General features: G+C 40.6%; 1 protein-coding gene across 5 annotated transcripts; it reads left to right on the plus strand.

Annotated features, from left to right (window-relative positions):
- Positions 1-19,759: 19,759 nt before the first annotated feature.
- Positions 19,760-57,196, plus strand: nsmfb (NMDA receptor synaptonuclear signaling and neuronal migration factor b). 5 transcript variants are annotated; one of them, XM_029440404.1, is made up of 16 exons: positions 19,760-20,065; positions 31,177-31,238; positions 32,237-32,983; positions 33,205-33,277; positions 35,679-35,684; positions 37,357-37,425; positions 41,257-41,309; positions 42,443-42,532; positions 43,084-43,211; positions 43,309-43,392; positions 46,867-46,900; positions 47,190-47,260; positions 48,179-48,258; positions 48,686-48,788; positions 53,113-53,188; positions 56,506-57,196. In XM_029440404.1, exons 1-16 carry the CDS (start codon positions 19,995-19,997, stop codon positions 56,601-56,603), a joined length of 1,845 nt encoding a protein of 614 aa, XP_029296264.1. In that variant the 5' UTR covers positions 19,760-19,994; the 3' UTR covers positions 56,604-57,196. The 5 variants fall into 5 exon arrangements, with proteins under 5 accessions (XP_029296264.1, XP_029296267.1, XP_029296265.1 ...); XM_029440407.1 differs by lacking the exon at positions 42,443-42,532; XM_029440405.1 differs by lacking the exon at positions 37,357-37,425.
- Positions 57,197-62,513: the final 5,317 nt, after the last annotated feature.

Raw genomic sequence — 62,513 nt, forward strand, 5'->3', positions numbered from 1 at the left:
TGTTCATGACTTCCTTACCGTCTGTTTCTGTAACTTGTTCATATTTACAAGTAAAAAAGACAATTTATTATCTCATCGGGGGGGTGGGGGGGATCGTCTTGTGGTTTTTGGATTTCTGCCTTCTTCTTGCGTGGCATAGTTAGCAAAAGGTTAAATCTAAGATGGATAAAATGTCTTAGTTCAAGGCAATATATGGATCTTCTTTTTCTCTTAGGAAGGTTCCTAACTGAGTGAAATTCAGTATTAAGTGTCAGCCATAATACGAGCTGGTAGAGTTGTGTAAATGCTAAGGTACTTCAATGCTTCCTTTCCTATTTCCTTTAGCATAGGGAACACTGGACTATCCTTCACCAAAGGAAAGGAGATAATGCTGGCCCACAATTCCTTGCGGGAGCAACATTTAAAGGGACGGCAGACCCACCTCAATAACATCCGCTGTGGCATAAGTAAGTAGCCTGGTGTAGGAGCAGTGGGATACCTTATGAATTCTCCTTCACATTGAATCAAGGAAAAGTGGTTAGGAACCGACAGACAGAGGACCGCAGGACTGGTCTTGTTTGCATGTCACCGACAACTGACTTGTGTTAACATTTAGGAGTGAGGACCTTTTGTAAAAGTATCCTGTATTAAACAGACTTTCTTCTCGTCACAGAACAACTTGACTCTGAGTTCTTTGGAGGTTGTTTAAAGTCACTCTGATAAATGAAGTAAATTTAGGAGCCAGCTCAAGGATACAACATAAATTTCATCATTCCTGGCATGCATCCAGCATTACAGATACACTTTAGTACAAGAGGATCCAAGGTTTGGAATTTCCCTTTTAAATCAATGAAGGTCAAAGTGATTTCATTAGCTTAATCATGACAGATAACATTAAAGACTAATTGCCAAGCAATACTAAATAAGCACTCTGGTATGTCTCCAACAAAATTATTCTCTCATCTGTACTTAAATCAGGCTGTTTGGAGGAACACTAAGAAGTACAAGACTTTCCCTGTGTCATTCACCTTCTATTGTGTATTAATCTGTTCATCAGAAAACCATAATCCAACGTTTATAGCATTTGGACACCTGAAAATAAATCAGAACAATATGAACAATCACATACAGTATGTTACCTGCATTTTCAAAAGCTTCCTAGAGATTTGATGTAGAATTGAGTTTATTTTTCTATTTTGATAATCACTTGGCCCCAAAGCGTTCAAAGTTACAGAAAACATCAAATAAAAGCATTATGGTACAATGTGTCAAATATGCCAGAATAAAAATGTAAAACACTCAAAAAATGAAGTTATTATCAACATTAACATTATCAACACAGTGTGAAGAGATAACACTGTTGACGTTATGTCAAAGACGTCAATGTGTTGTGTTGCAGCGATATCTACTGAAGTTAGCATGCTAACAGCTAGCCCCCGAAGTCCAGCCGTACAGCCTCCAGTACCACAGCAAACACACAGATATCTATACCGCACGTGAAGATTATAAGAGAGCGCAGAGATATTTAGACAGACACACAGACAGGCAGACAGACAGACAGGCAGACAGACAGACAGACAGACAGACACACAGGCAGACAGACAGACAGACAGACAGACAGGCAGACAGACACACAGACAGACAGACAGGCAGACACACACACAGACAGACAGACAGACAGACAGACACACACACAGAAAGACAGACAGACACACAGACAGACAGACAGACAGACAGAAAGACAGACAGACAGACAGACAGACAGACAGACAGACAGACAGACATACAGACAGACAGACAGAAAGACACACACACAGACAGACAGACAGACAGACAGACACACACACAGAAAGACATACAGACAGACACACAGACAGACACACAGACACACAGACAGACACACAGACAGACACATTAAATATCAATAATATCAACACTAGAAGAGATATATAATTTACGTATATATATATATACAGTATGTATAGCTGTAGAATACAATACACAATATAAAGAATACATTAGATACTCTAAAACTTAGAATACAATAAAAATGACAAACTACTCCAACTAAAATATGAACAGGTTAATATACTCTAGTTGTTTTTTAATAACTGATGGTTTTGATGATTGATGAAGTTAGATTGTATGGAGCCAGTTTAGAGGTGAAATACTGTTTACTATTTCTTTAGAGCAGGTGGCTCAGAACTACACTTTGCACTTTTAAATGTGCTCTGTTGAGTTTCCTTGTGAATAAAGATCACTTTCAACATGTTTGTTTGTTTACTAGCTAGCAGTCTCTGCTACCTTTCTTCACACATTACTATTTTGATGAAATGTCTTTTCTTCCGAATTAAGGTCCAGGTTTTAAAGAAGTGATTAATATTATAAATTAAAAGAGAATATAAAAAGCAACAACCAAAATTACATTTAAAAAAGTCAACGTCAACGTTTTGTTCCACAAGGAAAACGATAAACGGTAAACCTCCGCGGACAGATTAGAAAAGTATTTGTGATACATGACTGTATGTGTATGTGAATGCAGTTCAGTTGTATGCGAACATACGTTTTAGGAGACCGGACTGCACATTAATGCTGCTAGCTGTAGTTTAGTGAAAGAGCTTGAAATATTCTTCACATTCTTCATCCTCTGGGGCCATGCATGTTACATTACAGTGCATGTTTGTACAAATGTCATGGCAATCCAGACAAAGTCATTCAGTCTGGAACCAAAGTGGTGGAGGTCCCGGTCCACTGACTGACAGACATGGACATCCCTATAGCGATGCCACTATCAACATCATAACTCTTCTGTTGCTGAGCTCCATAATAACATAACAAGAGAGCCACTGGCAAGCGAAAAATCAGCTTTATGTACACGTTTCCTCGTCGTGAACTTCAGAAGTAAACAAGTCACCTTATTAGACTAATGACTTCAATCTGACATGAAAGGAGACATCCAGGTGGGAGCGTGCTCCCTGCACCTTTTTCTCTGTGTGATAATTGGTACAACGCAGCGTCTGAACCAGGACACAAAAATAATAGAATTTTATCTTTATCTTTATTTTTTTACAGCATTCCCAACAGTTTCATCCCATTTGTAAGAATGTGATTTATTGACGGTTCAGAAACAGCAGTGAAATGCATGGTCAAACTATGGGAGCGAATGAAGAGAAATAAATGGTAAATGGACTGCATTTATATAGTGCTTTTCCAATCTTTGCGATCACTCAAAGCGCTTGACAACACATGTCAGCATTCACACACATTCATACAGAGTCAGAGGCTCCATACAAGGTGCACATCAGCTCGTCAGTAGTGATAACCACTCACACACTCACACACTCACACACCATTGGCCATAGGGAGCAGTATCTTGTCCAAGGCCACTTTGAGATGCTGACTGCAGGGGCTGGGGATCGAACCACCGACCCTCCGACCCACTGGACTCTACCTCCTGAGCCACAGCCGCCCCACCCCAAAACAGTGGAAGAGATGAGTGTTCTGGGACGTACTGGAGGATTGAAGCTTTTATCAGCTGCATACATGTGAGCACAGAGTCTGACTGACACAGCACGGGGCTTCAATTTAATGTCTGGGTTTCTTCCACTCCAGGATTTGATACATTCTCTGTGTCTTGAGACTATCTCTTTACATATTCCGTATGTACCGGGACTGACCCCTGTGGTGGCAATGCACTGATTAGCAACACATGTTTATATAAGCACCACGCGTGTGTGGCCTCTCCGGTAATGTTTTTATCTAACTCACCCATTTCAATCATATTAAGGCTTAAAGTTACGCATTATTAGGGGCGTGGCCAGCTGCAAATGGATGTCTGAGTTTTGAAAGAAAAGACATCACTCAAGGTCCTTTCTCTTAAGAGCCTTGGTCCCAGAGCCCAGCACAGTAGATGGGGTGATGGCTACCACATTCATGCAGTAGAACCTGATAAAGGTGGACGGAGTAGACCAAGAGGCTGCCATACAAATCTCAGATAGATGAGCACCTCCCCTTAAGGCCCATGCGGTAGCTAAGCCCCGGGTGGAATGTGAACGCATCCCTGCTGGGGCCGGCCTGCCTCCTTATACGTCTGTTGGATTGCATCCACAACCCGCTGACAGAGCCTAGTCATGGAGAGTGGTTGCCCAAGGGAGATTTGTAAAAGACAAAGAGCTAGGGGTCTCATTTATAAAAAAGTGTGTCGGATCCACACTAAATGTGTACGTACAGATGTGGAAATGTATGCATGCCAAAAAATATTCAGATTTATAAAATCATATGTACGCCTGCCAGTGTGCAATTTCCTTTAATAAATCCCAAAGATTGAATTGTCCGCAAGTCATATCAGCCTCAGATCTCGCCCTCTACGTGCCAACATTCAACATAGAGGGTCAATGCAAAGCACCTCATGAATGTTTATGCATGGTAATGAGCCTGCTGATTCTTCACGGTGAATCACACCAACTACAGAGAGAAAGAACAAGAAAAGGAATTGATCCGACAGAGAAATGGAGGTGTTTGTGGGTGAGGAGGTCTCTGAACACTCGTTCCCTCCTAATTCTTGCACTCACGTAGTCCTAACAGTGGCAGTGCATCCATCATGCAGCATTACTCATCACACCGCAGTATTTACATGTTAACAGCAGTCACACTGATTGATGCAAAGATGATGTCGGCAATCAGTGATATCCTACGCAGTACGCTGTACACATTGTAAAGCCCCTGAAGCACATTTGTAATTTGTGATATTGGGCTGAATAAAAATTTGATTTGTTCCCCCATCCTGGCATTTCATTAGAAAATGGAAGTTTAATAGGTGAACACAGATAATTTATATATTTAGGTTTTGTTAGGGTGAACTAGGATTCCTAATGATTAGGACTCATAATGAGGTGATGGAGTGCAAGGATTCTGCGAGTGCTGTATATATATAGATACTGTACATATATATCTCCGCAGTTTAATACGCATCAGATAGCTGTTTTCAGTTTGTTTATGTAAACAGTATCTGTTCCTATTAAATAAACCATGAATAAATATATAAAATGAAGATGTGTTAGCTGCAGTGATTTTACAGTTTTTTACGATTGCTAAAACACATTTCTTGAAACCTTCACCCATTTTCTCAAAACTTTAAACATAAAGCTACATTCACAGAACCACAGACTCCTCTGCCACAAATCAAACAATGCTTTCACATCATGCACTTTTCCAGTCAAAATAGAAACACCTACAGATCATTCATTAGACACTACATAACAACAATTAAAACATTGCATCCAGTGCATGGAGTATAATTTAGTTTGATTTTAAATGAACACATTTTTGCAAAACTAAACAAAAGTACAATTATATAAATAACAAAGAAAACGTCATACGTAAATGTAAAGCACATTACAGGTAAATGTAAAGCACATTACAGGTAAATGAAAAGCACATTACAGGTAAATGTAAAGCACATTACAGGTAAATGTAAAGCACATTACAGGTAAATGTAAAGCACATTACAGGTAAATGTAAAGCACATTACAGGTAAATGAAAAGCACATTACAGGTAAATGAAAAGCACATTACAGGTAAATGTAAAGCACATTACAGGTAAATGAAAAGCACATTAAAGGTAAATATAAAGCACATTAAAGGTAAATGTAAAGCACATTACAGGTAAATGTAAAGCACATTACAGATAAATGTAAAGCACATTACAGGTAAATGAAAAGCACATTACAGGTAAATGAAAAGCACATTAAAGGTAAATATAAAGCACATTACAGGTAAATGTAAAGCACATTAAAGGTAAATGTAAAGCACATTACAGATAAATGTAAAGCACATTACAGGTAAATGAAAAGCACATTACAGGTAAATGTAAAGCACATTACAGATAAATGTAAAGCACATTACAGGTAAATGAAAAGCACATTAAAGGTAAATATAAAGCACATTACAGGTAAATGTAAAGCACATTACAGGTAAATGTAAAGCACATTACAGATAAATGTAAAGCACATTACAGGTAAATATAAAGCACATTACAGGTAAATGTAAAGCACATTACAGGTAAATGTAAAGCACATTACAGGTAAATGTAAAGCACATTACAGGTAAATGTAAAGCACATTACAGGTAAATGTAAGGCACATTACAGGTAAATATAAAGCACATTACAGGTAAATGTAAAGCACATTACAGGTAAATGAAAAGCACATTAAAGGTAAATATAAAGCACATTACAGGTAAATGTAAAGCATATTACAGGTAAATGTAAAGCACATTACAGGTAAATGTAAAGCACATTACAGGTAAATGTAAAGCACATTACAGGTAAATGTAAAGCACATTACAGGTAAATGTAAAGCACATTACAGGTAAATGTAAAGCACATTACAGATAAATGTAAAGCACATTACAGGTAAATATAAAGCACATTACAGGTAAATGTAAAGCACATTACAGGTAAATGAAAAGCACATTAAAGGTAAATATAAAGCACATTACAGGTAAATGTAAAGCACATTACAGGTAAATGTAAAGCACATTACAGGTAAATGTAAAGCACATTGCAGGTAAATGTAAAGTACATTACAAGTAAATGTAAAGCACATTACAGGTAAATGAAAAGCACATTACAGGTAAATGTAAAGCACATTACAGGTAAATGTAAAGCACATTACAGGTAAATGTAAAGCACATTACAGGTAAATGTAAAGTCCATTACAGGTAAATGTAAAGCACATTACAGGTAAATGTAAAGCACATTATAGGTAAATGTAAAGCACATTACAGGTAAATGTAAAGTACATTATAGCTAAATGTAAAGCACATTACAGGTAAATGTAAAGCACATTACAGGTAAATGTAAAGCACATTACAGGTAAATGAAAAGCACATTAAAGGTAAATATAAAGCACATTACAGGTAAATGAAAAGCACATTAAAGGTAAATGTAAAGCACATTACAGGTAAATGTAAAGCACATTAAAGGTAAATGTAAAGCACATTACAGATAAATGTAAAGCACATTACAGGTAAATGAAAAGCACATTACAGGTAAATGTAAAGCACATTACAGATAAATGTAAAGCACATTACAGGTAAATGCAAAGCACATTACAGGTAAATGTAAAGCACATTACAGGTAAATGTAAAGCACATTACAGGTAAATGTAAAGCACATTACAGGTAAATGAAAAGCACATTACAGGTACATGTAAAGCACATTACAGGTAAATGTAAAGCACATTACAGGTACATGTAAAGCACATTACAGGTAAATGTAAAGCACATTACAGGTACATGTAAAGCACATTACAGGTAAATGTAAAGCACATTACAGGTAAATGTAAAGCACATTACAGGTAAATGTAAAGCACATTACAGGTAAATGAAAAGCACATTACAAAACCAAGTGCAAAAAACATCAACGTACGATGCATTCTGCCTCAGCAGCATCTCGCCTGTGTGCTGGTCCGGCCAGAGGAACATCACACGCAGTGTTTTCTCTTGCTAAGCAACAGTGGAAAATGTCATTACCTGTAGGAGGTTGAGCCTGGTGTAGGGGTTCCGGTCACAGACCCTCCAGCGCCACGCAGAAAAAAACTCCTCTATTGGGTTGAGGAACGGGCTGTATGATGGAAGGCAAACATTTATGAAGTGCTGGTTGATGTTGAACCATTCACGTATGCGGACTGCACGGTGAAAGCTGACATTGTCCCAAACTACAACATAAACAGGATGCTCAGCCTGATGAGGAACCTGCTGCTCACGATCAATCAGAAAATCCCGAAGACCACCACATATGTGAGAAGATTACTATTACTACCAATTACTTATGGCCGCAAAAAGGGTGACATTGCCACCACACTGGCCAGGGACTTCCACAATGGCCCGTTGGCCAATTATGTTCCTGCTCTCCTACTCCTCTTCGTCAGGTTGAACCCTGCTTCATCTACAAAAATGTATTCATGGGCCCTTTCCATAGAATCAAATTCAAACAATCTCTAACTGTACCTGAAAATACTGGCGAGCTAGCCAGATGCATGGAGGATCGGGATGACTGGAAGCACCGATGGAGGGCCCGTCTGAGGATGACCTAGTAGTAGTAGTGTTTAAACGATATCAACTGTGTTGTACTTGTGTTCAACCTTCGCTGCCTGTGTTTGGCATTTTGCAACACATGTGCATCACAGTGGGAATTGTGTTTTATAGTAAAGGAGAATGTGTTTAGAGTTTTGCAAATAGTTTCTAACTACTTGAACTTGTTTAGGGTTTTGCTAAAAGAGTGGTTGATTCGATAAATGGGTTTTGGCAATTGATAATTTGGTTCAGAGAATGGGGTTTAGTGTTTTAGCAATTGTAAAAAAAACTGTAACAAGATAAGGAAAAAATTATGTGAAAATAAGCCTATGAGATACAACTAAAATATAAAAAAAGTGACACAAGCTGCTCCAACAGGCTGAAACTTGAGCAGCACCAAATGTTACCAAGCTGTTGATGTGCTGAAACTGATCTGACCTTGTAAACTCAAACACAGTCTGGGCCATGATCGGAGGAGTGAGGAGCTGTGTATGTGAGAAAATATGTCTGTGTGTGATAGTGTGTGTAGGCATGAAAAACAGAGTGAAAGGGAGAGAGGAGACAATGGGAGGAAGAGACAGTAAGAGGAAATGTGTGGGTGAGAGAGAAAGAAAGGACAGAACTAATGGTTAGGAGAGAGATAGAGGGAGTGAATTTGATTAGTGCTTTGACATTGATGGCTCATTGACTTCCAGGCCTGCCAGGTGGCTTACCAAATCATCCAGACTAAACTGAACGTGATCAGTATGGTCGGGTAGCATCCTGCACAACAGTTCAGTCAATCAGTCTGTGCACGTGTTGTTCTTCCACGCTCTTGATTCTTCTCCCACCTTCCCCCAGCCGTCCTTCTCATTCCCCTCCCCCATCTCGCCATCTAATCCCATTGCTCGCTGTGACTGTTAAATTGTAAAAAAACTATGAGGGTTGGGAGCGTCGGGGAAGCCAAAGGGGCCCAATCCATCACCAGGAGGTGTTGGCTCTCCCGGGAGAAGTGGTGGCAGTGGAGAAGTAGGGGCTTGGGGGAAGTTGTATTTAAATGGTGCTCATAATGTTTAGGTGTTTTATGGAGATTGGATTGGACAGTGTGTCCTTGCGCGAGGTCAGAATTGTAATGAGCCGAGAATAAAAGTACCTTTAATGTGCACATCAGAAGACAGCAGGACAGAGGTAACATGGATCCTCCATCATAATGTGGAGACTCTTTCTTCTTCTTTTTCTCAAGATAATTGATGTGACCTGAGAAAATACTGGCAGTGGGATCTAATAGGTAGCAATCATTTGTGACTGTAAGGCAGTGACGTGCGGTGAGGTTCATGGCTGGGGAGACACTGACTCTTTCAGAGTCAGATTTACAAATATATGAACCCAACTAGAGTAGCTTATTCACCATTTTCTTGGCAGCATGAACATTGACTACTGGTTATTTTTCATATCTCATATCAGCATTATTTTTACACACAGGAAGGGACATATTTGTCCAAAAGCGAACGTTACATTTATAGCGTAACATTTAAATCTTACATTTTTGTCCGTTAGTTGGAGAAACAAACTAAACTAAATGGTGCTACAGTGCACCTGACTATGATGTTAGCTAGCAGACAGTAGCTTGTTGGCGCTTACCATCTCTAGTAGAAGAACAGCAGCTACACGAACCTGTGGGCTCACGTGCGCCCTCTTCAGTGCAGCAGAGTACTGTCTGCCTCACCTGGTGTTTTTTCACTGTGGTTTTATGTCACATCAGCAAGATTAAATATGTTACACATATACATTACATACATTAACTGGACTATGGAAAGTCAGGATGCATAATAAAAGTGTCTGTAAACATTATATTGCCGACATACAGAGAGATAGCAACAGGCACGCGCCAAATGCATGTGCTCAACCCAGGGATTGCAAGGGATTGCGCAATCCGAGGGGAGGTTCAGCTCGTCGCTGCCGCAGCTCTCCTGTATCTGGACAGAGAATACGCAAATTCAGAGATTTTGACTATGAAAATGATCAAAATTATTGGAATCATACAGAAAATGCATTTATAGCACAGACCAGTGGACAAATATGCATTTATATTTTATTTTATTGTTATTTGGTTTTTCACTTTTCATGATGACGGGGGCCTCCACGTCCCTGCTGTAAGGTCTCTACTTTGAATCTAACCCCTGTATCGAAGAGTGTAGCACTGTACTCATACTTATCACAATATCATCTCCATAAGAGCAGAATGTCGCAGTGTCTCCAGTCAAGATGTGAAAACAAACCACTGCCTTTGTTTTTCAGTTTTTTTCTTCAGTTAGTCTGTTTTGGTTTTACAACCAAATCTGGAAAAAATAAAAACGGTTAAGTTTTAAAAAAAAATCGATTTGGTTGTGTAGCATAAATGGACAAGGCTACAACTGCAGCTTGTTGTGCAAACCTGTGTGGCAGAATGACATTAGGTTATCCTTGAATCCTTTAGAGGGTCTCGAGGGGGATGGCTGCAGCTAATCCCGGAATATATTAGGAGAGAGGCTGGTTACACCTGGGGCCATTCTATAACAACTCACCTCCCAGTTCAAATCATGTGAAAACTGTTAGATTTATCAGACCTTACAAAATCCTTTAGCATTACTCCATAGGTCTTCAACAGAGGGTTGCAAAATTGTTTGTAGATAAAGCAATTTCTTTTATTTTGCTTTGCGCATTCACATTCCCTCCTGCACAATGTTTCGAGAAGGGCAGGACTTTGCTCCCGACACACACACCTACAGTCAGAGACAGAGTGGAGGAAAGGAAACTAAACTAAAAGAAAATGTTTTACAGTACTCAAATTAACAATTTTTTCTTTTTTTTATCGAAATGAGGAATCTTTCATTTTCAGAAAATAATATTTCCATTAGTTTTTTTTTAATCCTTTTCCCAGAAAGGAAAGAAACCCGCCTCCTCCCACCCCACCCTGCACATGTATAGGAAGAAAAAACAACAAAATGTTTTGAAAAGATTACGATAGTAACGATAAAGGTAGGCTGTGTGGCCTCGGTGGTCCTATAAGAAGTTAAATGAGCCGGCAATAGGTTACAGGTTAGCCGTGTAATGTTACACTATGCTAATGCTATGTCCAGTTAACCTTCAGTCCATGAATGGAGAGAGGTTACTTTACGTTCTGGTGATTCTGTCAGCTGTGGAAGAGCCAGGCCAGGAAGATGTTGAGTTTATTTGCTGTGCTCTATGACCCTATTTACAGTTCATGCATCTTGGGCTATTTAACAGCTACCATATATCAAAAGTATCTAAGTGTTAATGCAACCAAGCATTGCAGGTATTTACTCCTAAATAGGGTTAATTTGAAATTACACTGAAATCATCCTTTGTTCTCACTGCCTCATTATAGTGACTGATAAAAAGAGACTCAATTCCACACAACTGCTTGCCGTTTAGCCGAAGAAATAGAGACCAGTCAGCTGTGTGATCAAGCCATACAAAACGCGTATATGTGACAAAGTGTAAATAAGAGTGTTTTAAATCATTACTTGATTTAATACAGATAGAAGAAACGGTTAAAATGACAAGTGTAAAGCCTTCTCCTTCAGTCAGGTAAATCCCTGCAGGACTGATGTTTGCCTTGGTTTCATCTACACCTGGCTGCTAACCCCACACACACTTCACAATCATCTGAGGAGGCACATGCTAGATAACTGAGGCAAAAGTGACGTTTCATGTTTTATTTTGGAAATACATCATATTCAATCACTAACAATAAGATGTGACCATTTACGAGCTTAAGTAGACTTACTACTGAACGTGCGTCAGATTGATGTGGTTATAAAAGAGTTTCATAAATCTGTTATTGTTCCTGCTTCTGGCTCGAGGTTTGTGGAGCCCAAGACACTTCATGCTTTTGCCTTTAAATTTAAGGCACAAGCTTTTTGATTTGGTAGAAACGCTGATGAGTAAATTGACAAAGAATACAGTATATTGAGGCCGCTGATACCACTATGAGTTGTGCATCATTTGCAAACGCTATCTGCCCTGCGATCCAGTTTTCACACATTAATTGTGGGTTTTTTGGGTTAGTTTGTCCTTGTCGGCTGGAATAGGACAGATAGTGTATGCTGTGCAGATTGTAAAGCTCCCTGAGGCAAATTTGTAATTTGTGATATTGGGCTATATGAATAAATTGTGATTGATTTATTATCCAAGTCTGTCATTGCTGTTGGTGTGTTCAAATGCACACGTTCAATCTGTGAAAGAAGATGGCATGATTTCAAGTGGAGGACAAAAGTGAAACTATCATTCACTGCTGCACCGATCACTCGAAGGCTGGCCTTAAATTGTGAGCCAATTATATATATTGTTTACAATACAAAAAAAGTTCTAATATGTAACAATTCCGCATTAAAATATCTCAAAAACACTAAACCTATGTTATATATTTTGTTGAGTTGTGTACTTACATTACTGAAACCCAGAGAAATCTCTTTTTCTTTTCTTTATTTTTAAATCAAGACAACGGTCTTGATTGAGATCCATAGTGGCAGAAAATGACATATTGTATGTTTAATAATAATTGTATATTTAAGTCTCAGTGGGGCTTGTGTGGTTCTATGTCATTTGTTATATATACACAGTATATAATAACAGCATGGAACCGAATGTCAAATGACCAAGCATACTTATTCTTTCCTGAATAAATAAAGCTTATGGAGATGTGTGAGGTGGATAGCCCTCTTGTTTACTGCACAAATGGTAACATTAAAAGATTTTACAGGGATGTTGAGATTGTGAAGAATTTAACAGTAACTAATGTCTTAACAGAAAGCAGTAAAAGGAAGTTCACGTCATACACTTAAAAGGGTTTCATGTTGCACAGGTTGATCTACATATGCATACATATAGAAACAGGTCCACTGCAGGATGGAACGCATCTCCATTCTTATTCCATTCTGATTTCCCATGTACACAGCCTATACATGCAGGGGCGCTCATTACTCTCCTCTACCCCATGACCATTGCATTTTACAGCCCTATATACCTGCCACAGCAGCAGGGCATATCACAGCTATATGTTTTATCATGGGAGAGAGTTGTTTATGGTCACAGAGCACACGTCTCTCATTGCTTACTCCTCTGCGCCACACAGACACACACAGACACACACACACACAGACACACACACACACAGACACACACACACACACACACACACACACACACACACACACACACACACACACACACACACACACACACACACACATTTCCATGTGTATTATTACTTTGCCTGTTTTAATCGCTTCTCTGGGATTTCAGATGAAGTTGTTTCCAAGGATGATGCTATGATGTTAATACAATGTGGGCAGGATGGAAAGAACAGGAAAAGCTCCTGTTATTCACACACATTTTAGAGGCGGCGGGTTGCAAACAAATTCATGTCTATGAAAAGACACATTTGTCCAGGGTGCATGGCGCAAGTTGAATATGTTGGTTGTGAATTCTGAAATCAGAGCTAAACACAGACACAGACAGACACGGGCCAGCCAGCTTACAGCTAGTGTACAGTTGGAACACCAGAGGTCAACTTCACACAAATGATCCAAGGCGAGGTTCTTTCTGTCTGAACACACTTTACAAGACTGCTTGTCACATCCTTTACATTATCTAATTTTGCAGTGGTTTTTCCTACATAACTGTGATTTTCTTATGGTTAGTAAAGTATATAGTGTGTGACCCTGGGATTGATTATCAACCTGTGGCCCAGTGCATGCAGGGATTGACTTTGTCCTGTATGAATAAATTACACTTACATTTAAACTAGGGCTCTCAAGCGATTAAGAGTTAATCTAATGACATGCTTTGTGAATAACTGATCTAAATGAATCATATATATCAAAATGTACTTAGAAAAGCCCCCAAATGAAGATATTTCAACTCAAAACATTAAGTTATTGTGGCACATGGCACAAGCAGTGAAATAATATATCAAAAGGGGGCATGAGAAATCAGTACATGTTTTATTTTCAATCTGTCACGGATTGTGTTTGAACCCAGATGCAGCACACAGGATACCAGGAACAGTTGGTTATGACGTTTGATGCCAAAGCTCAGGCAGAGAATCGTGAATCGGACGAGACGGGGCAGGTCAGAGGCAGGAAACAGGAAATCACTCCGGAACAAAGTCTTGCATGAGTCGGAGAACAATCTGGCCCGGAGTGAGCAGAAGAGGCTTGAATACTGGCTTGATTGGAGACGAGATGCAGCTGGAGCCCAGGTGAGCAGATGAGGGGGGAGTAGCTTTTACCTGTTCAACAGGTTTTTTAAATGCACAACCGACAGGTTGGAATTGTGCGACTCATGGTACCAGAGGGGTGCGTTGGTAAATTCACTCTGCTGGTGTCCGAACCATGACAGTATATAAACTATATATATATATATATATACAGTATCTAAACTCCATATATATATATATATATATATATACATATATATATACAGTATATAAACTATATATATATATATATATATACAGTATATAAAGTATATACTGTATATATATATATATATATAGTTTATATACTGTATATATATATATATATATATATATATATACATATATATACAGTATATAAACTATATATATATATATACAGTATATAAAGTATATACTGTATGTATATATTTATACATACAGTATATAAATCCACTTATTGTAAGTCGCTTTGGACAAAAGCGTCATCTTAAATGAACTGTAATGTAATAAAGTATATATATACTTTATTACATTACATATTACATTATACGTCCATAGACGAGCCCCTGAATACTTACCACACATGCTCTCCATGTATGCTCCCCCTAGATCCCTCAGGTCCTCTTTTATTATTCCCAGGGTGAGGACAAAGACATACAGGGAGGCACAGCATTCTCTTAATCCTAATCTTCTTGAATATATTTTAATATTTCATCTATCCTCTTTTACTGGAATGTGTGCATTGTATTGTTGTCCTTTGTGTTGTATTGTATTGCAGGAAAGGCGCTATATAAAAATAATAATAATTAAGTTTATGCCTGACCTCAGTATAATTTAACGTTTTGTTGTTGGCATTCAAGAGGAGCATTTTAACGTATATTATTCTGAAGTTTCTCTTGACACGTTCCATTCAAATACAAAGAAAAGCAAGTGCAGGCTCCTCTTATGTGACACTTCTTCCCAGAATACATGTGGGTTAACTTCTGATTGAGCATTGTGAAGTACAAACTCAGTCAAACTTTGAAACGCTATCTCTTAAATGTAACAGATCCTAAGAAGTTTTCCAGAGAGAAGAGAACATGAGAGTATTCAGAGAGTAACATCGCAGGTCTGGTTCAACTGGAGGTGCACTTAACAAGTACAGGAGAGATGGAGAAGTAGTCAAAACGGGAGAAATAATGATGTTGTGGAGAGATAAAGGTGTGATTCTTTATTGAAGGATTTAATAAATACCAGATATCTACAACTCTTTTAAAAGTGATGGTATACATGAGGAAGTAGCTCTTCATGAAGCGAAGGTTGGTGGTTAAAGCTCCTCCAAGAATCAAGATGGCATCTGATAAGCGCAGCAAAGTAGAATTATTGTGTCAAAGAAATCTATATTAAGACTATTGGTGGCATATACTGAAGCCAGGCAGGTTGTGGATCTATTTAACACAGCAATCACGAAGCAGGATCTGTCTTTGCTATCTGAGCCAGAGGTTCAACTTCTGACCAGAATCAACACCCTCTGATCATTTTTTTATTCTGGTATCTAATGATATCAACAGATGTTAGGTGGGTTTCCTGCCCAAAATCAATATTTTATGTTTCAAATATTCCAGACATTTCAGTCTTTTTACTGGAGAGTCTAAGCCTTGGACATTCAAAGTGAAAATAATAAAACTGACCATCATTTTCTATAAGAAAGAAAGCTTCCCAGTGCGACTTGATTGCACAAACACAACTAAAAAGACACTAAAACTAAACATAGAACACAGAATGAAATCCCTGCGATAGCAGCATAGGTTACAGTACGCCAACATGCTGTATGTGCAAATAAGCAATCTACCAAATAGGAACAATTAAAAAAGAGCCAGTGTGCTAGGGGACAATCACATGAGGCCCCTGTGAGGTAGCTAAGATCATATATGTCAAAAATAACAGCCTCAGTTTAATCACACCGCTGCCATTACTACACTGAACTGATATCCTCTCTCAACACTTCCTTTACCTTCAATAGGTTTTCCAAGCCCTCCATTGACGCCTACACTAACCTGCTGCCTACCTCTACTCTCCTCTCTCCCTTTGTCATCTCTTCCACCTATAAACAGCGACTTTGCAACTTCATGTATTACATAGTCAGTATCATAAATTCAAGATTTCTGACTCAATAACAATCAAGAGTGTGTGAGTTTGAGTGAAAGTCCACGTGTGTGAGTGTGTGTGTGTGTGTGTGTGTGTGTGTGTGTGTGTGTGTGTGTGTGTGTGTGTGTGTGTGTGTATACATATATTGAAGTAGACCTGGAGATGAAAGGTGAGTGAAGGAGAAGATCAGAGAAACCTCTCCGTAGATTCCCGCTTCATCAGGAGAATCAGGAGAGTCTCATTACCTTGGCAGGATACAGCAGGATGTTCTGGACTCTCTTTCTCCGCAGCTCTTTCATGATGCATCTTAAGGTGTGCGGGGAAGAATGAGAAAACAGCAGCAGTTTATGGCTCCCATAGGTAAGAGTTGAGCCAGCAGCTCCATATGCGTCCAGTATCCTGTCGGTGTAACGAAGCAGCCTGAATATAACCGGTCTAGGTTTATTATCACCAGAAGACTTGGAGTAATTCTATGGGCGCGCTCCATCTCCATAAGCCTTCTTGCAGACAGCGCAGGGAGCTGCATGGGGAGTTGGCGCTTGAGAAAACCTAATTTTCTTCAGGAAGGAAGATTAATCTCAGGTTAGATCTGCGTGTGCACTCCTGTTCAGTAACTGGGGCCTCTAAGTTTTGATCTTCTCTTTGTTTAGTTCAGTGACCTGTGCTGTGCACGCAAATGTTATCGGCTCTTTTTTAGAGCGATGTCAGAACTCGCTCTTCATTCTGGAGACAGCTACCTTTAAACTTCATGTCAGCTTGTATTGCAGTGACAGCAATTTTCACGTATTGGCATGGTGTAATTCCAACAGAGAGAACTTTGATTCCTTGAGGGCGATGTAAGCTCCATCAAGTCACAGGAAGGTTTGGTGGAGTCGTCCATAAATCCCAGTGCAAGTTTGAAGATTTTGGGTTATAATGGCAAAGCGAGAGCTGCAATTTACACAGCCATATACATATACATCACATTACAGTTCATTTAGCTGACACTTTTGTCCAAAGCGACTTACAATAAGTGCAAACAATCATGAGGATACAACTCCGAACAGCAAGAATCTTGCAAGTACATTATCTTCAGAAAGGTACAATCCTTTAAGTGCAGAACAATAGCTTCAAATAAGCCAAACAAAAGTGCAACATACAGAAACAATAGAATAATTCAACTATTTGCTACAAATAAGCCAAACCAATATAAGTGCAACATACATAGAACCTTTTTTTTTTGTTCTTCATTCGCCGAGGTGCAGTCGAAATGATCCGCACTTTGTTTACTCATTTGCATTTGTTCATCTACAATCTCTTGTTCCTTTATTCCAATGAACCACACAGTTGGCTGAATCTTAAGCAATGACCAAAGTCCATGCTGATGCTGAGTGGATTCAAAAACACCGTTAAATCAGACAAGATGTGTGCCTGACGACCACACAGTTAGTGTAATCCCTGTGGAACATCAGCAAACATACTCTTTAGCTGGACTTCTCTTCAGTGAACTTTATTCCCTCACTGTGTATTTACACTTCCTGACAGGATGTAGGGTTTACATTTGTGTGATTCTGTAACCATAGAAAATAAAGGACATACATTAATATTGATTACATGTGAAGTATTACTTACAACACTGCAGCTTTACTACATAACATAAGAGCATTATCATTTCCACATTTAACTAACATTACTAATATACTGTATACAGCTTATACTATATTCCTTAACACTCTTACAAAGTGCTGGCAAATAGCATAGTGTGCAAATCTGTTTTATTCCTACTCTGAGAAACTCTGAACAAAGTCTTCTTCTGTGACCTTGTCTCACTCCCTGGCTCACCTCATCTCTGTGAACCACAGATAACTCTTCTCTTTTCTCCCATGCCCCCTTCCTCATCTGTGCTTACATCATTTATACCCGCTTGAGCTTCATGTAACCAGTTTGCTATATTTACTCTGTGTGTAAACTTTGGAACATTTTGACTGAACCTGCTCCGAGTGCTCGTCACTGCTTGCAGAACTCAGCTCACAAGGGTCAAGCCAGTTTATAGAAGAATACAACCACAGACGATCTTGACTGGCTGTTTTTCACAGCACATGGTAAACAACATTATGACTAATAAGAATAACATTCAATATATCTTATCTATATGAATGTACAGAACTTTTGTGTCTACTGGGCAGCACCATCTTGGCTCCTTCTACACCTGCAGATGTACTACGCCTGCAATGAACAGAGCAGTTATTTGTTACTAGTAGCCATCACCCTTTCACTCCATCATACCAAGTACAGCATTGCTCCACATTTCAGGAAATAAAGTTGTTGCTTCTAACACGTTTTTTTGTCAATAACAACAAAATGTAACTAATTTTATATTAAAATAACGCAATAACTGTGAGAGAGGACGTTCACGTGTGATCTCTGTGGTTCTGTATCATCACAGTAACCTGATAGTGATGCAGAATTATGTGGCTGCTGTTTATTTTCTACCTGTCTGTCAACACTGTTACATCAGTATATGTGTGTGTGTGTGTGTGTGTGTGTGTGTGTGTGTGTGTGTGTGTGTGTGTGTGTGTGTGTGTGTGTGTGTGAGGTGGGTTATGTTGGAAGCAGGGACAGTGCATTAGATTTGTATATCTATTCTATCAAATCAATGTGTTAATGATTAAATTGTGCACAAAGTTCCTCTTTAGATCTAGCCTCTTCATTCTTCCTCTAAGTGCACCAGATTGATGCATTTAACTTTAAAATGTATAACATTTTCTTCTGGGGTCCACCCACCATAGTCTCTCAAAATTCTTTGTGAACACTTCTTATCACATTTCTATGCATCGAGACACTTTCCCTCATTCTCCTGATCAACACATTTTTTTTGCGTGTAAGAAGAAGCAGCGCGTCCATAGCAGAGAGTGATTGTGACTGGTTCATGTCTGGAGGAGAGGACAGAGGGTGGAGAAGTTTGTACACCGCTCAGTTTACAGCTGTAAACTGAAACAAATAGATGAGTGGACAGAGTGGGTGGATATGATTCTGATATCACGGATAAGTCACGATGACATACGTAGGCCTTACACACCGCACTGGTAGTTTTTAACCATGCCATTTAAGTCATGAGAATCTCAAAGGATAATACCTTGTTTATTTGTCGCACAGCGCCCACGGGAATAACATGACAAGTGATGACTGCGATATTACTTGTGGACTCAAGTGTCCACACCACACCGCCTCACATCATATCCACTATGTAATGAGCTTGTGTGAGCCGTGCAGGAGGCAGGCGGGCCGGCTTTCCTTTTATGGTCTCAGACACTTCGCTTCCTGGAGGCTCCGGTGTGCTGGTGGGGGCAGAGACATCAGAGACAGCAGAGGGAGCACACGAACACTCTGCCTCCAGCCTCCAGCCTCCAGCTGGGCTCCACCTCTGCAACATCCACTTTTCTTTTATCCGAAGAGATGATAATGATGAATATGAAGTTATTATAGTCGCCGCTCGTTGGATCCGGATGTTTTTTTATTTCCCCGCGTGGTGTTTCTTTCTCTCTCCTGTTTGCTGATCAGTCTGTGGAATGGTCTGCGTTTTTCTCTCCGGGGACGTTTCCACTTCAGCATGGGAACTGCGGTGTCCAAAAGGAAGAATCTGAGGAATGATGCGATATCTTCCGTGGCCGCAAAAGTTAGGTGAGTGTGTCCGGGGAGGGGGATGTGGTGGCGGGGGTCGCAGCGCTCTGAAGCCGCACGGAGGACCCTGACTGCTGATGTACCACCAGCCCATACTTCAACAGGGTTTCAGAAGGATGTGAAAGTACCAGAGAAGAGTAGCTTCCACTTTACAATAATAATAATAATAATAATAATAATAATAATAATAATAATAATAATAATAATACATTCTGATATTGTTCCAACATGGAGTAAAACAAAAAACTTATTTTTAAATTGTAATTTCGCTTCTAGCTTTTATTCTAAAGGCTTGTTTTTCTGTAATTCATTAATCTTCCCTGAATATACAAAACATCTTCCTGATGTTGAAAAAGATTTTGCCCACATTTTATTTGTCTCAAAGTAAAGCGTTTATAAAAAAATTCCCAGACATGTGTCGGCATTATGACCTGAACATAATGATTATACATTTGAATAACATTTATAATAGTATAAATAAAAATAAAAGAATCAGGAAATGCTTCATTTGTCGCTGAAACCATTTGTTGCTTGATATATGTGTAAACTGAACATTTGATCAGTGAACTGTTACAAAACCCAGCCTTTGAAGATGTCACCATGGACCTAATTATTAATAATGTGCAAATAAAAGATGCAATGTGTAGTTCTGAGCCACCTGACCACCTTAATCCAGCACTGCAGCCAGAGCGTGTATTTCCTTTGCTTTAGTGACGTGGCCATCTACAAACTTCCGGCTGAACTCACTGGACTTTGACTAATTCTAATGACATTTACCTCTGAATGTATGAGTCATGAGAGGTCTTGGTGTCAGGGATGTCAGATCAGTGTGTTCTCAGTCTGAAGGCTGCGTGATGACTAATGTTCTGTGGTCTGTGTCGCCCACTTGCTGACCTCAGAAGCCAGAAGGCAGACAAATGAAAGCTTCTGCTCTCAGTCATGTGTGCACACACCTACGTTCTGATCCTGTGCACAGCCACTCACACAAAAACACACACGCGTTAAAGGGTAGGGTATGTAATGTCCTCGCAATATGGATAGAGGTATTTGTTCAAAGATATTATGATATTTGACTTTCCATATCGCCCTGTCCTACTCTGAGCAGCATACTTGTGAATAACTTAGAGTATAAAAGATTAAAGTTGGAAACCGAATCCAAAATTCCAGGTGGTACCCAAAAGAAAAGAGAATTTTGCGTTTTTTTTTTGTTTTTGTTGCAGTGACAGGATCTGGCTGATTGTAATTGAATTGTAAAAAGGTTTTTATAAATATGTTTTTTTTCCTGTGAAATATTATGTGAACATCATATTTTGACCCCCTCAATTAATCAAAATCAATAACCGATAAGAACCGAAATCGTTATGCAGAACCGGAATAGTTAAAATCCAAACGATACCCAACCCTATAAAAGATGTGTGTGTATCTGTCACTGCTGCACGTGCATGTGCTGTCTGTCAGTGTCCTGAATTTGTTTTTTGCTGCGTGATAAAATAAAGGATTTATTGTAGCTAAATTGATCGGCGGGCTGGAGTATGCCCCCCCCCCCCCCCCCCCCCCTTTAATGGGGGTGGGGGGCATACTCCACATTATGCACACCTTCTCCAACTCTATCAGTCTCTGTCTTCCTTTTGATGTCTATCTGTTTACCCCCTCCCTCTCCGCCTCACTCGCTTTTGTCACACCTCACACTTAACTCTATATAAATTGCAGCAGTCACAGCCAGCATCCCCGACACTCATGTGAACCGCTGCCAAGGCGACTATGCTCGTACATACTTCCTGCTCCATGAGCGATCGAGAGTTTAACGTCTCTCAGCGAACAACAGCTCTTCCCCTCAATTGTTTCACTTCTGTGGTGGAAATTCTGATAACAAAGATGATCAAAGGATATTAAGTTTGTCTTTGAGTATTTCATTAAGCGAAAGGCTTTCTGCACAAATTAAATGTACTTATACAGCTCAATATATATTTACAGACCGCACAGTATACAACACCCTCCATCCTCAGACAGAAAGGATCAGAGCATACGGCAAAAAAACAAGAAATGCTACTGTGTGTAGAGTGTGGTCTCATCTTTCTACACCTCAGGTGACCCACAGGCGGTCAGGAAAAGGGTAAGAGACAAGTACTGCTGCAACTAGTCGAAACCAAAACTGGCTTTAATTAGTTTTGGCCAGACGCAGCCCCACTTCCTCCTATTCTTCACACAATATAACTTAGGTTATCTTGAGGTCATACCTCCACACAGTACTATTTCACTAATGAGTACCAAGCCATAGCAATAAGAAACAGGGCAGTAAGGCAACGCAGTGTTTTTCCATTACACTCCTGCTGGAGGATCTGAGATGATCTGGTGTGCAGTGATGAGCAGAGTTGTACCTCTCTAACACATCCAATCCCCCGTCTGTGTCTGGGTGTGTGGGAATAAAAATGCAGTGTAGGGATTATACTGGATCCTCTTCTAGCTAACGCAGCTCTCCTACTGCAACGATTGGTCAGCTTTGATTGACACTCAGATGAGTACTTTGATTAAAGCTTACTTGAAGTGAATTTGTGGATGTAAAAATGATTTAAAAACTGTATTTTCAAAGAATACGCATCTATATACAGTGACATCAGAAAAATGGATCGCTGCTTTTGACACTGATGAGGTAGAAAATAGATATTCATAAAACTCGACAAATCCCAGCCTTTTAATTAAGAGCCTTCTCGACCTTTAAGTGACGGAGAACAGCTGTGAGAAATGAATCTGGGGTAAGAGGAGAACCAGTGGCCAACTGGTCCCGTGTCGTGGCCAGCGTTAGCTAAAGATACCGAAAACATTCTTCCTTATCTCAAGCCAAGGTGTTGTATGCTGTACACAATGTAAGGCCCCTGAGGTTTGTGATATTGGGCTTTATACATAAAATAGACTTCAACTAAGGGTTAGATAAATGACTGATTAATATAGCAGTAGACAACTATTTGCTATGTAAAGATATAGTGTAGTAATGTGTACCTGAGCAGAGCATGACGTCTCTCTCCCTCTGTGTGTGTTGTGATCCCAGCTTCTCTGTGCGTTGTTCATGTAGCCTGGCCAGCTGCATATGAGTGCATGTGAGTGCATGTGAGTCCCTTACTTTAAAACGGTAAAGAGACTAAGAGAGTGCCTTGTGAAGCCAGATCGCAGAGTGAAGGTCGAAGCATTCAGCTGAACCCGACCTTTCAGATTTTCCTCCACCGAAGAATATACGTTTGATTTAGCTAGCGTTAGCAGGATAGCTAGCAAGCTAAAAATTACATTATGATGATGATGATGATTGAGGTCACTCGGCAGATGGAAGAAATAGCTCCTTACCAAACTGAATACGTTATTAATGTTACTTAAGTAACTCTATACTGTAAAAATCAATATTCCAACCAAGAAAATAATAAAATCTTCTTGCCTGCATAGTGTCCTTACTTCGTCTATGACATTGTTCACTAAAGGGTAACTTCCGTTGTTTGTCTCCCTTTGTGTGTTTCTCAGAGAGGTCTGAGATGCTAGTGCTTCTGAATGTTATGCATAAAAAACTTTAACACTGTGTTGCTTCACGTCATATTGTTGTGAAAGGTATCACATATGTTGTACCAAACTAGAATCTATCATGTAATACTTCCAACACAAACTAGCGTGTGAGGATGAGCTTTCTTCAGTCACGCGTCGCAGAGCCAGAACCAACTACAGGGTGATGGAGAGAGATAGAGAGACAGTGATGATGCAAAACGGTAAAATGCAAACTAAACTACCATAATTTTCGGACTATAAGACGCACCTGACTATAAGCCAGAGGGGATTCATTAATCATCATCTTCGTCTTCTTCCTGCGTACTAAAACCACCAAAGTCCTCATCTTCAGTGTCGGAAACGAACAGGCTCAGGGTGGCTTCGTCAGCCACTCTCCTCTCTCTTTCGATGTCGCTCTCAAAACCAACGAACTCCTCTTCGTCACTGTCGGAATCGAACAGCCTCTGAAATGCCTCAGCTGTGGCGGCGTCCTCCTCTTCATCACGCAGCATTCCAGCCTTTCGGAACCCGTTGGTGATCGTGGATGTTTTAACACTCCTCCACGCTGTCAGGATCCACTCGCAAACTTGAGCGAAAGTTGCTTTTCGCATGCGACCAGTTTTGGTGAATGATTTATCGCCACTAGTCATCCACGCCTCCCACTGTGCGCGTAGTGGCACTTTGAACGCATGATTGACACTGATGTCGAGTGGCTGCAGATGCTTCGTTGTGCCCCCAGGAATCACAACTGGAATGGAGTTTGTGCGCTTGATGGCTGCTTTAACTGAATCCGTTATATGGGTCCTCATGCTGTCCAAAACGAGCAAAGCTTTTTCTTGGCGAAAGTATCCTCCAGGGCGCTTGACGTAGCACTCATTCAGGCCACTCCTTCATTACGCTTTCCAGCATCCACCCTTTCTTGTTAACTTTAAAGGATATGCCGTTTGGGATCTTTTCTTTTGGCATTGTAATCCGCTTAAAAATCACCATTGGCGGAATCATTAATCCAGATGCTGTGCAGCCAAGAACACAAGTGATATTCGTTCTCTCGTGGCCAGTGGTTCTCAACGTGATGGACGACTCACCTTTCTTGTTAACAGTCCTAGTGAGAGGCAGGTCAAACGTCAAAGGCACTTCATCCATATTTATGATCTGGTCCGGTCCGATGGAATATTCCTTTATCTTTCTTTGTGTGAATTCGCCGAAGTTTGTTATTTTTTCCTGGTAGTCGGGAGGGAGTTGCTGACACACAGTCGTCCGCGCCCTGATGGACAGTCCCTTTCGCCTCATAAATCTGAAACACCAGGATGGTCCACCTCTAAAATTTCCAATTTTCATTTCGGTGGCGACTGTTTTGGCTTTCAGTCGGATCTGCACGGTGGAAACACCTCGGCCGTCTGTTCTCTGTGTGTTCACCCAATCTTCAAGAAAGTCTTCAAGTTCGGGCCATCTGCTTTTGTTACCTCTGAAAGCTTTTTTTGACTTTTTGCATTGAGATAGTTCTTCCCGCTGGCGTCTCCAACGTCTCACCATTGCCTCATTGATGCCAAGGGTACGTGCAGCAGCTCTATTTCCTTCGTTTACTGCCAGATTTACTGCCTTTAACTTAAAAGCTTAAAAGCATTTCTACGTTTTTTTTCCATAATGAGGGTGTCTCACAAACTGTCTCGCTCTCGTAATGTCCGTCTGTCTCTCGTACCACTCGCGGTTCCACTTTTACTTTTGCGCGCTCTTTCCCGGCATCCGGTGGACTGTAGCCTGTAAAATCCATAGATTTAGGAATTCCCCTAGTGGCCATTAGCTGTAAAAATCCATAGATTAGCCGCACCGTTATATAAGACGCAGGGTCGAAAAATGGGGAAAAAGTCGCGGCTTATAGTCCGGAAATTACAGTACATAAAATACGGAAAGATTATACGGAAAATGTCCAGACCCATGTCCAACGCTCCCTTATGTGACGTCATTGGACACAGAGTGAAAAACAAGAAGCTTTTGTCCTGGAGTTGCTCAAAACGTGTTCTTTTCTTTTCTTTTTGTCATTATCTTTTCTAAAACACATGAAATCATATATTTACTTTTCAAATGATAGTTTCCATGAAACCTTAAATATAAACTGAGAACTAAATCAACCTACATGCTACTCTTTAATCTTGTTTGTCCAGAGGAAAACTTGGTGGAAGTGTGGTCACAAGTAAACAGCACCAATCCTGAACAGCAGGGAGAGAGCTGTGTGAGCCGTCTTCCTTTGTTCTCTCATCCTTATGCTTCTCTTTGGTGGCTTGAGTCACACACCAGCCAGGATGGCAAACATGAGTGTGCTGAGTAGAGTTTACTCACAACACTTTGCAGGATTTACAGATGTTCATTAAGATATTCATGTTTTTTTGTTTTTTTTAAAGAAATACCTCTTTTCAAATAATGCTGTTGAAAACATGTGATGTTGTGAGAGCATCCAGCTACTTTTCATTATGCATGTGTTGATCAGGAGAATGAGGGAAAGTGTCTCGATGCATAGAAATGTGATAAGAAGTGTTCACAAAGAATTTTGAGAGACTATGGTGGGTGGACCCCAGAAGAAAATGTTATACATTTTAAAGATAAATGCATCAATCTGGTGCACTTAGAGGAAGAATGAAGAGGCTAGATCTAAAGAGGAACTTTGTGCACAATTTAATCATTAACACATTGAGTTGATAGAATAGATATACAAATATAATGCACTGTCCCTGCACCAACATAACCCACCTCACACACACACACACACACCACACATACACACACACACACACACACACACACACACACACACACACACACACACACACACACACACACACACACACACACTTTAGCACAGATCTCTCTTTTCTGTATATTGTATGTATATATAGTCTGTCTTATTAATGTATTTTCTTCTACCTCTTGTTTCCTTGGCGTTGAGAGTGGAAGGCAAATTAAGAGTTCCATTGTACAGGGAAACTTGTTTTTAACTGTGCACATGACAAAAAACACTTTGACTTGACCGGCTGGGCCTTTAAAGCCGACCTAGTGCCGGTCGTTTAGAGCTACCATCACCTTAATATTTAATATTTCAAGAATGTTTGAGTCACTTTTGAAAGTGCACAGCACAACAGTTTTAGGCATTAATAGATTCAACTTCAGTAGAAATGTGATTTCATGGCCTCTTTCATACAAGACTATGCGACCAGCAGCGCCCCCGGCCTCATCACTGCACAGATTAGCTCCAGCCACGGCCCACGCTGGCTATTAGTTATAAAACATATGGGTTCCCTCTCTAAAACATAAACCGGTTACACTCACTGGTGGTCTTTGAAGACCAAATACGAAGACTTTTAAACAAACAGTGCTATTATATATTATATATTTATTTTCCTTAATTATGTTATGGCATGTAGGCTTTATTACAGCACATCTTTATTATTTGATGCAGTGAAGACAAACCTAAACGATGAGAGAGAGCGATGCCTTAAGGTCTCATACTGAACACATGGGTGCAGCGAGAAAGGTATAATAGTAAGCAGGTGGCCTTATCAGCTCAGTATGCCGAGGAAATACTTTCACTATTTACAGTTCAATGTCAGAAGTCTCCACACACGTGTAAGGGACACGGTTTCCTTGCATGGACTTGTGTTTACAAGGCAGTCCACATATTTTTATGTAGGGTTGAGATCGGGACTTAAATACCATAAGCTTGATATGAGCTTGATTTAGCATCCTAAAACCACTTTGTGTTTTTATTTAATTGTCCTGGTAGAACAGCAACATGCGTGCAGCATTTAACTGTCCAGCTGATGGTTTCATGTTGTCCTTTCTGAATCCTGAGGTTATCTTCAGTCTTCATCACTCCGTCCACTTTCTGCATAACAGCCTCAGACCAGGTTTGTAGGTTTTTCCAACTTTCACGCAACACCGTGTTGGAATAAATACATTTGCTGGTCAAATATCTGACATTGAATAATATAAAAGCTGTGCATTTTCAGGGAAAAGATATCAGATGCTTTTTAAAGGGTCATTAAGTCAACCGCTGACCTTCAGTGATGACCAGAAGGAATTATCATGAATCTCGCGCTACACTGCCCCCCGAGCTCATGGATCTTAACTAACCTCAGGTTGACATTGTAATAACAGTCACACAGTCATAAGAAAGGACACATCTAGTTAAATAGAGCAGAGGTCAAAGTAAATGTTCAGTGACAAGATGATACAGGTTTCTTCAATACTCATCGTGTGTGTGTTCTGTTTGGGGATTTCGGGAGCGTCTTGAAACTCCTCTTGATGATAAGTTTGCAGAATGGGATGGAAAGAGAGTTTTGAAATCTACAAACTCATAACCTACCACCCTCCAGAGAAATATATGATGGTCCTTTACTGCTAAAGGGCAAAAAAAAACATTTTAGATGAATGAAAGCAATATCAGCCTAACAGACGGGTCTAACCGTCTAACCAGGAATGGCTCCTGCATCCACCAGTATTCTGCCTCGTCTCTCTTCAGATGAGATATTGCTGTTTCTTTCCCTGCAGCGCCTATTGATGAACCCACATACAGCTTCGTTGGAGATATGGAGAATTGCCTGACTCCTGACCTTTACTGTCAGTGGAGCGTTGCTGTGCCTCTTAATGAAGTCCTCAGCCTTTGATGAGCCAACATTCCCAGTGTGTGCTGTGCAAAGAGATAGGCAGTGATAGTGGTGACACAGAGACTTAACAATGGACACAGGCTAAGTAGTCTTCCTGATTGAACTTAAGCTGAGCTTCATTTGAATTGTCAGTCAAAGATTGAGAGATTACATTAAAACAGATGAATTGTCAGTTGAAGATATACAGCGGTATCAGTGGTCAATTTTTAATCATCAGTATTTGAGTAATATTTGTTAAGCCATTTGATGGAAATGGACACTCTTAAGTGATTGTAGTATCAGACTATAATGACAAACGTATCGGTGTATATGTGTGTGTGTGTGTGTGTGTGTGTGTGTGTGTGTGTGTGTGTGTGTGTGTGTGTGTGTGTGCGTCTGAGTTTCACTTAAATGCATCAACATACAACACACAACAGCGCGGCCACGTATGCCAACGGCCACTATGGGATGTCCCTGTATGTTTTCTTTTACGAAATAGCATGCCTGTCCGTGGAAACTTACCTCCGTCAGATGGAGATCATCACAGTGACACATGCAGTCACACACTACATGATAACACAGCCTCCCTTTTAGGAAAAATAGCTGCTGTATCAGTTACAATATATTGCTGACATGATACATTTGGGCTGCTCACAGTGTCCTCCACTTCTGCTAAGGCGATGTTTATGCCTAAAACAGTCTAGAAGACCCATAATTTGGTTTTCATGACACATTTTAGTTACATTTTCACCTACTGAATACTTTTTAAGTCATTGTTTAATTAAAGGCAGCTATGTCCTAGCTAGGTTAAGTTGCACTGCACAATTTAATGCAAATGTAGCTTGTAGTGCTATCAACATCGTAACAAAAACATGAACAGCATTAACATTACGCCCCTCCAAACACCACTACACACTTTAAGCAGCATGGTATGCTGTGTATGCCAACCCGATCAACAGAACATTGATCTGCTCACCCACTACATTTATGTACATTGTCTGCTTATTGATATTAAAGCTGCACAAATCCAATTGTTCAGAGGACCACATGTAATGAGCTGAGAATGGTATTTCCCCAGGTGTACAGAATATGTCATTTTTAATGTTCATTGTCTTACGTCCGTCAACTTTACTATTTTGGTTCATTCTAACCGCTCCCATCAGCACCATTTCTAGCAGCAGGCAGCTGTTTCCATGGAAAAGCTCTGATAAACCCACTGTCAACACTGCTTGCTCTTGTTCAGCAGCACAAATTTGTGGGTCAAAGCTCACCAGAGTTACATTTTTTAAAAGTTGGCAGAGATTCACCAGGCCAGCCCGTAGCAACAAAGTGCGGCTTGCGGCAAGTGCCATGCAATGCCTATAGAAAGCTGCAGCCGCTTCTCTGACCTCAGCGAGCTGCAGCCTTTTTTATTCTGCGGCAAAGTGAGGCCAAAGTTGGTAATAGTACTTTTTTTGTGGACAATTGCCATAGAGTACCAACAGCCAATCTGTAGACAACGTCCTGTGACTCCTGTGAGATGTTGACCTATGTAACAAAGAGTTTCTTCCCGCTAGAAACACATGAACACGCTTCCCGGACGCAGATTTCTTTTATTATTGTAGTGAGCTGCACTTGGCACTCCCCGATGTGAATTTGGTGTTAAACCTTAAAGAAGTCACAAGAGAGTCTGCATTTAGTTACACATACACATTACATTACAATCTGAAGCACTTTAACTCTAAAGGTCCTTACAGTGTAGATGTTGCTCAACCACTTATTTACTCATGTTCCAACCAAAATACACGTATACACTTGAGGCAACCATGTATTCACAAAATACTCGGCATGTATTGAATGTACACAAACATACACACAGAAAGCACACAGGACACATGGACAAGCAAAAGCACTTAGTCGAACTGAGAGGCTGCTTTTATTCTTGTATCTGTGGGACTGAGGCTCCTCTGTGTGCTGCTCCAACACTGCCATTAGACATGAATGTGTCTCCAGGCATCTACACAACAGCACTTTGGTCAACGTAGTTTGTTTTTAAATGTGCTTTATAAATAAATGTGACCTGACTTGACTCTATCTACACCCTACACCAGCCCTATTTCTACACCCTGCACCACCCTATATCTACACTCATTTGCATAGATAGGGGCCAATTGTACAGTGTACAATAGGTCCTTCAGACAGATAGCATGCTGCATACTGTATAAAGGTTGATTGGCCCCATTATGTGCCACAAGGCCTGGTGGCTCTTGGAGGGTGTACAATCATTTTTCTCCGGGCTGGCTTTAGCGCTACAGGATACAGGCGTACTCCTGTAGCAATGCATTGTACAGGACATGGCATAAAGTTTCCACTAATGCTTAAAATGAATGCTAATGGTTGTGTAAGTTGCTTTGGACACAATTTTAAATCTCCTGTGTTTTATTCCAAAAGAGAATTTAAATGTTTCAGAAACCTGCTGAATTCTAACTAAAGCCTGACAGCAGCAGTGCTGACAGAATTATCAGAGGAGTCCTCTCTTGTTCTCTTGTTCTCTTGTTCTCGTCTCTATGTTTTATTTACTAGAGACAGCCTGCCACATAGATAGTCTGCACAACACGCCAGTTCCTCACTGTTCCTGCCAATAGGTGTGCTTTCATAACATATATATGTGCTTTCATTTATTTCCTGGCTTTATGGCTGACACATGCGATGTCACAGTCCCCTATGGAGCCTTTCAGCTGTGCAGGAGAGGCAAGCTGTAGTGCCAAGCTGTTTCCCAGAGTCCCAGTCACTGTATAAGAACACACTGTTACTGAGCATGGAATCAGGACACTCTTACACACTGCTGTGGTGGTGTCATCTGACTGGTGACTGGGAGCATGTAAAAAGCTGGAGAATCTTGACTCTTTTTGGGTCACATTTGTGCAGTAGAGCTCAGGTTTAACTACTGCACTTGTTTTGTCTCTACAGAGCAGCCAGAGCATTTGGAGAATACCTGTCCAATACCCACCCAGAAAACCGCAACGGAGCAGGTAGGTGAAACATTAAATTCATCAAATTGAACTTGAACAAGGAAGACCAAAACCCATACTCATAGTCCCACTCCTACAGCAGAGAGTACAGCCGTCTTGACCCGGTAGTATACTGTATGTTATCCAAAGAATCAGGCTTTCACCACAGGTTCCAATTACAGCAAGTTTAAAACTGGACCCAGGTAGGATGACTGCCATATGGCAAGTCATTAGAACACTTCACATCTATTATTTTAAATCTGTGGCTGAAAGTACTGGCCTCAGAACCAGTTCTTTAGAGGGTGAATGATCAGGACTTTGTCCGCATTGGCACACCAGCATTTAAAACAGCAACGTGTCACTGTGAAATCAGTTCATTTCAGTAGATTAACTCACAGGGGTGAGTGTAATTTGTGTAAATCTCTTGTGTGAAGTTTATCTTTGGTGAACTTTGACATGTGTTTTGAGCAAACACCCTGATTTTCTAACTGAAAGTTGGATAGCTGTTCCACTTTCTGGTGTGACACATGCTCCATACCTTAAAAACAAAACTCTACCCAAATAAAAAACCTGCAATCAAACTTCATACAATGTCACTGGAACATATCTAAAAATAGAAAGTGTTGGAAATAAAATAATAAATAATTAGCCTTGTTATGTCAAGTAAACTCTGCAACATGCATGTCAAATATTTGTTTATCCACAGCACAGATGACATAGACAAACACAGCAACCTGCAGCATGAGAAGGAGCATCTCATCCATTTCCAAATCTTTCATCATTCCTCTCTCGCTCGTCTCTTTCACTCGTCCACCTCTCTGCTTTCCCTTCTCATCCTCCCGAAAGCTTTTCTGGCTCACAAATGTTTACCACTCTGTTACCAAAGCAATGAATCAAAGTGCAAGAAACAATCTCTCTGTTCATTTACATTTGAGGTTTTATCTGTATACTGTAGATTACAAACAACGTGATTTATCTTTCACTTTGTTTGCTTTCTTGTTACATCTCTCTATCTGCAGATCATCTATTGACATCTGACACCTTCCCCAGCCAGGACTGCGAGTCTCCAGCCATCAGCCGCCTGCATAACACCAATCTGACACCACAGAGCCACTGCTCACCCATAGCTAAACCCAACCAGTCCAGCCAATCCAATCCTAGTGCTCACCCTCAGTCCCAGCCTCAGGCTAATACCCTCCAGGCTCAAGCACCTCCGTGCCCCTCCAAACATCAGCTCTCTGTTGAACGCAGTCTCTCCACAGAGGAGCCACCAGGTGGCAGAGGCCCAGAGAGGAGCGTGGTAGTGAAGCCGGCCAGGGTGTACACAATCACCAGGGAAGGAGGGATGACCCTGGGGGGCTGCGGCAGCGAGGAGAGCCTGGAGCTGGAGGTGCTGAAGGCCCCTGCCTCTGCCAAGCACAATCCGTCCTGCACCAGCCAGCCACCCGCCACTGCCATCCGTGGTAGCCATCACAGCAGTAGCCATCACCGTAGCAACCATCACCATGCCCACCAACATCACGGAGGCCCACCGTCAACCTCACAGCCACTGCAGAGCTCAGGGAGCACCAACAACATCCGGGACTGGGGGATGAGGAGAGGGGGGTCGCGGGACGACAACACCCCAGACTGCGTGGCCTGCATTCGGGCTCCGTGTCAAAGCCAGCGCTCCCTGGACCTGGACACCTCACTGCAGGATGGAGGGAAGCACCGCAAGAAACTGGAGAGGATGTACAGCGAGGACAGATCGTCTACGGAAGACAGGGGTAAAGAAAGCTTAACTTGATATGAAGAGGGAACATAACTGTACATATATACATCTTGGTGCATGTATTTAATACCTAACCCGAAATGTTAAGTGAATAAAACAGTGGAACAAGGTGCACTTCACCCATTCACCCCTCTCGTCATCCTGCTTTCACCTGCCTCCTCTGCTTAGAACACTCTACTCGCTGACACGCCTGTCTTTTGTTTTCTGTGTTTGCAGAGGACAATCCTAATAGCTGGTTCCCCAAAGAGAATATGTTCAGCTTCCAGACAGCCTCCACCACCATGCAGGCGTGAGTATGGCATGGAAATGCGCCTTCCCTCCCACTCTGTACATGACAGTGTCTTACTGTGTAGGCAGGATATGGTTCAGCCTTTTCCTTCCAGCAGTCACAGCTCAAATGTAGTCTACTACTACACACTCTTAATGAGCATTCACACATTCTCCATGAAGCCAGTACAACTTGTTATGAGTCCTCTTCTGTTATTTACATTTGATGTGCTCATACTGAAATTACTTTTTTAACCAAATTGTAATTACATTTTAAATTTGATTAAGTATAATGTATTAAAAAATACATATTTACTGAACATTGAAATGAAAACTCCACTGACAAATCATTTTCTGTGTGTTCCTTAGCATTAAACTGCCATACTAATCAAACAATTAGGTTAAATCAACTTTTCATTTTAATTTCAAACAGAAAACTTGCAACCTAAACTTTAAATAAAGATCACAAACTGAACCTTTGCATTTGAATGTGACTGATGTCCTGCTGTTAGCACATCTCCCTCATATTTACTTAATATCAATTAATATGCTATAGAAATAAAAATGATTATAAAATATTATTTTTTATTTTGTCCTATGTCATGTGCACACAAATGGGAATTAACATTTCAAATTAATTAGATTTTAGAGGTTTAAGGTTAATATATGATCATTGTACAGCACAGGGTTGTGCAACCAAATGTGAGCAGTAGTCCCCTTATGCTACACAAGAAACATTTGTATATGGTGGAGAAATGATGATGGTTTATATTATTATTATTATTATTATTATTATTATTATTATTATTGGCAGCCACAGACTTCCATACTGATTACCTTGGTCAGCTTGAACATATTTAGTAAAAGTATGATGTCAGTGCATTTTACAGATTCAACATTAGATTACACTGTTTGATTGGTCAATGCTTGTTCTTCATCATATCCTGTCTTATTAGAACAGGATAAGGAAACAAATAGCCCTCATTATTCATATACAGCATTATTATCCACACGAGACAGAGCAAAGACATGATTTGCTAAATCACTTAAAATTAATAAGTATTCTAAGGATTATGGATACTGTCTAATTAGTGGATTTGGAAACTGAATGCTATTTCTAACCCAAAGGCCTGGTCACATCAGAGTGGCACAGTGAAATGCATCTGTGCTTCCTACCGTAATATTAGTTTTTTGTAGCTCAGTGATGCAGTAGCTGTGGCTGGCGGGTTCACCCCTAACACCATTTTGTCCGTTCTGGGCCGTTTTGTTCTCGCCATTGTACATCATTTCATTCACTACAGAATTTTATTAAGGGGGACAGAACAGTTATATTATATATATTATATTATATACACAGCGTATATTGTACCTTCGCCTCCTTTTCACAACAAACCTTTGCTGTTTTGAGTTTTTTATACTCCAACAGAGGAGGTTAAATAAAGTGCGTGGTTATGATACATTATACAGTTTACACTCTGCAGCTCTTCGTCCCCGGCAGGTCAAAGTTTAACTTGATGCAAAACATTTGCGTGAATTTACATATTCACTACGAACAAATCCACTAAACCTGCCGATGATTGAGCTGAATGCTGGTGTGACCTGGTCTGTACTTTTGACATTCATATGCTTCCAACTAAAGATCCAAACGTAACATCAACTACTGTCAAGAGTCTTAGAGACCAGCGTTAGAAAGTAAAGAATTTGTGTTAGTCATGCACACACACACACACACACACACACACACACACACACACACACACGCACACACACAAACACACATACATACACCTCCACTTCCCGTGACTAGTTAATTATTACCTTTCACCAAGATCTTATAATTATCAGCCTCAAACTGACAAAGCTCCCCCACCATGATCTTCCGTTTCATCTCGCCCACGCTCCCTCTTCTCTCTCCATATGTCCTCATCTCTGCTCCCTTTGTCCATCTATTTCCATCTGTCCGTATCCCTATTAGGGTCAGACTGATATATGAGCCTGACACTGACCTTTGATGAAAGGTACTAGACCATCAGTGTCCTCTCTTGTCTCTTTTCTTGGGTTTGTTGCAGTTTAATTAAGTCCTTGACTGTTGTGATGAGACATTTTGTTGGGGATCAGGTGGACATTTACTTTATCATCATCTGTCTTGTACTGTTCCTCACTTTTTTTTCACCATTCATATCCAACGTGTCCTAATTAGACGGACGAGGATTCTGTCCTTACTCACTGACATTTTGAGTTAAAGGTCAGGACTTTTTCACTCGAGGTGAGTATCCTGGGTGAAAGTGAGAAGTGCAACATGAAGTGCTGTGTGATATGTGTGTGAGTGGAATATTTGACCGGCTGTTTATGCTGATGTCTCTTTCATTTTGTCCTCTCTTCCTCTGCTCTCTACGTGGCGGCTCTCCAAACCACGACTGTAGAATATCGTGAGTAACTCTTTTGAACGCCCCCACTGTTCTTCCTCATTGCTCTTCCTTTTCTCACTCACTTTCTCAGTTAGGTAACATGTAATTCTGCTGTGTCCTTAACCCCCTGAACCTCGGCGTCTAAGAGACTGGCAGTTTGAAGTTATACACTTAAGCGATACTCAACCCAAGTGCAGGGAAGGTGAAGTACCAGAGGGATGCAATGAGACAAGTTGAAGTATTGTAGTATTGTAGTATTGCTATACCTGGTCTGAAGTGTTCTTTCATATATTACATAGCAACACACTTAATATCTGCCTAAAGCTGTCAGTTTATGCAATCATCATGAAAAGCATATTAGTGAAAGCAAAGCATTGCTTCCAGCTAAACCATTTTCATTGTGCTTATATCTAAAGATATATACAGAGAGAGCTGATGAATAGGACATGTAACAATATGTATTTATACTATATCTAACATTAGTGTCAGTATTATAAAAGAGGATATCAGATTAGCACTAAATAGTCAAAAGTACAACTTTCAAATTGTATGAACTATGATGTAAAATGAAATATTCTTGTCCACAACAAGCTATAATAAGAGTTTTAACTGGCGGCTGTGAGTTAGCTGTCAGCGGCAAATGGACTGCGCTGTAGCTAATGCTAAAGCTCCTGGCTGTTATCTGGCACTAAGCTAGTACATCAGCAGGTAGGTTAGTAAACTGCTGTTGTAATTGATTTGGTAATTTTGTAATGTCTTTCTTTTCCTCACGACTTTGTTGAATTTGGCGGGAAATCTGCTGGATTGCTTAATGGTACAGAAAAGGAAGATGGAGTTTCTGGTTATGGCAGATAGTGTTCATGTTTTTCAATGTAACAATAGTGCAGAGGCAGATCTATGAAGGCTTTTGGATAATAAGCAGACTCCATTGACTTCAGCCCATCAGTCTGTCCGTCAGCCATAACCAGGCTGCAGGACATACGCTGTCCCAGATGATGTCATGATGTCTGACATCCTGTCAGAGCCATTACTGTCCCCACACTCACCAACTCACACTGGCAGAATGACAATTAATGGTTTACAAATCTTTCTGAAATTAAATGACGTTGAAGACTCAAAGATGACAGTCAGTCAGTAGCAGGAGCTGATTGGCTCATACTGGTGGTGACTTGATAATGTAGTTAACTGGCTTTCCTGTTTACTCCTCAGTGTCTCTTCTTGTAGATCCCTATCTTGCATTGTGGTCCTAGTGTGTGTGTGTGTGTGTGTGTGTGTGTGTGTGTGTGTGTGTGTGTGTGTGTGTGTGTGTGTGTGTGTGTGTGTGTGTGTGTGTGTGTGTGTGTGTGTGTGTGTGTACCACAGTACTTGTCTTCTGCCTCTGGAGGATAAAACGTCCTTGTGCTGCTAACTCTAACCAAACCTGTATGGACTTAAACCTCCTCGCCTTGAACCCTTTATTGTTGCTCCAGCCACCCTAACTAGAATTATATACGCCCGACCCAACTAGACCCAAATCGCTTAAATCTGGTCAATTTCTCTCAATTTAGGCCTAGTTAAAGAGCACTGCAGCTCAAAACCAAAAGTGTTAGGACTTCAGTGGAGATTATTTCTGAGCTGAATCAGATACGTTGTGTAAAGGTTACTTACCCTTTGGGTTAGTTTGGGTTCTGACAACGCTTTGACGTCCTGGCAGGGCTTTCCGAGGCATTGCTGAGACAAAGAGGCGGAAAAGAGAGCAGGAGGCAGCCGCCGTGATGGAGAGGTACTGTGTCCTGGCTGTCCTGTCCTGTCCTGTGTGCTGCTACACCGTCTCCCTGACATAGATCTGAGCTTTAAAACTCTTTTTTCTTAATGGATCACTTGGCTGATGTTTAACCACATCTCTACGTATACTGTATTTTTTCAAACAGTGACTGGGGCTTTTATTTACCTCCAATGCAGAAAACCAGGCCTTCTACTGTCCATGAAGGTCAACACTTCCTGCACAGCTGTTTCACACTAAAAGCCTTCCAGTGTCTTATAGTCCCTCCTGGTAATGGAAGGCTTTTAATTTGAAACATCTGCAGCAAATATTGAGATTCATTGACAGTAGTTTAACTTTGCATCACATCTGACGCTGCTGTTGTACTGATTATTGAATGAAGCCTGTAGAAAAGCACATTATGGTGAACTGAGCCAGTTTGTCAAAGTACAGAAAATGATTTTCTACTTTACACCATTGTACTGTACCATGCCCATGGAAACACTCAGTTCTCACTGGTGAACTTGAGATGATGGACAGCAACATGCAGGTGAGTCAAATACCCAGAGATAAGGTTGTGAATGTTGGTGAATACAAGGGAAACATTTCCCAGGCCCATTTATAAGGTTCTGGATAATTGGACTGACTTCAAATTTCTAGTGAGTAATCCTACGAGCAAAAGATAACACTAATAATAGTACTACTACTAATAATAATAATCACCATTATAATCATTGTAATCCATCAGCAGTCTGTAGCTAATGAATTTAAAGAACATCCATGCTATTTATGATAAAATAATCTCAATCACATTTCAAAATCATGACGACAACTGAGCCACACCCGTCCGCTGATGAAGACTGTGAGATTTTGAGTTAGTGTTGCACAATCCTACGAATAATAAAATGTATATATATGTATATAATATATATATAATATCTGTTTGACGGTCAAACCGGCCAAAGTATGAGAATATGATGGAAAATCAGTCGGGATGATATGAAATACTTTTAATTATTAATATATCCATTTTTAATCATTAGTTCCCAGCAGTATATAACACCAATTATAAATGATATAATCGATTTAATTGATGCAAGCTGGACCAGGTTAGACATACCATGGATGGATTTTCTTTTTTTAAGAATTAATTTACATTTTTGATAAAATCATCACTAGCTGTAATCCTGAAGCCAGCGGTAGAGCAGGTGCCTCCTGCAGCATCCACTGTTACAAAACCACTGCTTATAGCAGGCAAGACACAGACTTATAAATATAAACTTAATTTAAAGTTTATTAAAATGAAGTGAAACAATGTCATGCTAAAGGCACATTTCTATCATCAAGTCTTCTGTCATCTCGCAGTTATGCTGTTACGCAGGAAAGAACACATTCTCTGCACTCGTCCTCAACTGATGATATAGAGCTATCACAACCCTCCTAACAGTATCCTGTCATGTGTGTGTGTGTGTGTGTGTGTGTGTGTGTGTGTGTGTGTGTGTGTGTGTGTGTGTGTGTGTGTGTGTGTGTGTGTGTGTGTGCTGGCAGGTGTTCCTCACATAACACTGAAGTGTAAAAGCGGGGTTAATAAAGGGTCGTAGCTCACGGCTCTGTGACCTCACATCCACCAAGCTGAGGCACGCCGTGTGTGTGTGTGTGTGTGTGGGTGTGTGTGTGTGTGTGTGTGTGTGTGTGTGTGTGTGTGTGTATGTGTGTGTGTGTACAGGGCTGTGTCACGTACTTTCAGATTTCAAAGTTTTTAATAGAAAGAAACATTCCGTTGGTTTCACAAATCGAATTATGCATGTTTGAATAAGCAAGACTTTTTTTTTTTGCCAACCATTTGGAAAGGTCACAGCCGGATTGAGATGGTTGGGTGACGTAGTTGCAGACACATGCACACACACCAACGGGAATTTCAGTGTGATTTTAAAAGCTGTCACAAAAACCAACGCTGGCTGACTGATGGATCCCCTCTGAGTCATCCCTCTATTTTAGGCTCTGCCTTCACAACTACTGCAATCAACACTGACATGTCAACATCGCTTTTTGGAATGTCTCCAAAATGCACTCTGGATAGAAAATGTCTTGTGTACAAACATGTACATGGGCGGGTGTGTGCTTTGATTGTACTGGCACTTTGATGAACCTCGCTGCTGGTTAGGGTCACACTGATATATCACGTTGATATCGTCTTTTTATTAATGACACCAGAGCCTTTAGTTTGACAGCCATGTCGTTCACAACAGTGGTGCAGGAAAAGCTATCCATAACTAATCTCTGGTGGGTCTTATTAAAAATAACGAGCTGTGGGGTTTATCAGTTACCAGGCGCCTCATCACAGTTTGTCTTTTAGTTCACCACAGAGCTTCGTTAGCCTGCAAACTCAAAACCACCTGTTTAATTGGGTCCAATATATTCTTCATTACAGGGAAACAAGTCTCCTTCAACATCTGAGTAGCATTAGAAACCTTTTGTATTTTGACAAAGTCTTAAACGGCTTCTGGATGAGCAGAATGGCGTGTAGGATAATATCTTAGTCTTGTTCTGTCCAGACCTGTTAATGCCCTGTTAATGCGTGCAAACCATTGAAAGGCTAAATGCCAACAAATATGTATTGAAGCAGAATATTTGGTGAGATAACTTAATGTTTGGATCACATAAGTCTGAAACAATCCTGCGCAGCCACCACCACCTGATTCTACTAGTAGTAATAATAGTGCAGCCTCATCTTTATCAAATTCAAATGTCAACGTTATGAATGAAGCTTCCAACTATTTAGTACAGTTCCAAAGTCCGTTTCACAGCTGAAGGAATAAGACTCAAATATTGTTATACACACCATAAAAAAACATCTAAACAACACATTAATCTATCACTTATTTATTTTTGTGTAATATTATTTTATTTTCCACTTGCACTGAATCATTACAGTCAACCTTGATGAATAATAAAAAGCATGCGCCGCTCTTTTTCTCCACTGGTACAAAAGAACCATGAGTTCCTCTCACAGATGCATTGAAATGATCTGGACCGAAGGAGCTGTCTGTGAGAATGCAAATGTCCGATTCTTTGGGACCGGACATCAGACAGACTGTGTCTCAGGAGCGAGTGGGCGTGCTTAAGACGTCTCTATCGCGGCTGGCACAAAACCGAAAAAAAAAGAGAGACTGGAGAGACGACAAGATTGAGGAGGAATAAATTATTGTTATTAGTTATCAAGGTTTTCAATTTTTTTTATTGTAGCCCATCTGGATGAAAAGTCTATTCCACCTGCTGCAAATGATTTTTTTTTACCCTTTTCCCCATCAGGTAGCTGGAAATCACAGGTGCTTGTTTACGACATAAGTAAAATATGAACGTGGTATTTTATATATATTATTTTCTGTATGAAATATTAGAAATTGAATCCATTTAGAAAAATATATCTGATAATAAAACTTTTGGTTCAGGTCATTCACATTAAGCAAGGATCCATTTCCAGCTAACATCATTGTTTGGATTAAGATAAAGTTATAACTTAAGAAAAGGTTAAATATCTTATATTGCAGATAATTAGGGTATTGAAGAGTATTTATTTTTCAGAATAAAAAGTGATGCTTTATAATACATAACAGGCACAAATTGTCACTTTGAGGTACTCTTTATTTTTAGCGTATGCTAACACATTAGCATGCGCTCGAGACGAAACTACCTGCTGGAGCCTCAGAGCTGGTTTTGGTACGGATCGTTTTGTCACAGCTCCGGTTGGACTTCTGACTGTTTTCTATATATGCGTCATTCTTTCATTCTCTGACTCCATTCCTTATTCTTGATGTCTCTGTCTCCTTCTTCTCTTCCTTAAAATTGAAGAAACTTCCGAAAACAGCTTAGGATGGTGGGCAGCCGCAGGATGAAGGTCCAGAGTAAGTCTTTCCCTGTAGCTGTATGCATGTATGTATGCTGATGTCGGTACGTTTTCATGCATTCATTGTCTACAGTGTGTACCATAACACCAGGATGTATTTGTGCTTTACGAGCAGAAGTACCATGCTGGTTTAGTAGAATATTGTGTCAGAGTAGGTTTATGAATCTGACATTAAAAACCTTATTCCTGAAAGTCCCAATAGATGGTGATTTGGTCTGTTGTGTGTATGTAAGTGTGTGTCTGTGACTGTGCACCTACTCACATTTACATTAGAAAATAATTGTGTCATTGTTATCGTAGTGATTGTGTACTGGAAAGTTCAAAGGCATTTGTATCTAACACTGATGACTCGGCATTTCCTTACATGTGTCTGTTTGCTGTAACATCTTTGATTTGATTTTCACATTTAATGGAGCAATTATTGATATTATATTCCACCATGTTAAGTCCTTCACAAAATCAACTTTGACTGACAGCCCCTCTGTCCTTCAGTCTATGGAAACCCCAGTGACTCTAAACTGGGAGACTGAAGTTTTCTCTCAACGTTCTGCAAACATGAACAATATGTCAACATGCCATCATGCTATCAGTGTGAATGTATTTAAATCATTCTAACATTCAACATGAACAAAAAAAAAATGCGGCTCTTGAGTGGGCCTTGGTAATATGAATACAATCACCAATATAAATAAGAATAGTGTCATCTTGATATATATATACTGATACATATAATACCATAATAAATGCATGCACATTTTATTTTCCAATTGCTTAAATCATTTTGCAAAAAAAATGTCTTATGTGATAGTAAATAAATATATTTGGGTTTTGGGCCAAAATGTGACGGGCATGTTCCACTATGTTCTTTCCAAAGTTTCATGGTTTAATCACAAGTGTCAGTTGTAGTCTGGAGTGTGCTCTAACAGCGGTGTCACCCTGGAATACATCACTGCAACAAGTTGAATCAGTTACTTTAACAATAAGGCCAGTTATCTAACAGAGACTGTTCTGCACACATACTGGGTCAAACAGCAAAACCCTTGATTTCTGGGGTAGGGTACTTTGGAGTGTGTGTGTGTGCATGTGTGTGTGTATGAGAAAGTGACTCTCTTCACCCCCTAACTCCATCAGCCTTTGTCGACCGCCGAGGCAAGAGTTTCAGCCGCTCGTGGAGTGACCCCACCCCCGTCAAGCCTGAGTCCCTGCATGACTCGAGAGACAGTGAGTGCACGCTCTCTCACACACACACCAACACAAGCGCAGATACTTACTCTACGTAGCACATGCACTTTTATACACACACACACACACACACACACACACACACACACACACACACGTAACTTTACATGTTTGCTAACACACAACGTGTAGATACGCATGCTAAAAAAATGCACATACAAACACATGTACTCTCTTATTGTACTTTTTGACTCATTGTGTGTCTGCAGGTTATCTTGACATCCTGTGTCTCTGTCCATCTCATCTTTCAACCAGTTGTCCATCTGCCTGTTGCTCTGTGTTGTAGCTGTCTGTCTGTGGCTGCAGCATAAGGAGAGTGTTATTGTGTTGTTTTGTCTCGACTGCCGTCTGATTTGAACTCCGCAGTTCCTCCCCTCTGTGCTGGAAACACAGGTGCAATGCTTTTAAATGGAGCACCCTCTTCTCTAAACCTTGTGATCCTTTCATCACGCCCTTTGTTCCTGTGTGTGTGTGTGTGTGTGTGTGTGTGTGTGTGTGTGTGTGTGTGTGTGTGTGCGTGTGTGTGCCAGGTGGCGAGCTTCAGACCTCCTCAGGGACACTAGATGAAGGGCTGGATGGGGATGCCGACTGGGAGGAGGAGAGGGAGTTGGAGAGAGTGGCCTGTGATGAAGAGGACTTCATGCCACCTAAAATCATGGTGAGTATTTACAATTCACCTTTCAAGTTAAACTAAGTATATCTGTCATGCAGCCAAGGGTATTAAGGTTTCTCTGCATGTTTCCTGTTTTCCAAAGCTGATATCCTCCAAGGTCCCAAAGGCTGAATATGTTCCCAACATCGTTCGTAGGGACGACCCCTCCATCATCCCCATCCTTTATGTGAGTAACAGACACCATCAGCTTTACACCAACATTAGATTTAGGTTGATAGGTCTATTCATTTATTAAGTCCTTCGTTGGTTGCAAAGAAACATCCTTACCATGAGTTACCAGCTGGGCCTCATTGTGGTGCCAGAGAAAAGCTTGTTACCTGCACAGAGCACCTGAGACTCAGACTGCCAGGCTTCGCTCCATATCGTCACACTTCATTTATTTGGTACTTTGTCAACCTCAGCTTGGAAATACAGCTGAGGAGAATTGGTTTTAGTTTTAGAGGCATTCTTTCATGCACCATGAGAAGTGAATGTGTTGGTCTTTTGGTGGCGCTAGATCAGTGGTTCTCAACCTTTTTTGGGCCAGCGCCCCCCTATCCATTATCCAGGTGCCTTACCCCCCCCCTATCAAATAAAATGTACGCTTCCTGTTTGTCTCCCCTAAATTCTAATGTTGATTATTATTCTGTTTGTATTATTTTAATTATTATTCTTAGTATTTATAATTTATATTACATATTAATTATATTAATTAGTATTTCAATTCTTATAATATATTTCTTATTATTAGGCGGATATATTATGTTATTATAAAATCTCAAATTCTTTGAGATTAAAGTTACATAATAAAATTTCAAAATAATAATAAATATTATATTATTAAACAAATGTTTTGTAGTTTTTACCTTCAATTTGCCTGATACACCATGTACCCAGGGAGCAAACAAAGACATTTTATTAAGGAGTGTTAAACAAATTATTAACAAAGATTTAAACTTTAATCTGTGTCATAGACTGCAGCCAATCAGGGTCAGACATTCAAACTGTAACCGGTGTTAAACACAGCAGCCTCAGAACTGTGAAACTATTTGCACTCTTAAGTGATCCAACGATAAACAAGCACAAAGGAACAAGTCTGAGGCGCTGCCCCCCCCCCCCCCCCCCCCCACGGAACCCCGTGTTTTAATTAAATAAACGAGAACAAACGAGAGGAAAGGAGAGGAGAGAACTACAGAGTGCAAAAAAGTCAAAAATGCAACACATTAATTATAAATGGAGCGACGTCGACCCCAACGTTCAGAAACTCAGGCGAAAATATCCGCGTTCTTTAAACACACAGCCTGAATCAGCAGCAGTGATGCTGGTGTTAGCTCTGCAGGTGTTAGCTCTGCTATAACATTAGCTCTGCTGGTGTTAGCTCTGCAGGTGTTAGCTCTGCTGGTGTTAGCTCTGCTGGTGTTAGCTCTGCAGGTGTTAGCTCTGCTATAACATTAGCTCTGCTGGTGTTAGCTCTGCAGGTGTTAGCTCTGCTATAACATTAGCTCTGCTGGTGTTAGCTCTGCAGGTGTTAGCTCTGCTGGTGTTAGCTCTGCTGGTGTTAGCTCTGCATGTGTTAGCTCTGCTATAACATTAGCTCTGCTGGTGTTAGCTCTGCAGGTGTTAGCTCTGCTATAACATTAGCTCTACTGATGTTAGCTCTGCTGTTTGCTCTGCTGGTGTTAGCTCTGCTAATAAGTCTAAAAACACACAATGTTAACCTTATCCAAACACACTCGTCCTTTCAGCTTGTGCAGTTTGGCATGTTTCGTGCTGTAATGCAGCTCGAGAGACTTTTTCATGACCGCAAGCGCGTCCGCACAACACTGGCCTTTTACTTCCACAAAGAAATAATAGTTTGTCCATTTCTCCTGGAACATTCCGCATCCACCTTTCTCTTTGTTACACTCGCCATGCTGCGTTCGCTGATGTCAATGACCGTCTCGTTTAATATTGAAGTTTTTGACATGACGTGACCACGTGATGACATGTTCCGCTCGTGCTGTGTTCCAGGACCCTGACCTGTTGCCGGTTATATTCTATATCTGACTAGATTTGGATTAATTTTTTTTGAGTAGATTTTTTGCGTGTGTTTATGAATTACCTCGCAGGCCGTACACACAAACGCCCCCCAAAGACACGTGAACGCCCCCCTTTCTAAAATATTGCTTCCAGCGCCTCCCTCTGAACGCCACAAAACCACAACCGACAAATCCGACTCATTGTGCCTTTAAATGTGACTTCCACTAACCAGTCTGATATTTTATGTGTTGAGGACTATGACTGTGAGGACTGTTTAAATGCGCGGATGACCATTTTTCACCACAAATCAATCAGAAACTAATTTCACTGAATAACTTTTTGATCAAATTTTAAAATTGATCAAATTTGAAGAACTGACATTTTTCCAGTTTGACAATCATAAGCAAAGACCAGTCAGGTATGGAGGATCCATTTGTGTCTGAGTGAAGAAGAGCACTGTCTATCATCCTCTCCTAAGCAATATACAGACTCTTAGCAGCCTGGCTTTGACGGTCTGTTAAGTAGTACCCTGTTCTTTATCTGTTCAGATGGAAATAGAAAGACAATCTTTTTAATTTTTTTCTCCGGGAAAAATAACAAAGCACTCGAAGTTTGTTGTGAAATGCAAACAATACAAAGGAATTATCAATCTAGGACAGTGGTTCCCAACCTTTCTAGCCACATTAAAGATGGTATTGTCAGCTGATTGGTCCACCACGTTTGTCCACAATGAAATGTCTTGGATTGCCATCACATTTGGGACAGACATTCAATTTCCCCAGAGGAAGAATTATATTGACTTTGGTGATCCCTTTATATCTAGCACCATCAGCAGATCAATGGTTTTACTTATCTAGAGAAATATCTCAACATCTACTAGATGGATTGGCACAACATTGTGTGCAGGCAGTCATGATGACTGTGACAATCCCCTTTCCTTATAGCGTCACCACAAGGGTCATTTTCAAACTATTGGTTTGATTGCCATGAAATTTGATTCAGACATTCCCGTTCCCCTCAGGATGGCACTGCCTCTAGATAGCACCTGACCACACTTCTGAAAACCAACAGGCCCATGGCCGCACAGATGGGATATGAACATTTGCTTCTTACACAACGTGTGCGCTGTGTGTAAAAAAAACAACTGCGTCGGTCTGAAACTAGCAATGAAAGTTGCGCTGCGCTATGAGCCGTTTAGTGACATAGGACCATTAGTCTTGTTAGCTTTTCACCCCTAAAAGAAAGCCATGTCTACCTGGGACCAATCACATTATTGAATATGTTTATGGATTTTTTCCCCCGAGTACATCATAATTATTATTAGACCTCTGGAATTTTAAATAATCCAGTAATCCACAAATAAAGAGATTAGAGAAATGTCTGAAGAAATAAAGCTTTTATATCCTGTTAATCGAACCCTCATATTTACCTCATTCTTGTATGATTCTGTTCTTGTAAATCACTCTTTAAAAATCTAATGGACTGTAATTGTGAAAGAGTAAAATCAGAACTGTTAGAATAATGTCTAAATTATATGTGATCGTACGTGAATGAACCAATGTTCTGTGGAAAAAATCAGAGGCTCGTTCAATTTGTCAGTGGGGTTTGATGAAATAATAATTTTGTTTATTTTCTATTAAAGGACCATGAACATGCCACGTTTGATGACATCCTCGGTGAGTGTGACGTGTGTGAAAATGACTCTCCTAGTGTAAACGTGGAACAGATGAGGGTGGAATAAGTTTCATCTTGCTGGAGAGCAGAGATGACTCATTGTTATAGTGTTGTGTTTGTTTGTGTGAGTGTGTCGAGGGAGAGAGAGAGAGAGAGAGAGAGAGAGAGAGAGAGAGAGAGAGAGAGAGAGAGAGAGAGAGAGAGAGAGAGAGAGAGAGAATTTAAATGTGTCACCATTATAGCTTAGTGTGAAAAGTCACACGTTTCTCTCTACATTTGTCCCTGGCCCAGAGGAGATAGAGAAGAAGCTGACTGCCTACAGAAAAGGCTGCAAAATCTGGAACATGCTCATTTTCTGCCAGGTGAGTGACAGGAGGGACAAGGAAATATTGAGACATTATTGTCACGTTGTCCTTTAAGTTAGTGTTGGCTTACAATAAATCTGATTAGTACTCTCGTACTAGTAGTTTTGGAATGAAAAGTGACATTATGAAGTGAATGTGAATGTGAAAATACCAATATTAAATTAAAAACAGACTTAAACAAAAATGGATATTTTGAAATAAAAATGAACTATTAAACAGTTATTATGAAAATAAGATATGTGACATAACATTTTTAATAATTTCTAGAAAAGATCTCAGAAATCATTCTATCCTTAATGTATTCATTATTTATTTCAGAATTATTTTAAATATTTTAATTTAAATATTTTAATTTGTTTAAAATAGAAAACGCTCCCATGTATAGTAAAAAAGAAAATACTTTAAACTCAATGTTGAATAGCTACAACAGAATATGTAACTATATGACACATTAAAACTAAAACTACGAATAATGTTTTACAGTTATACAGACACATATCATAGGAACATTTATGTTTCCAGTATGTTGTGGGATATGAAGAGAATATTGCAGCTCTGAAACAATGTGCTCAGGGAACTTTATTTTAAATGTTGAAAGTGTGTCCCACCTGCATGCTGCTCTCATCTATCCTCTTGGATCTGACGACAGATGATGCACTTTGGGTTCATGACAGAAGACACTGCTGCTGCTCCTCCACAAGCACATTCAGCCTGAGTCATTATTGATTATTTTTATTGTATTACTATTAGTTTTGAAAGTGAAGTTTTACAGTCAATGATCACAGTTTGTGGTTTTATTTTTCTACTTTTCAATGCTGAAGTTTGGATGTTCTGTATAATTGTCACTGGGATGACAAACACATTCAACCACAGACACATTATCAGAGCTTCAGAACATTGAAACTCTTTCCCCAGGGAGGTCCAGGACATCTGTACCTGCTGAAGAACAAAGTCGCCACCTTTGCAAAAGTGGAGAAGGAAGAAGACATGATCCAGTAAGATGAATACATTATTCATTCCAACAAAGCTGTTTCATAAAGGAATAGTGACAGCGAGGAAGTGATGATATCTTGTTTGTCTTTAGTCACATGTTCAGTATACTGTAGATATTAGACAGATAATAAAATCATGCTGTACATACAGAGATGTATCAGCGTTCCTGTCAGCCACGCTCCATGAGACAGTTTGAATTGGATCAAGGGTTAAAAATGTCTGCTTTTCTTTTACATTTGAAATGATTGCAGGTGGTACAAAAGCCTGTGATGGAAATCTCTGACCATAACGTGCCTCCAAGTTGTGACTTTATCATGCGGTTACTCTCATCAAATCATCATCCTCTTCAAGTCCCTGTCCTCAGTGTCTCTGCTGCTCACACCCCTCTGCTGTTCATTTCACAAGCTCTCACCTCTCCTGTGTGTCCAGGTTCTGGCGCCGGCTCAGCAGGCTGATGAGCAAGCTGAACCCCAAGCCCAACCTCATCCACATCATGGGCTGCTACGTGCTGGGGAGCGCTAATGGAGAGAAGGTAGCACACACACACACACGCACGCACGCATGCACGCACGCACGCACGCACACACACACACACACACACACACACACACACACACACACACACACACACACACACACACACACACTCACACACCTCCACTTCCACATACGCAGCACTTGGGGATGACAGGAGGAAAAAGACTCCTTGACACCCACTCAATGAAGCTACTCCCACTCCCCATGCTGCAATCACACACACATTTATTCACACACTCATACCTCCGCCAGTCCCACTGCCATGACCCTCCCACCCCCACAGAGACCCTTACGCTCTGGCTATATGCAGACACACTCTCATACGGCATATGCACACAAACATGCCCACGCAATAAAATATTCATACTTTCTCATGCAGCCCCTCTAGAACCGCTGTACTGCTTCTTATTACTGCTGTTCAGCCTTTGCTCTGCACTTTGGTGGTAAAAGCTTCACAAAGACATCTTTAAAATGAATACTCCTGCATATCAGAGATGGGCGCAGGCTTAAGGCCGTGTAATGCATATTGCATGCTTGTGTACCTCTTGACCTCGATGCTTACAAATGAAGTGTTGATGCAGTGTGAAGCTGTGAGGGCAGTCAAGACACTTACAGAGAAAAAACACCATACAGATGCTGTCTGAGGAACTGCTGAGTCTGATAATGATGCCACATGTTAGTGATGGAGAATTAGAGTCACATAACATTATGTCATATTAAACGCTACAGGAAATGGGTTTTTATGAACAGCATAATGTCATAACAGGGCAAACGGGAGTAGTTGAAAAAACAAGGAGGCTTATAATAAAATATGACTTCAACATAAACAGAGTGCATTAAACAAAAAGCTCTAATATGAACAAAGCTGGTACCCTCTCCAGTTGAACTAGAGAAAGGCCACTTTTGGAGAATTGACAGTATTAAATGCTTCCTACAGTCACTCTTTTTTCTGCCTTGGGCTCTCAAAAAGATTTAATTGTAAATGCATTCAATGTGTTACATCTATGACGTGAGAGCTTGTGTGGGCCGCTTTACACCAAAGGACTAGAATTATGTCCGAGCAGTGGTGACATTTGGCACCTTCAGTAGCAGTCACACAGGGGATGAACAGGGAAGGGCGTATTCGCTGCATCTCCCCCAGCTGCTGCAGGCGCAGCTGGGGAGCCACTATTAATAGAGTGACTGACTAACTATGTTCATCACTCTATAATATAGACATAAACATAACAAAATAATTTGTGGTTTTGTTTTTAAAAGGAGTCAAATCAGCCACAGATTATATGTGTCTGTGTCAGACACAGCTAGCTGCTGCTCCTGCTACACCTCCTGTACACCAGTGTTCGTCTTGTTTGCCGGTGTGATACCAGTCACTTTAAATTAAGGGTAACAGTAAGAACTGAGTATGACTGAATGAATGTAACGGAAAGCTCTAATGACATAATAACAGTACTCCATGTTGGCATTGGGCCATGTGTGGGAAGATGGAGTTATGGATTCTTTTGATTTTAACAAAGAAAGGTCACTCAAAGCGCTTTACAACACATGTCAGCATTCACCCGTTCACACACATTCATACAGAGTCAGAGGCTCCACACAAGCTGCACATCAGCTCATCAGTAGAAATAACCATTCACACACACTCACAAACCGTATATATATATATATATATAAGATATTTAGTCCTAGTTTTTATTTTCATACAGTGTTTTGCATCATCACTGTCTTGTCTGGACGTGTGTGTCGCTGCTTGTGTGTGCAGCTTCCAACCATATGATTTTGTTGGAGCAGCCATCTATGCAACCACTGATGCATATTCCACATGGTTTCAATTTGTCGTAAGAAGTAATCAGGTCCTCGAGCAAAAACTGCCTATTCAGTGGAACAATGCTTCCAGGCCCTTGCGGCTGCTGCATGATGTAATCTGTAACTACTGAGGTCAGCATATTGCATATCTCTCTCGCTCTCTCTCTCTCTCGCTCTCTCTCTCTCTGTCTGTCTGTCTGTCTGTCTGTCTGTCTGTCTGCCTGTCTGTCTGTCTGTCTGTCTGTCTGTCTCTCTCTCTCTCTCTCTCTCTCTCTCTCTCTCTCTCTCTCTCTCTCTCCCCCCCTCTCTTTCCCCCTCTGTCTAAACTAAATTAGATACGTCACATATACGAAACAGACAAATGCTGTTTATTAAAGGAATCTGGTGACCTTTATGTTTCCCGGCATCTAGCGGTGCTTCCATTACTGCAAGTAACTCAGTGTCTGCTAACCATGTTATCTGCTCACTTTCAGCCTAATGTGTCCATGGTTGCTCGTAGATAATAACACAGATCATTATTTATTTAAAACTGATCTAAGCAAATTCTGAAAGCTTTCACAAGAACATCCACATGTTGACAGAGTCAGTAGTTAACTAGTAGACTAACTGCACGTGTTGTTTGTGAGAGAAGGATGTGTGGTTTGTGGTCTTTAGGCCGCCATAGTTAGAGCAATGAACGTTAAATGTCAAACACATTTTCTTTAACGGAGAAACTAGTCCAGGCGCTGAGAGTCATCGCTCCCGAGCTCTGTGCCGCCATGATGTGGGTGGGGCCAGATCCAGAATTTCTCAATGAGAGAGAGAGCAGATGTGCTTCCAGCCCTTTTATAGATTTGTTTTTGCATTACATTTTCTATAGGAAACCCATGTTAAAGAAAATATTAATCATAGCAGAGTATTTTTTTACTTCTTTTAAAACGTGGAGGGGGACTTTAACAATAGCACAAAAGTCAATAAGATCAAATTCTCTGGTCTATTAACAGCAGTAGTAGCGTTTTTTAATTGCTAACAGCTTCCTATCGTTAGCATTTGCGGCGCTGAGCCCAGTTTGGATAAATCCTGCTCTATGGATGGCCTGTCACTGTAAGCCTCTGGGAAATGTGGAGGTTGTGCACCAGAGCTGGTCTCATTAGCAGCACATGTAGCCTCTGGCAGGTTGTGTGACCTTCCACCTTCCTAACCGAGCTCCAGTTCTGCTCCCCACCCCTGCCTGGTCCCCTCACACGGTTTGTCTCTCACAAATTATTTTGTTATCTTGCAACTTGTTTATTTATGGCTCGAACCTATTTCATCCTCCATATGTGAAAAGATACAAAATTATACAGACAGGCAACCTTACAATGAAGACAAGACAAGAAATTGCCTGAGAGCTCAGCCTTAAAGGTGCTGCTGCAGGAGCCTTTGTGCTAAGCTAACCCGCTGCTGGCTTTGGCTTCATATTTAGTGCACATGAGAGAAAATGCTGAACATCAACAATGTTCCCACAGCTGAAAGTGTTCCAAATATTAAAGGAAATCTTCAGATATATACGCATACTTTCTATCTATCTAATTTGAATATTGCAAGTTTTCCTTCCAACATAACAACATACATTTATTTTGCAAAATAAGACCAATTAGTTTCCTACATTTTCTGTCATGTAGAAAAACATCTGAGGCAATATGAGGAATTATCTTTCCAAATCAAATGCATCCTTAATGAAGTGAAATAAAAAATGATGCTTTTCTCTTGCTAATGCATGTTCATAAACCCATGCCTAGCTCCTTTCCATAAAATGTATACATTGAAAACTCTTAGATTTTGAATAAAAGTAGAAGCTTCTGTAGACGAAACCTGCAAAGGCCACTGACGGCACTGCAGCTGGCCTGGCCCGGACTCCAGGGAGTGAGAGGGGGAACAAGAGCAGGCAGTAAATGTGTGGAAAGTATCATGGATATGCTTTAAATTCCACATTTATTTTTGTATATATTGGTTTATTGAACAGGAGCAGTGCACATTTGAAAAAGATTGATAGAGCTAGAGTTAGCCAAGAAGAAGCCATCAACAGACAGATGAAGCCAGCAGTATTGGCTGAGGAGGCCTAAACACATCTTTATTTCCAGGGAACATACAGTATACCTTACATGTTAATGAATGATTTAAATTCCTTAAAATACATTTTATAATATAAATGACATCACTTAAATAACCTCATTCATTTATAATGCAATGGTCTACATCAGCTTTTAAAGGCAGGTACTGAAAGTTGACCTCCCTGTATGTGACCCTTAGCTCACTATAGATCCTCTGATAGATGCATCTGTATGGATAGAAAACATTACCATAAGTGTCTTTCACTTATACTCAGCTACTGTAGTGTAAGTGACCTTTTCACATACAGCTACGTCTGCTGCAGGGCCTCGTCCTGCTCTCTGCATACAGCCCTCTGCACCATCACTGCTTTCTTTGTTTTCCAGAATGCCTGATGGCATATGGAATAACATATTCCATCTCTGTCTCTCCCTCTGTCCCTGCAGCTGATTCAGACTCTGAAGAGGTTGATGAGACCGTCCACAGTGGAATTCAAGTCCCCACTCGAGCTGTCTGCAGAGGGTGAGAGCACTACACACATTGCAAATAGTTACACGCTCACACATGCTAGAGTTTCTGCTGCCTTTGCACAGACATGTTTATTCCATCTGTGCCACAAAAGAGTTGCATGCTCAACAACACACACACACACACACACACACATTACATACAGTATTTGTATTGATTCTGCTGGCCTCACCTGTACACTCTGAATGTGAACAGAGGATGTTAATGAAGCCGCTCAGCTATGAAGATGAACATGCAGGTGTGAACTCTGCTGAGCTCTCAACGCATCCCTCCCTGTCATTGCCCGACATCTATTGATGATCCATCCATCCATCCATCCATCGTCTACCGCTTATCCGGGATCGGGTCGCGGGGGCAGCAGCTCCAGTAAGGAACCCCAATCTTCCCTTCTCCGGGCCACATCCTCCAGCTCCGACTGGGGGATCCTGAGGCGTTCCCAGGCCAGTGAGGAGATATAATCTCTCCACCGAGTCCTGGGTCTTCCCCGGGGTCTCCTCCCAGCTGGACGTGCCTGGAACACCTCCCTAGGGAGGCGCCCAGGTGGCATTCTTACTAGATGCCCGAACCACCTCAACTGGCTCCTTTCAACACACTCTCTGGTCCCCCTTTTTAAATAGGGGAACCATCTATTGATGATATGATAATTAAAATTTACATTTGTGTTTCCCAATTCTCTATTGACCCAACCTCCTCCTTTTCCTCTCCGTACATATAATCTGTAGCACTGTGAAGAAGCATTCAGAGGGTGTTGTGCTTTATTCTTATGACTGTTCTGACTGTAGAAAGACATACAAAATTAAATAATACATGAAATACTACAGGCCAGGGATCAGCCCTTAGAGCCCTAAAGCATGTTGCATATGAAGTCACCATTTGCAGTGCAGATTGTTTTTAGCATTTTTAATAGTTGAATAAAGTGCACATATATTGCCTGGAGGACAGTGAAGCATTAGTTTTATAGGATGTCGATCAGAAGTTAATAGATTACAATGTATTAGCATGCAGCTGAGAATTTGCTTTTGAATGTGAACCAAAGAATTGGACAAATTCAAATGTTGTGCTAATGATGGCACGAGACAAATAACAAAAACATTCAAAATCAACGCCTCGTTTCCGGTAAGCATGGAGTGAGCAGTTTTTCTAAGTGCTCTACCTCCAAGAAATTTTATCAAAAAAATGTTCGAAAAGACAGAAGAAAGAAAGAAAAAGAAAGAAAAAGCTCCTAAAACAACACTGCCGAATAAACCCCAGTAAAAAGCAACATGGTGGTGGAAAATGAGGAGCAGCCTGAGGCAGCGGACAGCTGGAAGGCATCACCTGTCCGAGGCAGGGAGGATGTGATCAAGGTCTTTATACCTATTCCAATCAATCCCATCCTTCATACCTTATTCATAACTTAAGCTATATTCAACAGTTATCCCATTCTTGTGAATCTATAAAGTTAGAACTACTGTCTGTGTGTCTGTGTGTCTGTGTGTCTGTGTGTCTGTGTGTCTGTCTGTGTGTCTGTCTGTCTGTCTGTCTGTCTGTCTGTCTGTCTGTGTGTCTGTCTGTGCTGTCTGTCTGTGTGTCTGTCTGTGTGTCTGTCTGTGTGTCTGTGTGTCTGTCTGTGTGTCTGTCTGTCTGTGTGTCTGTCTGTGTGTCTGTGTGTCTGTCTGTCTGTCTGTCTGTCTGTCTGTGTGTCTGTCTGTCTGTCTGTGTGTCTGTCTGTCTGTCTGTCTGTCTGTCTGTCTGTCTGTCTGTGTGTGTCTGTGTGTCTGTCTGTGTGTCTGTCTGTGTGTCTGTGTGTCTGTCTGTGTGTCTGTGTGTCTGTCTGTGTGTCTGTCTGTCTGTGTGTCTGTCTGTCTGTGTGTCTGTCTGTCTGTCTGTCTGTCTGTCTGTCTGTCTGTCTGTGTGTCTGTCTGTGTGTCTGTCTGTCTGTCTGTGTGTGTGTCTGTCTGTCTGTGTGTCTGTGTGTCTGTCTGTGTGTCTGTCTGTCTGTGTGTCTGTGTGTCTGTCTGTCTGTGTGTCTGTCTGTCTGTGTGTCTGTCTGTGTGTCTGTGTGTCTGTGTGTCTTGTCTGTCTATCTGTGTGTCTGTGTGTCTGTCTGTCTGTGTGTCTGTCTGTCTGTCTGTCTGTGTGTCTGTCTGTCTGTCTGTGTGTCTGTCTGTGTGTCTGTGTGTCTGTCTGTCTGTATGTCTGTGTGTCTGTCTGTGTGTCTGTCTGTCTGTCTGTCTGTCTGTCTGTCTGTGTGTCTGTCTGTCTGTGTGTCTGTCTGTCTGTCTGTGTGTCTGTGTGTCTGTCTGTCTGTGTGTGTGTATGTGTGTATGTGTGTCTGTCTGTGTGTCTGTCTATGTGTCTGTCTGTCTGTCTGTCTGTCTGTCTGTCTATCTGTTAGTTCATTAGAGCAGACTGCTGAAACTCTAAAGTCTAAATATCTCTGCTATCTTTTTTATCTTCACGGGGAGTTAAGATATCTGTGTTTACTGTGACACTGGGGGCTGTACACTCCGTGTAATGGCAGCAACACAAAGTTTGCAGTTCCCCAGGATTAGCCCTACGCCGTTTTAGACCTACGCTGTTTTCCCGGCAGCTCTACTCTTAGCGAAACAGCCTCCCATTGGCTGTGAGGACGAGGTGAGAGTGCGGGTCGTTTTCTCCTTTCTGCCACTTTAAACAATATCCAATAAACAAATTAACAAAGCATAGAACACACACGGACCATGAGTTTATTATTGACAAGCGAGTCAGGCAGCTGTTCTTCTTCTCCTTCTGTAGTGAGGCAGACTGGAGCTACAGTGACTCACTATCACCTCTAGAGGAACAAGTGGTATTACAGACTGGACGGAGCGCAGCTAGCTGTTAGCATGCTAACTTCTGTAGATATCTCTGCAACACAACACAGAGACGTCTTTTGTCAACACTATTACCTCTTCACACTTGTATTCAATGTTAGTTCATGTATATATATATATATATATATATATATATATATATATATATATACACACACAGTATATACAATACATATTGAATAAGAATAAATATAAAATCATAACCAACATATAAAACAAATGGAAGTGTAAGAAGAGTAAAAGCAGACGTGATGGTTCATGTCTGCAGGATCAAAGTGAATGGAAATGAGCAGCTGAATGTAGAGCAGATAAATATACTGAAATATGCAAACAGTAGCGTCCTCTTAATAACCAGCAGTACACATGATTCCATGATAAAAAAACACTGATATGGTCATTAAGCAGTAACGTGCGTGCTATAATTGGCAGGGTACAGTCATGTAATCTCCTCTTCCCTGTGTTGTGTTGTGGCTGCAGGGAAAGAGATGATCGAGATGTACTTTGACTTCCGTCTGTTCCGCCTGTGGAAGAGCCGTCAGCACTCCAAGCTGCTGGACTACGACGACCTCTTGTGACTTGAGCCGCGTTGTGTTGGCTTGTCGGCCGGTTATCTCACGTGTGAGCCTGCTGTACGGTGACAGGGCTAAAGCCACCCGAGAGGCTTCTGGACGGACTCTGTGCAGAGCTGGAGCAGCAGTGCAGTTGGGTCTTTTCACCCCTCTGAAGCGACAGGGTGGCCCTGTAGATTCAGCCAGCCGTGCACTTTTTCTCCCTTATTGATTTTCACTTTCTGTCTATCTGTCAGAGAAAAGAGAAAGAGAGGGACAAGAAAAAGACGGAGAAGCGAGGGACTCATCATGCTAGCCTAATTGTGTCAGAAGATTCTAACTAGAGTTAGATTCCTGAGGTCAGACAGGATGTTAGACAAAGAGTGACAGCTGAGAACAGAAAGAACTCCTTTCTGAGTGTTCAGCCTTTAGCCAGCATAGCTGCTGCTTTAAGATGGAAGTATCTTCTTTGTCAGGTGTGTGCTTACTGGAGCCTTATAGAATAGATTTCCAGCATCTCTCTCCATGCTATCATGTGGAAATCTATTAAATTAGTCTTAATAAAATTAAGAGTTGTCTATTTAACACAGCTTTTTTTTTTACTTCAAATAAATGTATTAGTATTTCGTACAGACTGTTGTATGAACTCAGGTTGAATCTCTTGTTTGATACTAAGAATTGTCCTCACTGTTAGCGACACACTGTAGATCCTTCATACACAGAGTCATCCTCAGTGAACGTTATGGCTGTCAGGGATGTCATATTTAAACGTGTGTGTTAGCAGTGGACATTTTCTTTATTTTCAGTCTTTCAGGCCAACTGTAGTATCCATGTATGTTTCATGACTTTACAGCACTAGACCCTGCTGAGCCCACTCTGCAGATCCTCTTTAATGCATGTGTGTGTCTGCAGCACACCTGCAGTTTGTCCCTCTGTGAAGAACTGCAGTGACACTTGATTTACTCACATTTGGAGTATATAAGAATTTCTTATTGAAGACTTGTAGCAATGTTGTAGTAGCGGTGATCCTTTCCTATGAGTCGTCTTTGTTTTTCCTCACCACTAAATTGTTCTTACAGTTTTAATAGACTGTTAAAAACCAGTTCTCTAGCATTTCAGTGAATATCACAAAATGAAGGTCTATGTCTCAAAATACCGTCTTTGCCATATTTCTAATATCCATTTGAACACAGGATGTGTTATTATTATAAAACTTAAATGCGCTCTTCAGTAAACTAGTACTGCACTTCCATTATGTTGGAGGACTAACGTTAGAAAAATAATCGTCGAAATCTGTGCAGCGTACTGACTTTTGATCCCTACTGTGGGTGAAAATAAACACTGGATCATCATCGACATTTCCCATGATGCAACTGGATAGCGTCTTTTCATCCGTCTGGTAAATGTCCCCGTCTTTCAAACTCTTGAACCTCGACATTTTCTGCACAGGATCAAAACATTTGAAGTCTGAAGCCCAGGCTGAGAAACTGATAACATCATCAGACACTTTATTTTCTTTAAGGTAAACTGATCTGGATGTGTACTAACAACTAATCGGTAGCGTGCCCCTTTAAAACGTCACCATGCAGATGTCATTACAAGTTTTTCACTCTGTCTTATACATCACACTTATCATACGCTAGGCCAGTACTAGCCTAACATTTACCTCATTGTACTGTATAGCTAAACACTATTCACACTGATGGTAAATAACTAACTGCTGCATAAAGTTACTTTAAACTAGAGAGAGAGAGAGAGAGAGAGAAAGAGAGAGAGAGAGAGAGAGAGAGAGAGAGAGAGAGAGAGAGAGAGAGAGAGAGAGAGAGAGAGAGAGAGAGCGAGAGAGAGAGAGAGCTGTTTTGGAACAGTATAATTGCTGGCATCCCTACTGACTGACAGACAGGATGAGTGACTTTTGCATTGCTCCATCTCAAGCTTGTGCTGAGGTGACATGTCCTGTATTTTATATCAATCTGCGATTATGCAGCTTCACCATTAGATAAGACTCATGTACGTGTGTGTTCTTCACTTTATCTCTTTTTGATGAGAAACCAGGAAAAAGTGAAAACTTTATGCTCCTCGTTTAATTTAGGTTAAAGTTAAGGAACGATTCAGCGGAGGAATTTAAAGTATAATATATTATATTGTTATTATTATTATTTAATATTCATCCACACATGCTCCTTAACTTTATATTCAATCTTCCCTGCACACTGTAAATGTGTGTCCATGGCTGACTGAGCCCTCAGACTGCTCTTATGTACCTTCATGTTGCTTCCTGCTCCATGTAAGTCAGCTGAGCTGGAGGAAGTATGTGAGGGATCAGCTGCTCTTCATCTTAATGCATCCATGAGGACATTCAGGCTTTACTGCATACGGACAGCTTTGGTCCAGAATAGGACATTTAAGCATTTGAGCGTTATCTCTTCATGGCCAGTGAGGATGTAAAACATGTTATTAGATATTAATGAAGTTAGAACTGTCTTAATCATACTGTTTTACAGTATGACTGCAGAGTGCAATAATCACTGTTTTGGATGTGTGCTTAATGAAAAGTCAAACTGACTGAAGTCCTTTATAAATGGATAAAGGACAACAGTGGTATTGTCCCAGCATTATCTGGTTCCTACTATAAGAGCGGGCTGCTGTTTTTTTCTATGTTCAAATTATTGTATTACAGAAGAATATGATTTATGTCTGTGCTAGAGTTAATTGTTCATACTGCAGTCCGCTCATGGTTGTGCCACAAAGTGCCACGCAGTCGGCAAATATTGGATTATTGATACTGGCTTTTATTTTGTAATTTTACAATATGTTTTATATTCATTTCGTACGATTACATTTTGTCAGTAGGTGCTGCGACTCTTGTTGATAATCTTGCTTGTTCACAGCATTTACACAAAGGATCAAATGTTCGATTATGTTAAATTAAAGAACACAGTCTTTTTTCTTTGACTCGTGCAAAGTAGCCCCGAGGTTTACATTGTCCAAGGGTCTCGTGACTGCCTGCATCATGTTGCTGTGCTGTGTGCTCGATGAGGAAGGATCTGACCTTTGTAGTTGTTCTACATTCGGGATTTTGCTTCATGCTGATATGTATTTGTTTAAACATCACCTACTCTTTAAACCTTTCTTCTGTAGCAATGTACTGTGTAGGAATATTTCTGTATGGTTATTTGAATCTGTAAAATGTACAAGATTGAGAACGTTGTTTTATTGTATTGTCTGTAATACAAAGGCTATTGATTTTCAGTGCTGTGGATGATGGACGGACACAAAGCCTGACACTGCTTGGCTCCTTTGTATTCTAATACTAGACCTGCTCATAGAGGACTCCTCTGCTTTCTCCTGCTCCACACACCCCATAGCCTCATTACACGCCTGCTCTATTCTACTGCATCTCAACTCAATATATTTAATCTGCTGCTGTGTTGGCTTTGATTGCAAGTGGAGTTATACTAAAAAATGACACAAGCCTGATGGGTTCCTAATGATTTTCTGGTCACGGTGAAAAGAAGACTTGCTCACAATAGTGGAGATCCATCATTTGCTGTAGAGCTCAGACATTACGTCTCATGCTGAAACACAAAGCATCACTAGCAACATGGAGCAGGAGTTCGAGCGGTGTAAAATGTTTGACAGCATGCTGTATAATCAGCACTAGCTAGCTAACTAGCCTGAATCAGTACATCAGATAACATGCTGAAAAGAGGAGAACCACATTAGAAGTGTTACTGTCTGCTTTTGGGGAGCTCACTTTGAGATGCAGCACGGTGCTTTATGACATGTGAAGGAGAACATAACCTACACTTTTATCACCTCAGCCAACAGTTTTAATGGGTCTGTCCCCACATTGATGTAAAGTGGGAAATAAAACTAAAGTATCCTTTGTGATCACAAACTCAACCAAACCCATCTCTTGTATAGTTTACTCATGACTTAGGTGCATTTACACTGCAGTATAAATACAGTCTGGATGTTGGATTTCTTTCTTTCATACTGTACCCAATGCATGCATAATACACATATATACTGTACATTTACATTCTTGCCCCTCCTTTGCCCTGAATATGTTGCTACTTGGGCTGTGATTGGTTTATATATTACCATATTGTTACATATTCCAGCAGTGGTTTAGTTGAATCTTCTCCTTTGTCAGATACAGTCTGATGAACCAGGCTGCAAGTTGACAGTCTAACATGTCTAGACATTTACAGACTATCACCTCATTAGTTATGGCTAACATGTTCGTGAAAACATTTTATACATCCAGCAGACGGACAACATTAGTACTCACTTAAAAGTCATGGGTTTGCCTCCCAACACATATTTAAGTCTTGTTTACCGGAAAACCAAAACAAGGAGCTAAAATAGGCTAAACGCCTCCATATAGTCGAGAGGGTGATAATTCTTTGTGGATTCATTCAAACAGTTATTTGATCCATTGTCAATATGAAAAATGTTGACTATTGCAGCTTTAACCTCAGAAGCGATCACTACTGTGCATACAGTATGAGCAGTGGAGAAAGCAGGAACCCCAGCATAATGTTATAGAACATAACATTAAAGGAGTTGAGCAGGATAACCTCAGAGACAGAATGTTTGAGACAGCAGACAAACCTCGGCCACGAAGAGATTACTCAGATCTCACATGTCAAGAGACTCTTTAATAAGGACTTGTATTCATATTAGCACGAGTCCATTACACAGTTTGACTTGTCGTGCTGCCTCACTGAAGCAGCCATAATTACACCAATCAAGATGTTGATCTATGAATGCCTCCCTTCTCCTGCTATTTCCCAAATGAAACTGTGTGTTAACAGTGTGAAACAAGACATTTCCTCCCCAGTTTGAATTATTAATAAGCATTGTTGTGCCCTCCCCGGTGCTGCTTTGCGTGCAGATTGCCGAGGCTCAGTTGGGAGCGTGATTGAGTTTGATGAGGGTGATGGACTGATGGCTTTTTGATTGCCCTGACACCTCCAGTCGGGCTGTGATTGAATTTTGGGACGAGTGGAAAATAATGTGTTTATGTCACGTCTGTTTCACTTTGCATCAATTTCTAAGTCGTCTAACTGAGCATTACATTTTAGACTGTAGACGTGATAGATGTTACAATAGGGTTCAAAGGTTTATTGTCCAAGTGTCTGAATAAATTAAGTCTTGTTTATTATGGAAGGTATAATAGCAATTAACATTAAAGTGTATCTGGTCATTTTGATACTAGCAAAAGTTAAGAATATATCTGGATAGCTTTTCTGAGCGTTTGAGTTCTTCCTTAGAAAGACATTATAGATGGAACTTTAGTCCAAACTAATTGTGTCTGAACTGAACTAGCAAATACATGTTGCATTGCACAATGTTGGTAATATTCTGAGAAAAAATATTGTTTTTAAGACTTTAAGGTTTTCATTAAACCCTAACTCTAAACAGCATGTATCCTTGTGTTATTGATGGAGCGCTCACAGTACAGTAGAAAGGGTTAGGCATCTCGTCTCAATGTAGATAAAATCCCCCCCCCCCCCCCCTCCCCCATTCATGCAGTAGATTACATTAAATTATACTTCATTAGTCTGTGTGGAGAACTTTGATCATTGCAACAGAGAGATGAGCCTAATCATCCCCTTCTGGGTAAAATCGTAGAAAAGCTGTTTTGATGCTGTTCAATCTGGATACTGACCACATCACAGCACTGATATAATTTAAATAAATATATACGGAGAAAATGGAAACACTTTGATGCCAAAAAGGAATGGTCTAATAATGTTAGTGCTTATCTCAAAGCCCTAATGTTTAAATCATCAAACCATGTCAGAAATCTGGGTGTAGTTCTGGACTCAAAATGTCAAAACCCAAATCAACAGGATTACACAATCCGGATACTACCACCTCAAAAACCTGAGGTCTGCCCCGACGCTTAGTTCTTTTGAATTGAGG

Source organism: Cottoperca gobio, chromosome 9 (assembly GCF_900634415.1).
Source record: "Cottoperca gobio chromosome 9, fCotGob3.1, whole genome shotgun sequence".
Classification (NCBI taxonomy): Eukaryota; Metazoa; Chordata; class Actinopteri; order Perciformes; family Bovichtidae; genus Cottoperca; species Cottoperca gobio.

Excerpts from the sequence above, each read along its gene's own strand:
- nsmfb (XM_029440404.1), top strand. The coding sequence starts at position 19,995 with ATGGGAACTGCGGTGTCCAAAAGGAAGAATCTGAGGAATGATGCGATA. Across the intron at positions 42,533-43,083 it reads CCTGCATGACTCGAGAGACA|GTGGCGAGCTTCAGACCTCC; the intron begins GTGAGTGCACGC and ends TGTGTGTGCCAG. Across the intron at positions 48,259-48,685 it reads AAGGAAGAAGACATGATCCA|GTTCTGGCGCCGGCTCAGCA; the intron begins GTAAGATGAATA and ends CTGTGTGTCCAG.